The sequence below is a fragment of the Manis pentadactyla genome, chromosome 19 (assembly GCF_030020395.1).
Source record: "Manis pentadactyla isolate mManPen7 chromosome 19, mManPen7.hap1, whole genome shotgun sequence".
NCBI classification, from domain to species: domain Eukaryota; kingdom Metazoa; phylum Chordata; class Mammalia; order Pholidota; family Manidae; genus Manis; species Manis pentadactyla.
The window spans coordinates 5,306,035-5,378,123 of record NC_080037.1 but is presented as its reverse complement, the minus strand read 5'-3'; the positions used below and the strand labels follow the sequence as shown (position 1 = coordinate 5,378,123).

Sequence of the window (72,089 nt, the reverse complement as noted above, 5' to 3'; positions counted from 1 at the left end):
CAAAGCATGTAGGTACTCGGGGTCCTTCCCCCTAACCACTCAGAAATCTTTGAATTCTTGATGTGGTTCTTTTTCTTTTCTAAAGAGGTCACAATTACAGAGCCTGCTATGAACTAAATGTTTGTGTCTCCCCCAGATTCACATGTTGAAGCCCTAATCCCAGTGTGGTAGTATTTGGAGATGGGGTTTGGGGGAAGTGTTAGCTCGTGAAGGGGATAAGTGCTGCAGGGCCCAAGGGCAGGTTGCCAGAAAATGTGCCACGATGGACTACTGATTACTTTGAATTACACTGAGTGCAGAAAACAGCCAGTGCAAGGGGGACACTCCGACCCTCCTCTGTCCATCCCCGAAAGCAGGAAATACATCTCCCCTGTAAAGGTGCCCTCCCTGCGTGTGGAGGGGATAAGGATCCTTATCACCAAGGACAGGGCACTGAGAACCAGGAAGCCTGCCTTAACAAATCTTGCTACTTTCCTACTAATTTAGTATCCCAGCCCAAATGCTGTTTACGATTCCTTACTAATTTAAGCTGCCAAACATAAATTTCCTCTGTCCTATCAATTCCTCACAGATTCACGGGCTCTTTGTCTAAGATGTATAAAAACAGCCTGCCTGGGTCATTTCTTTAGGTCTCGGTTTCATTACTGGGTCTCCAAGCAATGTACATGTAATTAAACTTTGTATTTTTTTTCCTGTTGATGTCTCTTATGTCACTGGGTCTGAGACCAGCCAGAACCCGGGAGGGCAGAGGAACGCTTTCCCCCACAACGGTGCCCTTATGAGATTTAGGGATATAGTAAGAAGGGCGCCATCTGGAAACCAGGAAGAGGGCCTCGCCAGGAACTGAACCAGCCCGTGCCTTGATCTTAGACTTGCCAGGCCTCAGAACTGTGAAATATCAATGTTTGTTGCTTAAGCCACCAGGTCAATGTACGGCGTTTGTTATAGCAGCCTCATCTGGCTAAGACATAGCCCCGTAATGGATTTATTCTGTGGGGGCTTCAGAAAGTGGCTTGACCTACTGAGAAGAGCGATTATCAGGCAAATGAGCAGACTCCTGGCTATCTGTCTTGAAAAAACACTAAGAAAAAAAAAATCCCACAGTTTCCATCATTAGCGAAATTCATGCATCTGTTATTTGGATGTTTCTCTTTGAGGACAACAGAAAAGTCAAAATTCCTCTAGGGAATTAAGCACTTAAATTTCCCATAAACTTTCACTACTGAAAGCAGAGTTAATCAAGTCAGACGATGAGAAAGAAACACAGTCGCTGTGTGACTGAGTCTCTGTCTGAACACACAGAGAGCTTGCTTGACCTGACCAGGCACCTCGGTCTCGGCCATTCCTTGTGGTGTTCAAGCCTTTTTTAAAAAATAGCTTAATTGAGGTGTAATTTAACTACTATAAAATCCACCTGCTGTACGCAGAAAATTCAATGATCTTTAGTAAACATACAGGGCTTTGTAATGTCTTCGCTGACTAGTGTTTGAGCTTCTCATGACTCCCCCCACCGCACCCCTGCCCCCAGCTCTTCACTCCAGGCCATTTGCAGTCAGTCTACCTCTCACCACCATTCCCCTGCCCCACACAGCCTCTGCCCACTCTCTAGGTTTCCTCTCCCAGCCATGTCACATAAACGGAGCCAAAGAATATGTCATCTTTTGCACGTGGCTTTGTTCGGATATAACATTTTAAGGTTAATCCACGTTGTGATGTGGATTGGTATCTTTTTTCTTTCCACGGCTGAGTAGTATTGAACTCCGTGACCATGCCAACTTCATTCTCCAGTTGACTGGGAATATGCTTTCAGTTCTCTTGGTCAGGTTCCCAAGAGTGGAATTGCTAGATCACATGGTAAATATACGTGTCAATGTTTAAAGTGGCCAACGAACTGTTCTCTAAACCGGCGCAGCGTGTTGCATGTCCACCAGCAACGTACAAGGGTTCCATTCACTTCATTTCCTTCCCTGTGCTTCCTGTTGTCTGTTTTTGATGATAGCCACTCTTGTGGCTAAGTGGTGGCATCTTGCAGTGGTTTTAATTTTCATTTCCCTGGCGACTAATGGACCCCTTTTCATTCACATGCCTTCCTTAGTGAAGTGTCTATTCCTGCCTTTTGCCCATTTTTTAACTGAATTATTTGCCTTTTTACTATTGAGTTTTAAAAGTATATATGCTAGAAAAAACTCATTTATTAGATATGTAATTTGCAAATATTTTCTCCCAGCCTGAGGCTTGTCTTTTTGTTTTCTTAATGGTGTCTTTGAAGCACACATTTTTAAATTTTTTTGTCATCAAATTTATCAATTTTTTTCTTGTATGACTTGTGCCTCTATTATCTTATCTAAGAATGTTTTGGCTAACCCAAGGTCACAAGGATGTTCTTTTGTTTTCCTCTAGAATTTTTATCTCCCTAATCATACTTTCCTTTTATTCTTTCCTGTTTTACGGTATTTTATCAACATGCCCTCAGTGTCACTGATCATGTTTTAAAAAGTGACTCGGATACTTTTGATGCTCTTTATTTGACTTGCTTTTTTGTTTTATTTTTATCTTCCATTTTTTCTCCAATCTCTGCCAGCTCAATTTGCATTGTCTTTAATCTCTTTTCATTTTTAGCTCATATTTGCACAGCTATATGCATCTTTTAGAAAAGAAGTTCTTTTGAAGTTTCTATTTGTTCAAGTGGGAAGATTCTTATTCCACTTTTTACTTTTATTCTTTTTTTGGTAGTAATTATAGTATTTCTGGTGCTGTTTATAACTTGTCTTTGAACAGGAAATTCATTAGTGGTGGGAGCGAAGTGTGTGGAGAGAGGTCAATTTGGGGAATATAAAAGGTTAAATTTAGGTATTACGTCAGCACTCTTCCATAAAATTTTCATTATTCCTCTATTCTTGGGGCATATCCCTCAGTTTTCATTGTTTTTTCCCTCTGCGGTAAGTGACAAATGAACACGGTTCATAGTGAAGCTGTATGTTGTGGGTTCCCTGAGGGGAGGTTTACTGATTTGGGTCAACAACTGAAAAGCTGCTTGCTGCTCCTAGTCTCACCTCTGCTCTGCCCTGCCTCCAGGCGGTGTCTCTGAGCAGAGGGCTGCGTCAAAGGAAACATGGGAATGGGGGCCCTTGCCGCTTGTTCTCCTGATTGTCTTTCTCTGGAGCCTGGCCCCCACGGAGACCTCCCCCAAGCTGCACGTACCGCCCTGCGTCCACACTCCTGGATCTCAATGGTTCAGTTAAGGAAGCACAGAGCCAACTTTCAGAACCATGTCATACACACTTTAAGTAGATTTATACCCTGGGAGATACCTAAAATAATGATTGCGCACTCAGCCTCTGGAATGGACCTGTTTGGTCCGTGCCACTGGATTCTATGTCATAGCCAGCGGCTGCAGGCAGAGGTTTCTTACAGGCCGAAGATCCATGGACTGAATTCCTTCCATACATGCCTTCTGGATAGGTGAGACGTCAGGTCTCTTTAATAAAACTGCTCCACTATGTCTTCCAAAGCATGAACCTCGTTAGAGCTCACCCTGCTCTCTCATTAATTTTTGAATGCCTAGTGTCACTGTTCTAAAAGATAAAGCCCAAGTGCCTGCTAGTGCTGCCCTACAGGACCTCGCTCCTACCTGGCAAAGCTCCTGCCACGTTCTGCTCCTACTTTCTGCTCGTTAGTCCCAAATACACAATAACCCTGTGCCTTTGCTCTTGCAGCTGCCCAGCCATGTCCTTCCTACCGTTCTCGCTTGGCTAACTCATGGGTCGTCTTCTCTAGACAGGCTTTTTAGAAACTCAATTCATAGTATATACCTCTATCATGGTACTTATGATACTAAAATTTTTAAATCTAGAGAATTTTAAAATTTACTATATGGCTGTCAAACTGGATAGTGGATAACCAGACCAAAGGTAGGGTTTTTCTTATTTTTTAAATCTTTTAAAAATTCTTTGTTCCTGGGCTTCTGGATGCCTGATACATAGTAAGTGCTTAATATGATGATGTTGCATTAAACTTCATTGTGATATTCACTCTGACCTTAGAAAAGTTCATCTATCTGAACCATATTTTTCATACTTTAAAATGATAGGGTTGGGTTCACTGACTTTTTAGGTCCCTTCCTGATCTAAAACTCTGATTATATAATTCCATTACTTTCTGGCTTAGTACAACTATACCCCATTTCATATTTAATTTCATAAACAACATCTGACCATTATCTCCTTCTGCATAACTCTTGCCAGAACTATTGCATAAAATTTCTTCATTGTTTACTAAGCCATCCCAATGTATTTATAGAGAGATCTCTTCAGAATAATTGAATCACGTTCCTGTTGCCAGCAGGTTTATTTATTCCCTCATAACGAACACCATGTTAATATTATATTCTTCTTTCCCATGACAACAAATCCACACGCAAGTATCTTGTCCAGAAGAAATACAGAGAAAAGAAAACCCAAAGATCTCAGATTTTAGGGCTTCCATAGTTGGGAGAAAAAAAGAAAGGCTTTCAAATATCAGAAAAGGTGCTTCCCTTGATTCCTCTTTCATATCTTCACTAAATAAAGGGTACATTTCTTAATACCTTAGTCTAATCATGAGAAAGCATCAGATAAACCCAAACTGAGGGACATTCTACAAAATAACTGATCAATACTTAAAGAGTGTGAAGGTCATGAAGGACAGGACTGAGGAGTTACTAGAGACGGCAGGAGAGTAAGAGGAAAACTAAAGGCAACATGGGATGATCCCAGACAGAATCTTGGAAAAGAACAAAAGGACACTGGTAGGAAAATTGGTAAAAATTCTAATAAAGCCTGCAACTGAGTGACTATTATTACTGTGGCCATGTTAATCTCTCTTTGATAATTATTCTACAGTTATGTAAGATGTTAACATTACAGGTAGCAGGGTGATATGATCTCAAAATAATTATGCTGAATGAAAGAAGCTAGCCCCTCTCTGAAAAAGAGTACATTTATATTTACCCATAGTCTTACATTAAACTCTTGTAACATGTAAACTAATCTATGGTAACAAAATGTAGGTGATTGCTTGCAAATGACAGGAACAAGGTGGCACAGGAGGGAAGGGGCACGAGGAAACCTTGGGGGATAATAGACTCATGATCTTAACTGTGGTGATGCTTTCACGAGTGAATAGATATGTCAGAACTTATCAAATTGTATACTTTATGTGTTTATTGTATGTGAATTATGACTCAATAAAGATGTTTGAAAAACCAATAAATAAATAAATAAATAAATAAATGGTATATTCGATGTTCTGTGAGATCAGCCCAATTTGAAATCATCTACTGACAGTTCTAAATACAGTCCTAAAAATGCCTATTATTGTATTACTTGAATAAAATTATTTGGTTAATAGAGAGAAAAAGGCCAAAATCATGCTTGTAAGGGGCAGCCACAGGAATTTAATAATTTAAAATAAAAAGAATTCAGTCAAATTGTTTGACTCCTGCCGCACAGATTTTACCAACTTAACCAACTGACTCAAAGGATTTCTTTTGATACATGAATCCCCAGGGCTGCAGATAGCTTTGGGGTGTCCATTTTGAGAAAGAGAAAACAAGCCATTTTTAAAAATAGGGTCCTCTGTTACCTCACACCAAATTCCCAGTGTAGTTTCATTGTTTTGTTTAATGTGTTGTGAACTCTGGGGATAAAAGCCATAGATGGGCCAATACAATGACTTTTCAAACCCAAGTGATGATTTTGATGTTACACAACATTAGGACTGGATTTATTTCTACTTCCTCCTCATTCTAAAAGATCTGAAATTGTTGATAAGCCACATTGCTTATTTGTGGGACTGATACATTCTTTGTGATGTGAACCGAATGGTATTAATTAAAGAGAAAATACCATGTGTTCAGATTCCATCAGCCTGGTTCTTCTGATAGAGCAACTTGTGAGACATATTGGTATCATCTATCTTTACCCTTTCATCATAGGTTGGCAGTGAAATCACTGGCACTGGTATCTGAAGAAAATGTTCCAAGTTTGTTTCATTTCTCCATTTATAATTTAATGTGGATAACTTTCCATTGTCTCAAATAATTTCCATCATCCAAATATTTTGGATGGAACACAAACTTCTTAAATAACATCTTAATTATTTGTCCTGTAATCTAACCATACTAAGGTAATTTAAGAAATATGCAAGAAGATAAAGAAGCACACAAAAGTTGCCCATATCCTTACCTTTGGAGGCAACTACAGTGAGTAACTGGGGTTAGCCTATGCATATAGAGTTATACCCTGCTTTTTACAAAATATAACAGCATATTGTGAGCATTTGCTTAATGGTACTTTGAATTAAAAAGTAAACACAAGTTTTTATGTAAAAAATACGACTGGAAATTAAAAATAGGAAAATGACCTGTTTCATGAATGTGCTTAGTTCAGGAAACAAACACACTGTGTAGGTTTGGGGAAAATGGGTAGCTTGGGCTATTTCCTCGAAAAGAATTGTAAATCAGCAGAGATAGTGATAGGCTCCGATCAGTGGGAAAACCAAAGGTGTTACCGCGCCATGTGGGGAATTTGGAAACCACATGAAATGGATCGTCACTTAGTTAGGACTATGGCAACCCAAACTTCTGTTAGCTGATCTGATATACATACACAATCCACAAGAGGGTTCAAAACACTTGCATGCTTTTCCCATCAAAACACCAACGAATCCAATAAAGACCGACTCAGGTACTAATGGCTAACATTTATAAAATGATTACTTGTCAGCCACTTTCGAAGCAGCTTACATGGACTAACTCATTTAATTCTTAAAATCACTCTTTTGAAGTCAGGACTATTACCACTCCGCGTTTCATCAGGTGACAGATTCAGTTTCAGTCATCTGATTCCAGGGAATCCGGCATCAACCGCCATACTACACTGCTTCCCAGATTGGGATGTGCGAGTTGCTCTCTCTCTCCTGCTCACCTTCCTCCTCTCTTACCTCTTCCTTTTCTGCCCATCCCCTCACCAATCCCAGGTACCTGCATCTGTTTTGGTGGAGCACATTTAAGATGTCAAGGTTTTATACAAACATCCTAGCTCCATCCCTGATGGATGGCATTCGATTGATATTATGAATCTGGAGAGAGGCCTTTTGGTTCTTAAATTCTTCAGAGCATGGTATTTACAAGACAAAAAAAATTTATTTCTCTTGATTATATTGACTGCCACTTGTTATTAAGCTAGCCCAGTCTCAATCCTTTTATATATTTATTTTTAAAAATCAGATCTCCTTTTTCACAGAAATGGACAATGCAGAGAAAAAGGAATAAGGGAGAGAGAGAATTCCATCCTGCTCCAAGTGCATCAAGAACAAGGAGGAAAATGAAATATATTCCCAATGGTTTCATAAAAACACAATTCAACCATAATTGAATTTATGATGAACATGTTATTCTGAAGACATCTAGAGCAGCGTTTTGTTTTATTTCTTGAGCTGGGAATTTATGATTGCCAAGTCATTAAGGAACATCTTGATGGTTGGTTTTGCTTGTGAACTGCTGGTTTGTTTTTCCAAAAGAAAAATGCTGCCACTGCTGTTTACTATTGATAGGTTTGTAGATGGGACTTGTTATTTCTTTCATTTCATTTCTTATTGATTTGACAAATATTTATTGAACACTAACAGTATGCAAGGCCCACTGCAAAGAATGAAGGGAAACAGGACATAGAAATAGGAAATAGATATTATACATGTATATCACTCCATTCAGAGGGATAGGCCATGTACATGCATATATGTATATAACAATTGGTTAAATTCTAAATTGCTCTTATGGCTGTTATTATGCAGGTTAAATTGATCATTATTCATCTTATAGCTGCTGGTAAGAAAAAAAATCTGTACTTTCCTCTACAAGAACACTCAAATTTCCATGATAGACTCGTATAACTGTGAGTGGCCAGTTGTGTTTCCCTTGTCCCTTGTTTGTATTCTGAAAGTCAAACACTGTATTTCACAAGAATTATTAAGTCAAAAGTATCTTCTCTGTTTTCTTGGTGTAGGCACAGAGGAATTAAAGAAGGAGTTGCATACTACAGACCCTTGAAACCATATGACCTAAGTGGACAATGCAGTTGCACAACCTTGGAAGAATAAATTACTAAAGATGTGAATCCTCTTTGAGCAATGCTTTTGAGAATCACCAATCTGCGATTCTTATCTCAGAGGCGTGGTTCTTTCCTAACTTGAAGAGAAGAAAACAGTTTCCTTCCATCACTGGTGTCTCCAGTAGTTTACATTACAGTTACTCTGTCATTATTTTGGGATTATTTTGGAGAGGTAACAGTAATTAACCTAAAATGACTCAAATGCATTTTCTTTTAAAAAGGAGCACATATTACTTCAGAATATCTGGTCCCATTTTCAGCTTTACAGCATCCAATGCTGGCTTCATCCACTATTTATACTTACCATATTGAACTCTGTTTCCCAAGGGAAGCAGTAAAGTTGTCCCTTTTCTAGGGAGGTAGAAAGAGAAGTAGAAAGGAGGGGATCACTCTAATGTCTCATTTCCAAAGCATGACTAACGTTGGCGAGTCCTACAGGGATTAAGGCTGGAGAAGAGATGGGAAGGAGGCCAATGGTCCTGGAATCCTTACCTCTGTCCACCTGGATGATAGAGTGCTGGCTTGTATGCAGAGGCCACCCAGACAAATGAGAGCTAAGATCTAAAGCAGCCTAAGATCTGTGTCCCAGACAGTGAGCCCAAGATGCTTCCATGCTGAACACAATTGATTCTCATTTTATTCTGTGTGAGTTAGCTTCCTTCAATTTCTCCATCTTACTTTAAATTCAAAGTGTCTCTCAGTGCTCAAGCACAAGCCAGGTGGTCAATTCCTAACCCAAAGAATTTGATGAAACTGTGGTGTGATTGCCCGACCATTCTGTCCTTCCTCCCTGTGGCAGTCTCATTTTCACATCAGCTATTTTAAGGCTAAAGGTGTCCTAACAGTTAACTAATGACAGGTGTGATAGGCCTCAACAGGATTCATGAGTCTCAGGGGAGATTCGGTTTGGAGAAGGGGAAGGTCACCTTTACCTAATTGGAAATAAATTTGAGTCTCAGTAACACGAACCCAGAACATTATTACCGAGAGAGAGAAGCATTCTCAAAAATGTTACCCAAGCAAATCACTCCAGGGCTAGTCTTCCGGGCTGATAAAACCACGTACATTTGCTTAAAGCCTGTAGGAATCCTCCTGTGTCACAGCGGTGCACTTGTTGAGTTTGAGGTCCCTGAACACGAACCATGAGAATAAACCTAAGATACAGCTCATGGCGGGCTGTGCATAAGAATAAGCTTAGAAGACGAGGGAATGCATTGCTTTTCATCAGCTGCCAATCTATTGTAGATACTCTGCAGTGGGCATGGGCAAGAGGTCGAAGGGAGAGGCATAAAGGGGAGCTACTGGGAATAATTCAGTTTTGAAAGGAAACGTCAAGGTGGGGAGGCACTGTCTGCAAACATACACTTTCAGTGACGGTGGCTCTTGGACTGTGGTAGGTGCCATTCTCAGAGAACAAGTTTATGATCAATCTTTGTGGCATATTTTACATAAATGATGGAGACAAATTCTAGTGGGAAAAAAACCCACAGAAACAGGAAGAATGATCTAGAATGAGTCTTTACAAGGAACAAACTCCCCAATTACTGCTCAGGCCCCCTTCCCTACAGCTTTCACAGCCCACGAGGGCACGTGCTCTGTGACTCCAGCAAACACAGGGCACCTTGAGCTCCCAGGTCCACAAGTCAAGCTCTGACCTCCCCATCCTGTGGTCAGGCCACGGAAAGTTAAGTAGAAACAGCTGCTTTCACTTAATAATCACTCAAAGACACTGAAGCCACTGGCAGGACACCTGATCAAACCATATGATATTTCAGTTAAGAAGGAAATCTAGTTTTCCTTGGTATTAAGGGAACCAATTTAAAGCAAATATGTGACACAAATATTCCAAATATTGGCTTCTTGGTTCTTCCTGCTTTATCAGTTCAGATGGATATGCTATTCTTCATTCAAAAAGATTTTTTTTCCTTATAATGAGAAAAAAATGAACACTTTGAGAGGAAGTTTGTATTTACTGATAGCATCTTTGCTTGTTACAATAAATAAGATCCTCTAGAAGCTGGAGGGGAACAGGAAGCAACTAACAGCTCGCTTAGCCGTCAGTATCCAGTGAGTGCCTGCGGGGTTCCTGGGGTGCGTCGGTGCTTACTCAGAACCTCCAAGCACAGGAGCGTGGCTAGTCTCGTTTATGGAAAAGGAAGCCACCCTTCAGAGACAGGCAATAACTTAAAATCACGCAAAATGCAGACTAACTTGGAATGCCGATTTGAACTCAAACACCGAAGCTCATGATTTTCCCACTTTAACCACGTTTCATCTTCGATTAATATACTTGTTAATATCTCCGCTTTCTTTTGTGAACAAATACTGATGGGCCATGTTTTCTTGGAGGTGATAGGTTTGGGATGCTCCTTCACACTCACTCGCGTCCTGGGTGTCAGTGTGACCTCAGTGTACGGTGTCACCCTTGCACTCACACCCTCACCTCTAGAGGAGCGCCCCCTCCCTGCCTGTCCTGCAAAATCACGCGCCTCCACCCGGCCCTCCGCCCCGGCTCAGGGGCTTCCCATGCTCCTCACGGCTGGAAGTAATTCCTCCCTCTCGGGAACTCTTACAGATTTCTCTCTGCATATTTCTCCTATGCTTTTCATGTTTTTTTTTCCAAACTTTTCAAACTTCTTGTCACTTCTCATGTTGTCACATGTTTCTTTATATGTTGAGTCTTATTTGACCCTTTCGGCCCAAGGGCAGGATCTATACCTGATACACCGTTTTATTTTCCACAGAGCCTACTTTAGTAATGAGGATGCTGGATTTAGAAAACATATATATTTGAGGACAACTTCTAGTGAAATCTGAGTTTTAAACAAAGAATACTTTGTAAATACAATATTAGAATATTTTGGATGTTCAAATAATGCCCAGAATATATCCTTACCCGAAATTCAAATTTAACTAGGTGTCCTGCATTTTGCCTGATACTCACCAAACAGGTTTTAAAAAATGATTTTCATCAAAGTGCTTACATCTGTCTATGGGGTCATTAACACTTACTAAACTAACTTCAACTAATCATAAATTATAGAAAACTTTGAAAAGGATCTGGGTGGTATTTTAGTCCACCTTCTAATTTTAGGATAATTTTTAAAATGGGCTCTCTCCATGGCTTACTGCAAGTCACACAATTAGCTGATGTTCTATTACACACCTCCCTGAAATTAAAACTTACAGAAATTTAAAATAGGTCATCAAAGCTTTGGAAGGAAGGAAGGATGAAAAGAACTAGAACGGCCCTCCCGTGGGAGCTCACTTGCTCATTTGGGGAGCTGGCATCTGCAGCTGTTTCAGCCCTTGTTTTATTGCTCTGTATGTCTCCACACATTGGCACTAAATGTTTCAAACTGTAAACAGTCAGGGGCTGTCCTGTACATCTGGTCCCTGATCAGTCTTGCATGCTAAATGAATACAATTATAGAAACCCCTGAAACTTACCTGTAGCCCAGGAGAGACCCAAATAAGGGGATGGAGGCTGCATTCTGGTTCCCGCGCTTGCGGCAGCCCTGCTCTTCCCTAATCCCAGCCTCCACGCGGTGGCTTCCCTCCCTGCTGGGGCATTTTCTCTCTGGGACTTCTCCTTCCTCCCATCAGAACTCACCTGCCCTGCTCTCATCTAAGTGCCAGGTGGAAAAGCAACCTGATAAATTAATCTGAACAAAGTGTTAAAGGCTGACATGGATTTAATAGGCTTAATGTGCACCTCCTCTGAGAACCAGCTCAAATGTGGTTAGTTTCTCTGAAGACTATCGATTTCCCCAGGAGGCTAACTGCCTCCTTCTGGGAGCCAGTACCACACTTCTAGCAACCCTCTAGTAGAGTACTTCTCTGGTTGAGGTCTAATCAGCTGCTTATAAATACCCCCTCCTCCCACATACAATGACCTCTTGAAGGACAGGGACAATACCTTCTTTATGACTAATACTGCCAACACCTAATATGGTGTCTGCTTAATAATAGGCAATCAATCTATTTTTTAGATAAATGTTTTTGATTTTAAGTAAATGTTTTTGTTTTAAACAGGATTCCTAGATATATCATAGCCAATATAATGACTCTTTAATGATTACAGGGTCAAACACTGAGAATAACCAAAAAGGCAGACTTTTTTTTTGTCTTACAGACTAACAAGAATGTCTAGACTGGTCTACAGTTCTGTCTAGCATGTCAGCCTGCAGAGTCCTTCTAAGAATATGATGACTGCTGGTTCAGTAGTGTTTATGATACAGAGCATTATAAACCATAAACTTCAGTTTCTTCTAATTACTGCCTCCAAGTCTGCCATCTTGGATCTCTCTGTTTCTTTAATTGTATCTTGGGCAGATTTTATGACCTTCTGGTTACGTTTAATTATTAAGAGACTTGGCGATTTAAAACAGGAGGGAGGGAGTGGGTGAAGTGTGGTACGCTCTCCGTCCCCTCTTTCTAGGCCTATCTTCTTTGTGATTGGGGACAGGGAGGAGGGTCACAAGAACCAGAGATCATGTTACAAAGCCATCCCTACACCAGACCAAGGTGAAAGGCATTTCTGGAGTCACCTGGCTTGGAATGGTTCTGTCCTTGGCTGGTAGCTTCTGTTCACGTTCTGGTCTCTGTAAGCAGAGTGCTCAGTGCCTTAGGGCGGAGTTCAAAGTCTCCCTTCAGCACTGCTGCAGTATTTCTTGGGTGGGGGCTCCTACCCTTGGCCCTGCGGCTGCCTGAGCTGTGCTCGAGGTCCTGTCCCCAGCCACTGTACCCTTTCCCATGCAGCCTTGGAAATCACAGGTTCTCTTCCCAAGTATTCATTACTCTGGTGCCGACTACATTAGTACACTCTCTGTTTTCAGAACCTGAGTAAGAGGCACTTTCCTCTGCGTTCACAAACATGGATTTTCTCTGAATTCCTTGTCAAGCCTTCCTAAGAATTGTCTCCACACTCCACCGGGTGCCAACAGGAGCTGTGCCAATACAAGCTGGGCTTGTCGATTCTACAGATCAGCAAGGTCACGAAGACAGACTTGCCCTTTTGTTCGCATCTCTCTCTCTCCCCATGACCACCTGCAGTGTATCTCCCTACTTGACCTTTCAGCCCGCTGTTCTTAAGTGGGGCCATTAGCCCTCAGCTGGCCAGCCCTGTGGGATACCATGACACTGGCACTGGGGTGCCCTTCCTGTTGCTGGCATGGAACTGCCTTTGGAGCTGATGGGGACTCCGTAACATGGGCCCCTGAAAGCTAACTACACACCTTAAAACAAGCTTTTTAACTGTTGGAAAACTAGGATGTTATCAGCAATTTGGGGCTTAGGCACATTTTTAAAGTTGTTTCTACACTGATACTCTAATGCTCCCTCACTTTTGCCTCTGGGTATTCGCTAAGTGCACAGCTTTAGAATTCACCGTCAGTTCTGGGCAAATAAGGATAATCCTCTGGGCTCTACTGAGTCAAACCATATTTTTTTCTATGAAAGAGACCCGAAGTGTCAGCGATCCAATTAACTTTCTGTTTTATCCCTCTGAAGATATCCAGGCAGTGCTTTTTAAGAGTTGTTTCTAAGAAAAATAAAAGGAATCACATGTACTCAGCATGGTGCACCCAAAGAGCATTAGTAATGTGAAAATAATAAGTAATCAGTACTCAATTTAAAAACAAGTTAAAAATCCGGGGATGGTCTTTCAGCTCTGAGGGGAGCGGGCACACTGGTTGTGGCTTGAGCCCTCACATTATTTATAGAGCCTGCTAAGGAAGGCTTTCGGTTCATGAGGCTGTAAACCACGTTTTATGGGTTGGGTTGTGTCTTCCAAAAAGATATGCTGAAGTCCTAACACCCCAAACTTCAGGGTGCAATTTTATTTGGAAACAAGGTCTTCATAGAGGTAATCAAGCTAAAATGGGGTCATTAGGGTAGCTCTTAATCCAATATTACTGGTATCTTTAAAATAACAGGAAATTTGGACACAGACACACACACAGGGAGAATGTCATATGAAGGCAAAGTCAGAACTTGGGGTGGTGCATCTACAAGACAAGGAAAATCAAAGATGGCCAGCAAACCACCAGAAGCCAGGGGAGAGGCCCAGAACAGATCTCCCTCACGGCCCCAGGAAGGAACCAACCCTGTTGATGTCTTGATCTTGACCTCCAGGCTCCCGAACTGAGACAATGAACTTCTCATTGTTCTTGTTGAAGCCACCCAGTTTGTGGTACTTGTTAGAGCAGCATTAATGCAAAATGCCTTTTTTGGTCATGTCTTAATATATAAACTCATACGCAACGAGCACTCATCTCACATTTGGGAACAACTCCTTTTAGGGCTGAGGCCAGAGCAGAGGGAAGAGCAGCCGGCGTTCAGACATGACCAGGTTCCCAAGGGCGGTTTTCCTAGCCTTACTCCTCAAGCCCCGGGGCGCCCTGTTTTTACCTCATTCCCCTTCCTGAGCCAACGATATGTCATCAGCCGGCAAAAATTAACCCTCGTATATTATTTTTATTGACTTACTCTTCTCCCTAAGTTGAAATAGTTTTCTCCAATATAAGGCTATGATTCTACAGTGGCTAAGTGGTAAACAGTTGGAGAGTTTAGTAAAGTTTCCTTAATATCACTTATGAAGAAAAATGAGAACCTATGTCCTTTCATTTTTGTTTGTTGTTTTTGTTGTTTTGGGCAGGAAGCATCTATTGAATCATCTATAAAAAGTACTGTTTTACTAAGAAGGAAACTGAAATAATAGAAAAATATATTGGTCTCGACCCTTGGATTCCCAGCACAGAGCTCCTAAAACCCTTATAGTTTCCTAAGTGATAAAAGCCCTTGGAGCATCTTTTGTTCTTATATTTGTTTCTCTCCTTAGGAATTTCCTGGGTGACATAGTACCTCTCATGCTAATGAACTGACTGTGGGTGGGCTCTTGGGTGGTGGCTCATCACTAGAAAGACCACACTATGATCACAGACGTGGGACTTTCAGCCCTGGCCCTATTCTCAGGGAAGGGAAGGGGAGAGCGGCTGGAAACTGAGTAATGACCCACATGCCTACGTGATGGTCTCCAGAAAACTCCCAATAGTATGGAGTTCAGAAAGCTGCTGGGTTGGAGAACACACCCACATGTCAGGAGGGTACAGCACCCCAATTCCAAGGTGACAGATGTTCCTGCACTCAGGCCCCTTCTGGACCTTGCCATATGTATCTCTTCATCTGGCTGTTCATCTGTATCTTTTACCATATCCTTTTTTATATTATAAAATTGTGAATGTTTCCCTGAGTTCTGTGCGTTATTCTAGCAAATTATGAACCTGAGGGGGTGGGTTTGTCAGAACTCTGAGTTATAGACAAATGTTCAGAAGCACACCTGTGACTTGCTATTGATGTCTGAAGAGGTATTGATTTTATACACTGAGCCCTTAACCTGTGGGATCTCAAGCCAACTCCAGGCAGACAGTGTAAGAACTGAATTGAGTTGTAGGACACCCAGCTAGTGTTCGAGAATTTGGTGTGGGGGAAAACCCACACATCTTGTGACCAGAAGTGGATTCAGCAAAGTTGCGGGATACAAAATCAATATACAGAAGTTTGTTGCATTCTTATACATATTAACAATGAACTAGCAAGGAAGATAAATCAAGAAGACAATTCCATTTACAATTACATCAAAAAGAATACCTAGGAAAAAATCTAACCAAGGAGGTGAAAGACCTGTACTCTGAAAATGATAAGACACTGATGAAACAAACTGAAGACACAAATAAATGGAAATCTATCCCATGCTCCTGGATAGGAAGAATTAATATTGTCAAAATGGCTGTCCTGCCCAGAGCAATTTGTAGATTCAATGCAATCCCCATCAAAATACCAATGGCATTTGTCAATGAACTAGACCAAAGAATCCTAAAATTTATATGGAACCACAGAAGACCCCAAATAGCCAAAGCAAACTTGAGAAAAAGAACAAAGCTGGGGGTATCATGCTCCCTGACTTCAAGCTATACTACAAAGCTACAGGGATTAGAACAGTATGGTACTGGCACAAGAACAGACCCATAGATCAATGGAACAGAACAGAGAACCCAGAAATAAACCCATGTATATCTGGTCAACTAATATATGACTAGGGAGCCATGAATATACAATGGGGAAAAGACAGTCTCTTCAATAAATAGTACTGGGAAAACTGGACAGCTACATGAAAGAGAATGAATCTGGATCACTGTCTCACACCATACACAAAATTAAGCTCAAAATGGATTAAAGACCTAAATGTAAGACAGGAAACCATAAAATTCTTAGAAGAAAACATATGCAAGAATCTCATGAACATCAGCAAAGGTTTCTTTGTGGATATAGCTCCCTGGGCAAGGGAGACAAAAGCAAAAATAAACAAGCAGACTGAAAAGTTTCTGCACAGCTAAGGAAACCTTCAACTAAACAAAAAGGAAACTTACTGTACGGGAGAATATATTTGCAAATGATATATCTGACAAGGGGCTAATATCCAAGATATATAAAGAACTCATATAACTCAATACCAAGATAACTAATAATCCAATTAAAAAATGGGCAGAGGACCTGACCAGATATTTTTCCAAAGAAGACATACCCAGGGCCAAAAGATATATGAAAAGATGCTCAACATCACTAATCATCAGGGAAATGCAAATCAAAACCACGATGAGGTATGACCTCACACCATCCAAAATATAAGAAATAACAAGTGTTGGTAAGGAGGTGGAGAAATGGGAACCCTCCTACACTGCTCGTGGGAATGTAAATTGGTCCAGCCACTGTGGAAAACAATATGGAGATTCGTCCAAAAACTAAAAACAAAAATACCATAAAACCCAGCAATTCCACTTGTGGGAATTTACCCAGAGAAAACAAACTCACTAATTTGAAAAGATATTTGCAGACCTACGTTCACTGCAGCATTATTTACAACAGCAAAGACATGGAAGCAACCCAAGTGCCCATCGCTAGATGAATGGATAAAGAAGATGTGGTACATATACATACTGGAATATTACCTTGCCATAAAAAGGAGGGAAATACTGCTATTTGCAACAACATGGATGGACCTAGAAGGTATCATGCCAAGTAAAATAAGCCCAGCAGAGAAAGGCAAATACCATAGGATTTCACTTATATGTGGAATCTAAAAGACAAACAAAACAAAAAGAAATAGACTCACAAATATAGACAACTGTTGGTTACCATAGGAAAGGGTTGGGAGGATGAATGAAATATGTGGAGGGGATAAAGAGGTACGAATTGCAAATTGTAAAGTAGGTTAGACATAGGAATGGAAGTACAACACAGAGAATTTAATCAATAATACTGTAATATCTTGGTATGATCAGGAAGTAATGATACCTCTTACGGCAAGTGTCTAGTAACGTATACAATTATCAAGTCACTATGTCGTACATCTGACACCAACATAATCTAATATCAATTTTATAAAAAACAAAGTGAAATAGAGTATTGAGTGGAGAAACTTTTTTTTTTGTTTCACACAGAGAAGAATACAAAGTTAAAAATTATTTTGTGCTGATATGTAATGTCCTAATTTTTGGTTCTGAAAATATGGAGTCTGACACAAGTATCCAATGAATTCCTGTGGACAGCATAATGGCCACTATATTTATAATCTATACGAAATCTCTGCAATCTTGTCAAGTCTGATTAGAACCTGTCTGAATTTCTATTCTCCATTAGCTACCCACCTGAGCGGTGTGCCGCTTTGATTTCTGCCTCTGAGCCTAAACTGAAGCGTAACCAGAATGAAATAAAATGTCCTCACCCACTGACACAACTATACTCCTGCTGGGGGTAGGGGAGAAATAAAGTGATTTTGAGATAAATAATTCATTGCCATTCAAGGTAGAAATGATCTCTTAGCATAATATAGCCCAGTTTCTTGCCTAATAAATTAGGTCAAAATTATGTTAATACATCGATTATGAATTTCTCATGTAGAGCAAATAATGGTTTTCTTAAGGAAATTAATCCTCAGGGTAGGATAAGTGTGTTAAATGTGTTTTTAGTTATTAACTCCGGGAAAACACCCTTCAAGGAGCCTGTGCCAACAAGCAGAACCAGAAGCAACTGGCAGCACACGGCTAAAGCTGTGAGATTTCCTTTTAAGACAAAAGAAGAAACTCAAAGGGCCTGGAGTTCTACTCATTCTCTTTGGAGTGATGGTAGGTCCAGCGAAGCAGGGACTGGGAGAGCCCCTGGAAGCTGCCTATTGGGGGAGAGGAAGCTTAGCAACGAGAGAATGCCTACTTAGGACATCTCTCAAGGCCTAATGTCCTTGTGAGCTGCCAGCCCACCACCCAAAAGCCTAGGGAGGCACATAATCCCTACAACGGCAGCAGGGAGCACAGTAGTTAGAGGAAAGAAGCCAACCAATGAAATCTCCCCAAAAGAAGTGCTTAGCAGTCACTCCACAGGCATCTTTCATAGATATTGTGTGTGTTGTGTATTGTAGGGAGCTGGCAGAGGGTAGAAGGCATCGAGGGATACAATCCTTGCTAAAAGGACCCAGGGATACAAGGTCTGGAACAGAAAGAGAAGGGGTCTGCTGAACAGGTTATGAAAATTAATGCTGACCCTACCAGTATGCTGTAGGGGTTCAAGATTAGGTAGCATGGGACAGTAGCTAAGGACAAAGCTTTTACTTTTAGAGTTCTTGAGTTAAAATTTTGGCTCCCTGATTTTCAAGATTTATGAGTGTGGGGAAATAAAGTTTTCACCTGAGTGATTTACAGGTTTCGTTTTTCATCAGAATTGGAATGGAAGCCCCATCACGCAGTTGAGAATGAATGAGGTAATACATGGAGAGGACCAAGCATCTAGTACATCTCCTGTGAACGTGAGTTGTTATTATTGCCATTCAAGTACCCTCTGCAAAAGGTGTATGAATGGAAAATATCTTAATGGGTTAGCCTGGGAACAATATTCAGGTATCAATGTTGAATTTAAATGGCTAAACTCTGTTTACCGGGTTAAATTCTGGTAGAATTTAACTGATAAATTCTATTATCTGCTAACCAGATAAATTCTGTATTAATCATACTGTCTGCTTAATAAGTCATAGGTGAAAATTGTTAGGTAACTTTTTTCAAATACTCAGGATGAAGTTGGATACTTGGTACTTACATAGTAATGTTTTGAGAAAATACTGTCTCTTTTTTGTGAGAAAACAGGATTGGGTCTACAGAAAGATGTTGAGAACTTAGAGAAGTCATTTCCTTCCAAGGACTCATTAAATAGGTTCTATGCTTAGACTTACTCTAGATCACAGAAACCACTAGCCTAAAAAGAAACCACAGGAATGATAATGGGACACTAGAACTGTGACAAGAAAGCTAGTTATCCTGTTTTCTGATTTGTGATACTGTCATTGCTGCCTTCATTTTTTGGCTGCTTCTTCCAAAATTTGCTATGAATGATGAACATCAGTGTTCACTCATATTTTTTTCCGTGACTTCCATTAACTCCCTTGAAATAACTGCAAACACGACAGGATATTACGCCAATAATGGAAATACCAGAGTATAAAAATTGTATTTAAAATAAAGAAGTCACATTGGACAAATATTGTGATCAATATCCCATTCGCTTGGGCTATTAATTCCTAAGGTGCTTTATGCTATGTTAAACAACATAGGTTGATGTGAAAGTTGGGGAGAGAAAGCTATAGAGAGAATAGAGTGTAACACGTGGAAGTTGTGCTTCTTTGAATTTGGGCTCGAGCTTGTCACAAATTAGCAAAGGACATGTATTTTATGGTTTCAAACTAACAATTACATGAATCCATAACAAAGATATTGTTTGAATTGCAAGTATTGCAATTATATAGCTCAGTTCCCAAATCTACTAATAAAGATGAGCACAGCTGAGTAATGAAAGAGATTAATAGGTCTGGAATTATTAAAAGGTAATGAAAGCAGACAGCTACTTTGAATTCAGTGCTGTTTTACTTCTTTAGCCTGAACTCTAAACATGTATTTTAAAGCCAATAAATTTAGAATCTAATTTTTTCCACCTAGAACATTGTGTTTGATGTTTATTACTCTAATTCTGTACACTTATGTAAAAGAAAATGAAATAAAACTTTTGAAGTAAGGTTAACATTAATACAACTATGCCACCCAGTGAATAATGCTGGCATATAAAAATGTTACTAGAATTTACCATTTTCTTTAAATATCAGCACATTTCCAGTGTATCTCTGGCCCCAATTTTGTATAGAAAATTATACACTAAAATACTAATTCAAAAATATAAATGCATTATATATTTTTACCTATTCATTCATAACTAACTACAGCCAAGGTGTGCAAAGGATGTTCCAACCCTTGTGAATAGTTTTGCTTATCAGATGTTCACTGTAATGTTGGCAAGCAATAGATGTTATATGAGGGTCAAAGAGATACTGTTTCCTGTCACAGGAAATGTCAGGCAGGTATAAAATTATGACACTCCTTTGCTTTAGGTTTTATCTGTACCTCACAATACACAGCTTCAAAGATTTTCTGTCTGATGCTCTTAATTTAAAATGTGTGCTCCCAATTTTACTTCAGACTGCTTGCTATTCATGGTTAGTCATCATTTTAAAGACATGGATAAATACTATTAATGAATCATATAAGTGAATTAATAATGACATCAATGATACAACCATTGAATGTGTAAATCAGTCAAGTGGGATGTGGTCAAAAGGCTATGATTGCAGTTCTCATTAATATCATGTTCTGTACCATTCAGACCATAGGTGGAGTAAGTAGTGTTTTCTGTTTAAAGCTCATACAAACTGAATAGAACACTTTTTGGTCATCTTTTTATTTTTCATGGGAAACAAAAGCACATGGAGGACAAAAGCATAAAGAAGTAAAGTGTATGCAAAAAAAAGAAATCTCCTTTTCACTCTGACCCTGTTTCCCTCCTCAGAGGCAACCACTTACACTAACTTCTCCTGTGAGATGCTCCAGGTCTGAAGCAGAGCGGTTCAGTCCAGCAACACACACGGCCTGGGGGCTCAGTCTGGGCCAGGCACAGCGGCAGATGCTCGGGAACTGAGTCACTGAGAAACACTCCCATGGATTAATGGAGACAGACACAGAACAGATCATTTCCATTCAATGTTAACTTTAATTTTTTTAAGCATACAAAGAATGCACCTCAGATCTCTTCCAACTGGCATGTATCTGGACATATTCATGTTTGTCTCCCACAGGCACCTGGAGCCTGACATGTCTAAAATGCAATCACCACTCACCTCCCAGAATGAGTCTGCCTCTAGTTATCTGAATCAGAGAATGGCACCCCATTTATCTAGGTGCCCAAGCCAGGAAACTCATTCATTCAACTATTTATCAAGCATCCACAATGTCTAAGGGCTTGTGCTAGGCTGTGGATACATGACAGCGAATAGGGCAGCCCCTGTCTTCATCAGAACTTGTCTGAGGAACTCTATCCCTGATTTCCTCCCTACTGCCCTCCCCATTCAGGCATCAAGGTCTGCCTCTTCTACTTCCTGAATTCCTCGGGGATCCATTCCCATTCACCTGGGCAATATCCTGATACAAGCTGCCATCCTCTTTTCCCTGGTTTAGTATGATGATGGCCTAACTGGTTTCTTTCCCTCTTGACCTGGTTTCCTTGTCACTCTTGAATTCCATTTTCTCACAGTAGCCAGAATCATCATCTAAAATATAAACCTAATCATGTTGAAACTGCTCAAACTTACTATTACTTTTAAGAATTCCAAACCCCTTAACACAACTAGTAACATTCTTTGGGGTCTGGTCCCTGGCTAGCTCCCCAGCTCTGTGTCTGGAATCTCAGTGCCTGGACTGTGCTCCCCTCTCGTGGCTGGGCTCCCCAGTTGTTACCTCTACTTGGAACATGTACCCTTCCCCCTTCCACCTGGCCAATCCTTAGCTCTTCTCAGGCCTGGAGCCAATCAAACTGAAATGCATTATTTTTTTTTTACTCTTCTCCCTTCCTTATGGGAATATAAGCTCTGTCAGGTCAACTGGTAATTACCACATTTGCTTGTTCACTATTACATTTTCAGTATCTAGTTCAGTGTCTAACACAAAATTAAGGGCTCAATACATATTTTCTTTGAGTGAATAAACGAATGTTCAGAAAGCCAGGAGGAAAGTCAAGCAGTTCAGACTGTGGACTAGGGAAGGTCTTCTTGGAAGACATCTGAAAAATAAGTGAAGATAAGAGTCAGGCAGAGAAAACTAGGACAGTCCAGACAGAGGCAACCAGGAAAAGAAAAAAGACTCCAAAGTATAAAACAGCCACATAAATGGAATGTGGGTGTGATGGGAGATGAGCTTGGAAACATAAACAGTGGCAAGATCATGGAGGTCCTAGAATGTTGGGTTATGGAGCTGGACTTTATTTTGGAGGTGACGGTGGGGAGGGGTCATAGAAATTTAAGCAGATAGGTGAAATTGTCAGACTTCCATTTGAGACTGATCTTTCTGGCTATTAGTTACAAGATTAATTTGGGGTGTAGGCAGGGGTGGTAAGGCTGGAGGCAGCAGTGACAGACTGGTAGTTGAAATGAAAGGCAGGATAAATTAGAGTTTGAATGGCTCATGGGCCCTCCAAGTGGATCTATCTAGAGGGAAAGGAAATCATTACAAGAGGTCATCGAGAGGACAGGACTGCCAGTTGATGCACGAGCCAGACCCAGGCGATCAGAGGCTCCTGACCCCTCCCCCAGTCTTGGAATGTGCATCCTGCCTGCCTTCCCGACTCCCAGGGGCTGGCCCAAGGACACAGCCTTAAGATAGCAATGTGGTGTGGAGACAGTCTGGACCATCTGGATGGTGTTCGTGACTGAACCCACTTAAGGCCTCTATATAAACTTTTAGGATGTGGTGGGCGGATACAGAGATCTACTCGTCTTGTGACCACCCAAGACAAGCCTCATACCTAAGTTCCCTTGCTTATAAAAGCTGCCACTTACCAATCTGGAGTGGCCTGCCTCTTTTTTAGTTTCTTCCTGCCCCCCCCCCCCCCCCCCCCCCCGTGTATGGCACCAGTTTTAGAAAGCTTAGGAAGCTCCCAAGGAGGGAATCTCCAAGGAGGGTGTCCCCTAGGGAATCTCTATTCAAATGAATGAACGCCTGAAGGCAAGAAGGGAGTAAGTAGGGCCCAGTTGGAAACTTTTATCTATTTCTACCACCCTAGACAAAGTGAATCAATTGTTCATCATTACTGATCTGCTAAAAACAAAGCAGATACAACAATTTGGAACGACTGTCACTTAAAAAAGATTTGTTTATGTTAGCCAAAAGTACTAGCTACTACAGAAATAGCACCTGCATTAAAGATAAAGTCCCAGCTGCAGCCTGCCATGGTCTCATTGAGCATCCCTATCTTGTCACTCAAAAAGTATGCTCAGTCCTTAGAGGTCTGTCAGCCAGCCTCTTTAGCGCAATCTAGAATGGGAACATGGAATTAGAATTAGAAAAGGAACAGTTATAAAAATTGCAGATACATGTGAATGTGTGTTAAGTGCTTGAAAAATACCTATTAGACCACTCTGGTCACCTTGTAAGAGAAGAGTGGAGGTTGGGAAGGGGGTTGAAGAAAATGGTAGTGTGTTGAGAAATCACTGAAAGTTACAAGACAGGGAACTGCCAAAAATAATGAAAGGGCTGTCAAGAACCGCAGGGTGAGCTGAGGCTGGAGACCAAGAACCTGTCATATGTTTTTGGTATTATTTTCTCCGGGTCCCCAGCTGGGGATTTATGGAATAGATTCAGGGTTAAAGTTCTGACAGGTACCTGGGTCAAAGGCATTGGACACAGGAAGTTTGTATACTTGACAAATGATTCGATCTAGATTGGGAAGGGAGGTAATGACAGGAGGGCTGACAGGGAAAATGAAATAGAAGCACGCATACAGAGCTCCTGAGGGTATACAGGTGCAGAACAATAAGATGCTACAGTGATGAAGAATACTGGAGTTTAATTTTCTGCTGTAGTTAAGTGTCTTTATGGATGATGACAAAACTTTAGAAAGTCTAGCTTGAGATTTCTGCTCTTCTGTCTTCCATCTCACACTGCCCAGCAACAGGCAACTGAATTTTGAAAACATCAGAATTTATCCTTACAACTGGGATAAGATGAATACCCATTAGCTTTGTTCATAAATACTTTTAATTTTAAAATAACTACCAAGTCGCCATATCTGTAGTAAAACTACCCCCCACATAAACAATTATTATTTGTAGATACAGGTGTCCTGCTCTTCTGTCACCTCATTTGTTTCTCCCCATATGGCTCTTCCTACTTTTGGCTTACACATAGGTCACTTTTCTTGTTTCGACTTAAAATAATATATATATATATATATATATATGTACATATATATATATTTTAATTTTGGTATCATTGATATACAATCACATGAGCAACATTGTGGTTACTAGATTCCCCCCATTATCAAGTCCCCACCACATACCGCACTGCAGTGTTTCAACTCTTTTAACAACAGTTCAGACGTTTTGTTGAGCACTGACCATTTGCAAGATATTTCACTTTGACCGGATGAACCTTTAGGTTCCTTCCACCTCTCGAAGTCGTGCTCACCAACGCAGAATCGGGGGATTTGCATTCAAATACTGGTCCTGCTACTTGTGAACTACTGCGGGCCCGAGGACCTTGATTTGCAGCCCTGATTCCATGACCGTGTGCCATCGCCCTAAATGAGGTAACGCCTCCACGCATCTAACACAGGAAACCGCGGCTCATACCAACGCTCAGAAACCGTCGCTACTGTTTGTATGATTCTGGGGCTCTCTGACTTACCCTGCCGCAACGAGAGCCCCGGGTCCTCTCCCTCGGCCCCCTGGGCTTAGCCAAGTCTCCGGTGACCGTCCACAAGCCCTCGCTCTTCACCTCCCGTCGAACGCCCAGGCTCCGGGCTCCCCCTTCCGGCGGAACCCAGGTCCGGCGAGTCGCCAACTCCGCGAACCATGGTTCCGCGGGGGGCCCGGCGACTTCCTTCGCAACTTAAGCCCCACCCGCTCGAGTCTATTGAGCCCAGCCGGCACCCGGCGCTGCGGAGCGCCGGAAGTGGGCTGGCGGAGGGGGGCGGGACTTCCAGTCGGGGCGGCAGGTTTGAAAACAGGTAACGGTCGCTGCTGTGGGGTTGGTCCTTCTGTAGCGGCTCCCGGAGCGCCAGTGAGCGGTGAGCGGACGTGAACGGACACGGGGCGCGGAGGAGGGACGCCGAGGGCGCCCTGTCCCTCGGGGGCCGCGGGCGGCGGTTTGGGGGCGTGCAGCGCGGAGGGGAGACGGGAGAAGCCGCCCCCGGGAGGGGCGGACGCGCTCACCCGTCCTTCCTGTTTGATTTTAGCCCCAGAAACAACCGGGTTCAGTTCCTACGAAACCAGTGAGGGCTGAGGCTGCTTAATTTAGGCTTGTATTTACAATTCTAACCCATGTATTTAGAAGGTAGTGGGGTTTGCCGATGCTCAGCCCTACAAATGTCGGTTGCTCAGACCAAAAGCCAAAACCAACAAGAGTCAAAAGGCAAAAATATCGCACTGCATCCAAAAGTCAAAGAAAGGGCGGTCCTCTGCTCGCCTGACGCGGTGCATTTTTCTTGAATGAGTTAAAGAAACTTCTTAATTTATTAAGGTTGGAGTCATTTCTGTTTGTTTTTGTTTGGTCTCTACTCCCTGGAATTTGATTTCTACGAACTAGTTTATTTTTTTACCAAAACGAAGTGTGTAATGCTTAACAGGTATTCTTTTAGCGCCTACCCTGCTCAGCGTTATGGCATCGCAAATAAATGAGAAACCGGAGGGGTAATTCGTTAATTTCTGCTAGGTAATAGGCGGTCTGAGGGTCACTTTACATATATTAGGTGATTTATATACTTTATTCCACCAAAAAGCTCAAACTGTGTAGTTGGAAGGCCTTCCCTCCCCATCCGCCCTCCCCCTTCAATGCATTGGCATTGAAATTGTAGTATCAGGGACAGATTTTGGATATGGGAGGTGATTCCAAAAGGAAGTATTGGAAGTTTGGGAATGTCTTGGAGGAGACTATAATTTGAAACAGAAAATTCTTTGGATTGCTAGATGTGGAAGGCTTTAGACTTAGAAATCAACCAGAATAATTTGAATTTGATGTGGTGCGTAGCGTGAGTATTTGAAGTGTTTTTGTAAAGGAGTTACATGATGCATTTGGTGCATGATGAGGATTAATCTGATAGAGTGTGTGAGACATTAGAAGAGAGGGATGTTCGCTAGTAATTATGAAGATTCTTTACATCCCTTTGTCTGTTTTGATAGTCTCTGATTCAGGTGTAGCTGTTTCAGAATAGTGACTTTTTTGGCAGTCTTTCTTTGGCCAAGTCTTTTTATCAGTGATTTTTAAGTCTGTTACTTAGATGAAAATATAGAATGCATATTTATGCTGAAAAGGACATCTGATATGTGAGGTGTCAGAATCTGGAGTCAAAAAGCTGCTTACAGAATGAAAGCTTGAAATTATGAAATTCAATAATGGGAAATGCAAATCCTTGCATACGGTTCAAATAATCAGTTATGTAAGAAGAACATGGAGAAGTCTAGGCTTGATATAAAGTGGGTTGCACTGAAGAAGTTCTGGGAGTTTTTGTTGGTTGTGTGTGTGCATGTGTGTAAGCGCTATGGTTGTAGACTAGATGAGGAGTGGCCTTTGTCTTCTCTATGAATACTCTGCCCTGGAAAACCATATCTGGGGTATTGTGTCCAGTTTGAGCATTACATTTTAAAAAGACATGACAAAATAGTGTATTTTCGAGGAAGGTGAGTATAATGGTTAAGTTTCTAAAACAAAGACATATAAGGAGTGGCTATACTTAAATTGTACTTAGAGAAGAAAAGACTAAGCAGAGGTATGATAGCTTGCTTCACATTTTTTTAAAGTGGTCTCATGTAAACAGAAATTTATATACTTAGTCGTTGCATTCACTAGAATAGAACCAGTAGGTCAAAGTTACAATGAAAGGATTTCTACACAGTATCAGGAAAAGTTATCTAATTATTAGAACCACACTAAAGTGGGAAAAAAATTGCCTAAAGAGTTAGTGAATTTTGTGATGTTTGCAAGTGTTTAAGCAGAAGTGGGAGTTGTAGGTCACCTTTTAGAATGGCTCCCTACCTTTGTCAGAGGTTAGGCAAATTGCCAAAGCTTCTCTTTTATCTCTAAGATTCTAAGAAACATTAGAAGCCTCAAGAAATGGATTTCCACGTTTGTGGGCCGTTGCAGTTTGTTTGCAAAACTGAATATATTCACATTGGAACTCTGGGACCACACTGCTGCCCTAGAGAATAGGGGATCCAGAGGTAATAAGACACGTACTGCTAACTGAGTGGTGGAGGCACTGGCTGCTATTGCTGCCACACTTACTGTTACTATTGCTATTCTGCTTGGCCGCAGCTGGAAATACGAAGAAAATGAAGAGCTCCCTTCCTGGGAGCTCACAATGTAGTGTCAGCTCTGTAACATAATTACAGTACACGGTGGCAAGTATTACAAGAGTAAATACAAGGCTCTAGGGCAGGGTTTCCTAACCTGAGCACTGGTGACATTGGGTGATTGTGTGCTGGGGGGCGCCCAAGCATTGTAGTTCATTGAGCGGCATGCTGGACCTCTACCCACTAGATCACGGTAGCACCCCCATTCTAGTCCTGACAACCAAGGATGCCTCCAGACATTGCCACATGTCCCCTGGGTGAGGTGGGAGGGCAAATCTGTGAAAACTGCTTGAGGGAGACACAGATGGGAATATCTCACTATCTGAGGACATTAGGAGAAGGTTTTTTTTTTTAAGTTCTCACTCTGGTGATTAGAATTCCTGCCAATTACACCATTCTGTTTTTATCTATGGCTTTTTTCTTTTCCTACTTGTATCTAAATCTTATCAGTCATCTCACTGTGTGTACACTGACTAGGATGTCAGATCAAGAGCATAGTTTTATTGTCTACCCTGTGTTGCCATTGTTTACATGTAGCTTCTGCTAATGCCTTTGTATCTTGCTTTGAGATTAATTTCAGGATCAATCTTGTTAAATCCATTACCTCCCAAGTTAAAAAAGGAAAAACATGGTTTTTCATTTGTTAATTCAACCAAAATCCTCTTTCCTGTATAAAAGAAAACAGCATTAGGAAAATTAGAAAATGATTGAGTCACTTCAGGATGACAGTTATTTTAGGATATGTGTATGTACACACATATGTATGTGAATTTGTATCATCTTACTAGATGCTTAGTGATAGTTAACACTTCTATGTATAGCTCAACCTTGGCTTGTTAATGTTATCCTTGTATTTATCAGCTTCCAGATACTGAGAACTGCTGGTTGTGTCATGTTTCTGATCTTTGTTTTTTTTCTTGTTTCAGACTAGAAGATTCCCAAGATGGAAACTTTGTCTTTCCCAAGATACAATGTAGCTGAGATTGTGATTCATGTTCGCAACAAAATCTTAACAGGATCTGATGGTAAAAATCTCTCCAAGAATGATCTTCATCCAAATCCAAAGGTAAAATGTGACTGTGTTTTCATGTGAAAGATGACATTTGAAAACAAATTAAACAGCAGTTTTGTAGTGTGTGGAGAAAGGCATATACCCTATTATTTGCTGTAAGCTGGTCATTTTAATCCAGAGGAAATCTCTCAACCAATGTAATTTTAAGATAATATTAAGTTTATATGTGAGGGGACTTGTACATTCCCATTAGGAATTCAGTTTTCTAATATGATCATTTTCTTTAAAAAAAGTTTCTAACCACAGACATATTAAAATATATTAAATTTTTTATTATTATTGGAGTGGTGGTTTGAGGGTATCCTTTATTGGTAGGGCTTAAAGGGACCTATTCCAAGTGGTTTCCAACCACAAAAAGTGCTTAGAAACAATTCTCTTTGGAAGCTTACAGATTAATTTTCTTGCATTATGCCCCAAGGGGAAATTGACTTGTTTTGACAGATGTTGTTCTTTATTTCTTTAGTTATTAAATGCAAAAATGAACTATTTATGTGTCACAGAAAATCCCAAAGTCTCCTTCCAGTTTCCTGTGTTGGTCTTGACATGATAACATAATAAAACCTGGTTTAATTATGTAGAACTCAAACTTTGTGTCTCAGTGCCCCTTTAACTCTTCAAAATGGAAAGAATCATCTCAGAATAAATAAACTAATATGTGGATCAAAATGGGTTCTACAGGCCAGCATTTGGAAACTGCTGATTTAAAAGATAAAACTGAGAAATCACATACTGCCCTATTAAATTCATATTCCCCTGATCGTAGTGTTTTCTTAAACTTTAACATCTGAGGCATCAAATAAGATTTCCCATGGTCTTTAAAAAAAAAAATACACCCTCGGTGTGCCATTATTTTTGTCATATGCCTGACAGTCTGTGTTGAAAGACTAACCCTTTCTCCATTCCGTACTGTGGATTGGATGTGGATGGCCTTGCTCTCATTCTGTGTGTAATAAGCTTGAGCAACCGATCTTTTTGACCACTTAATAAAAACAAGCAAACTGATAAGTATATAGATGTTTTGAAATTTGGAAAAACTAAGAAATATTTCAAGGGATGTAGAGAAATGTCGCTTTTTTCTTTTTTGCATCCATTGACTACAGTTTTGCATGGTAATGATGGTAGTGATACAGCTTTAGCATCATGAATCAGTATTAAAAGGTGTTTTTCTGTTGTAGCCTGAAGTCTTGCACATGATCTACATGAGAGCCTTACAAATAGTATATGGAATTCGACTGGAGCATTTTTGCATGGTGGGTTAAAGATGAGGCTAAATTATGTTCTTATGCTGCATTTCTCCTGCTGATACTGCATACTGGTTTGTAGGAGGAGAACTTCTTGGCTTTATTTTTAACAAAATCAATAGCTTATATAAAATTAATGTCACTTATAAAGAATCTTAGGTGAAATAATGCTTTATATTGATAGCTTTAATAAAACAAAAACTATAGTAAAAGACTTAAATAACACAAATTATCGTTGCTGTGCAGTTACTTACAGATAAATAACAAATTATTGTTGCTGTGCAGTTACAGATTTATAGACTCATCTTCAAAGACTATAATAAAGAACAGCAGAGTCTTCACAGATACTGTTCTCAGGAAGAACTACCGAATTAGAGAAGATTGAAACACTAAGACTGAAAACAATTGAAATAGAGCAACTGAAGTTTTAGCAAATTAGGTATTTCTAGTAGGAAAGACCTTTTTTCTTAATCTTTTTGTTCTTAAATCATCAGGGCATTATCTGAATAAGTACTAAAACTGTAGTGTCTTTAGAATCTCACCAATAAAATTACATATTGTTTAAAAATGGAAGGTTTTACCACTTCCTTGCTATGAAACCTTGCTAACACTGAGTTTCTTTGTTTATAAAATAGGGATAGCACACTGTCTTCGAGTTTTTATAAAAATTAAAAATGAATATATGTAATGCTTAGCATCATACTTCTTATTTAGAAATGCTAGCCACTACCCCATTTTTTCATTCATTTGAAAATAATTTATTGAACACACACTGTGAACCTAGCATTATTAATATGATTCCACTTTTGTCCTAGGATGTGTATTATTTGCTGAACTTTTAAAAAATTTAATGATAATAAGTTTATTTTGATCTTTATCAGGTGTCAGGGTTGAAGATATTTTCTCATTTTGTCTAATCAATGTGTAACTTAGATTTTATGATTTGTTGCATTTAGATGCCAGTGAACTCTGAAGTCACGTATCCGCATATAATGGAGGGCTTCTTACCAGTCAGCAATTTATTTATTCATCTGTGAGTAAACAGTGTTTTATTTTCTTAGAATACATTCATATTTACATTACATTAAGTGATCTAATGGCATGATTTTCTTCGGATTCTGCCATGTCCCTCTCTACTTCATCGTCACGTTCAGAACTGTAGTGGACTTCCGCCAGAGACGACTGCCTCCACCTGTGGCACTTCCAGTTTTGAGATGTTGTGAATCTGAAATTGGAGGGTGTCGAGTTCTTAAAGGGTGCTGCTGCCTCCAAGAGTGTGTGTTGTGTATTAGAATTTGTCATGCTACCTTGGTATTACATGAATTACCTGTGCAGTGGACAGAATTCTGCTATAGGACTATGCACTGTTGTAGATTTCTGACCTGGTCCTTTGGCATTGAGAAATTTATTCAGAAATCTCTTTTTGAAAATAAAATGTTTATATCTTTGGGCTTAGTATATAATTTACAATATACTTTTCAACATTTTATCTCTACTTCTCTTCCAGGGACTCTTTCATGCCCATCTGTCGAGTGAATGACTTTGAGATTGCTGATATTCTATATCCAAGTAAGTGAGAATTTAAAACAATTTCTAATGTCTGGCTTCAATCTAACCATTTACCTTTCCTTCAATAAATATAAAAAAAAAAAAAACCAAACATAAGAAGATTGGGTTTAGAGTGTATATCCTTTTCTTAAGGATGATTTTTTTTTTATCCCATTATTGGAATTTTTCTCCATTGTAGAGTCACACAAAGCTGTTTTCTGATTAGTTTTCTTAATTCCTTACATTTAAAAAATGTATATTTTAAACTATGACTAACATGCAAGCTGTGATGTTGCACAGTGGCTTCATCACACCAGTTTTATCAAATATCATAATAACTTTTTACCATGAAGAAAATATCTTTTAGCATTGATAAGAATAGTCATTATATTAGAATGTAAATTTCCCTTAACTTTATTTAGACGTCCCTTAATTCATTTGATATTTCTACAGTTATTTTATGTTGCAAGAGATTCTGCATGCTATTTAAACATTTTTGTATCCTTTCTGATCTCCTGTCATTTTGTTTTGTTTATTGATGTGTAAGTTACACAAAATAAAAGTTACCAGTTTTAAGTGTATGATTGGATGAGTCTTTAACAAATAGTTACAGTTGTATAACCAATGTTGCAATCATGTATAGGACATTTTCATGACCCCCCAAAGTACCCTCAGGTCCCTTGGCAGTCAGGTTTCCTTTGACCACTCCCTGTTCCCTGGCAGCCACTGATCTGCTTTCTGTCACTATGGCTTTTTTACTTTTCTAATATTTGATGTAAATAAAATCTAGTGTTCTGTGTCTGGCTTCTTTAACTTAGCATAATGCTTTTGAGATTCATCTGTGTTATTGTTTATTAATACTTTGTTTCTTTTTATTCTGGTCGAGTATTCTAGTGTAAGTGTATGCCACACTTTGTTTACCCATTAACCTGTTGATAAATATTGAATTGTTTCCAGCTTTTGACCATTAGGAACAAAGCTGCTATGAACATTAGCATACATACACGTGCACATACATGTCTGTATATGGAAATATGTTTTCATGTCTCTGGGTAAATACCTAGGAATACAAATACTTGTTCATGTGGTTAAGTATATACTTAGCATTTTCAGAAACTGCCAACCTGTTTCAAAGTGGATGTATTATACCATCAGCAACATATGATGATAATTTCAATTACAATTACTCTATCCTTCTTAGACTCGGTGTTCTAAGTTTTTAATTTTAGCCATTCTAGAGCCTTCATGACTGTATCTCATTCTAGTATTTTGCATTTCTCTGATGACTACTAACATGAGCATATTTTCTTAACATTTATTTGCTATCCATATATCTTCTTTGGTGAAATATCTGTTGAATCATTTGCCTTTTTTAAAAAAATTCACCTTATAGTCGAATCGTAAGGCTTCTTCAGATATTTTGGAAACAAGTAATTGAGCAGATATGTGCTATGCAAGTATTTACCCCCAGTCTATTACTTGCTTTTTCAATTTCTTAACTGTGTCTCTTGAAGAGCAAAATGTGTTTCTATTTTGAAGATTCTAATTGATCAGTTTTTCTTTTATGATTCATAAAACCATTTTTTGTGTCCTATTAAGCAATCTTGGCCTTTAAATTGCCCATACTTACTCCTTTGTTTTAAGCATATTATAGTTTTAGCTTTCATTATTTACTGCTTGAATTCTTATGTATAATGTGACATAAATATCAAGTTCATTTTTTTCCTTTTTGTAAATAGTTATCAAAGTATTCCAGCACTTACTGAAAAGATTGTCTTTTCTCCATTCAATTACCTTGGCATTTTTGGTCAATAATCAGTTGACTAACCACTACACACCTGTTAGAATGGCACAAATCCGAAAGACTGATGACACCGAGAGCTGGTGAGGAAGGGCCGCTGCAGGAGTTCTCATCCTCTGTCGGTGGGAACGCAGAGTCGTGCAGCCACTGCAGGCGACAGTCTGTCAGTTCTTACAAAGCTAAACACACTCTTACTGTACAGGTCAACAGCCGTGCTCCTTGGTGTTTACCCAAATGAGTTGAAAGCTTAATACCTACACAAAAACCTGCACATAGATGTTTATTGAAGCTTTATTCATAATTTCTTAAAAGCATCCAAGATGTCCTTCAGTAGGTGAATGGATAAACAAACTGTAGTACATCCAGAGAGTGGAATGTTTTTCACTGCTAAAAGGCAAAGAGCTATTAAGCTATGAAAAGACATGCAGAAATTTTAAATGCATATTGCTAAGTGTAAGGAGCCAGTCTGAACAGACTGTGAAGTATGAGTCCAACTATATGACATTCTGGTAACAGCAAAACTGTGGAAATAACAGAGATCATATGCCAGTGTTTGGTGGGGAGGGAAGGATGAGTAGCCAGAGCACAGAAGATAATTAGGGCAGTGAGACTGTCTTGTGTGGTATGGTAACAGGGAATACATGTCAGCACACATTTGTCAAAACCCGGAGAATGCACACCACCAACTGTGAACCCTCACATGAACTCTGGGCTGTGGGTGATGATGGTGTGTCAGTGTAGGTTCACCTTTGTAACAAGTATACCACTCAGCTGAAGTTGTTGATAGTGAGGAGGCTGGGTGTGCGTTGGCACACGAGACACACTCAACTTTCCGCTCAGTTTCTCTGTGAGCCTAAAACTGCCCTGACATGAAATAAATTAATAATTTGTTTCTTCACTTAAAAAAAAAAAAAATTCCAGTTGCCATGGCCTCTCCAAACTCTCAAAATTCTAGTTGCTTTGGTCTCTCCCAATTCTAACCTCTGTCTTCATGATCCAGCAAAACCCATGAATTCCGCTTGTGTTCTCCCTTCCTGGGGTGCAGCCTGAAAACTCTGTTATGTCTACAATTTGTTGCTTCATGTGTTCTGTCTGGTTTTCTAGTTTATCGTGGGAGAGTAAATCTGGCCCTGTTATTCTCTAATGGCCAGTAGTGGTTTGCTTACAGTTTTATTCTGTGTCCTGTGAGCACATTATATGGTAGGAGAGATGAATTTTCATTTTTATATTATTTCAAAGATTTATTTACAGAGTGTTGCTTTCTATTTTAGAAGCAAAACGGACAAGTCGGTTTTTAAGTGGCATAATCAACTTTATTCACTTCAGAGAAGCCTGCCGTGAGACATATATGGAATTTCTTTGGCAATATGTAAGATTTAAAAATATTTTGGGGGCACATAACCAGATCAGAAGCATCACTTATGAACTAGTAATCTAGTAGTTATATGGCCGCTAGAGTCAAATTTAGTTTTATATTTATTTGCAGTTGCAGATCTTAGTTTCTGAAAAGCATATCTCAGAATGAGATTTTCTTTGATATTTGGTAACATTAGTGAGAGGCTGGGTTTTTGTTTTTAATTAGAGCTGAGGCTCCATGTTCGATATTGAGAAATGTAAAGGAAGAGAAATAGTGATAAATCTACATTTTTTTCTTGGAGGTTTAATAGATAATGTAGTGTTCTTTAAATAATTGAGATATTTGAGGTTTATATTTGCTTTCTGCATGATGGCTTACTTGGATGTTTTGTTTATCATCCCAGCATTGCTTCATAAAATTCAATCCAAGCAGATCCTGTTAGAAAATAGAAACTCATTTCATCAACACTTTGGAGAATTTAGAAAGATTATGCGTCACCTGTTCCCATCTGTCCTCGCTGTGGGTACCATACTGTTAGGAAAGCACCAGAGTAACGCCCGATGGTAGAACGTTAGCTCCAGCTGCACTGAGCTATAGATAAATACTTCCTTACACAAATCATAGTAAGCTTATACCTCCTAAACACGCAGTCTCCACAGCTGACACATATATATGCCAACACACACGCACAGACACACACACACACACAAGCACACACACATTTTGCTTGGCCAATTTCTCCTCATTTTTAAATACACAGCTCAAACATCTTTCATCTTTAGGAAGTCCTCTATGCATCCCCTCCCCGCTACCGAGTTGGGTTGGAAATCATGATACTCAGTACTGTAACAAGTTTTTCTGTAGATTTATATTCATGTATCTGACACTTCAAGGAGATTGAGCTTCTGAAGTCCAGAATCTGTAAATTGGTCTTTTTTGGGTATTATTCCTGGCACCTGGTACAATGCCTAATCTAACTATGGTAAGAATTCAACATCCATGAGTTGAATAAGTAAAGAAATTCGTAATTCACTTACGCTTACTACTATCTTAAATTTCTTATTTCTGATGGTGAAAGTTGTAGAATGAGTAAGCATTTTACAGTCTGTGCTATGATTTTTTGTAAACATGTCACTGATTATGTTGAAAAACAATAATATTAAATTATTAAAATTGCTTTAATAGAAATCATCTGTGGACAAAATGCAGCAGTTAAATACAGCACACCAGGAGGCACTAATGAAATTGGAGAGACTTGAGTAAGTAGGAGATTTACAAATAAAGTAAATGCAATTTCAAAATGCAAAGTGAATTGTAGGTAGTATCTTACAATCCTATGGTCTACTTGAAGTCTCTTTTATTCTCATTTAAATTTACTTTTTCTGAAAGAGAAAAATGAGTTTTTCTTGTAACACTGTGTAATAAATTCTTTTACTTCTTTCTTGTTAGTGCATTAGCCTGCTATGTGTAAAGCCCTTAACTTACTCTCCTAAATTATATCTGGAAGTATTTATCTTATGTAGGTAAGCTGTAAGTAACTGGACTCTCTTCCTTCAGATCAGTTAATTCTGTTAAAACTTTTACTCCTTCAACAGAGTTTGTTTTGTTTTAACTTATAGGTCAGGTAGGAAAAACAAATCATTCAAGAGTTATAATTTCTTGGCCTTATATACATTGATTTTAAACAAAAGGATTTTTTTATCCCTTCTAATTTGTTGACATCTCTGAGTTCATGAATTCCAGGTGAGAACTCTTCTAACCTGACCCGGTGTAACTGGCCTTTGCCGACAGCAGTAGGTGGCAAAGCCTGGGAGGAGGAGGCAGATACTAAAATTCAACATGGATACTAAATCTGTATTAGTGGATATTAAGATATAAAATTTAGCATAAACCAAGTCAAAAGATAAATGACAAACTGGAAAAGAATATTTGCAGCATATGCAGGAAAGCATTACCACCTACTGAAAAAGCCTGTGTAATATTCCTAATATATATGAAAGTCCTACAGACCAAGAGCGCAGACGGTCCTAGAAAAATGGGCAAAGGCTATAAACAGGATTTACAGAGGAATAAATGCAAGTATTTATAAATATGTAAAGATTGTTAGGCTCACTAGCAGTCAGGGAATGAAAATTAAAATAACAATTCTCTACCATGTTTTAAAAACTAAAATTGAGAGTGTTCACACGGCAGGTTTGAATGTGTGAGTGCTGTTGAGAAGAACTAGTAGAGCAAAAGAAAGGGGCGGTGCAGAGGAGGGAGATGCGAGGAGGTAAAGGAGTCAGAGCAGAGCGAGAAATCGCTGAATGGGAGAAGGGGCATCACGTTCGTTTCAGAAAAAGGGCTGTGTGTGCAGACGAGCCCGTCCGTGGCTCCAGCGGGGGGAGCCGGAGGAGCTCATCGGGTTGTCTTTTTTCCGTGTAGTAGAGGCCAGTCATGTTTTCAAATTGCTCTCACAGGGAAGGATGATAATTCAGAAATACAAAAGCACATTTTTATTTTCCATTTACGTTATTTGAAGGTAGAGACTTTGTTTTGGCCTTACAAAGTTAAGAGCTTGAAAGGTGTTACTTTCATCCGTTTCACCATGCTTAGTTCTGTTCCCGTTGAAGAGCAAGCAGAGTTCAAGCACCTTTCGGATGATATTCAGGAGCTGCAGCAATCGCTGAATCAAGAGTTTCGTCAAAAAACGGTACCTGTTGTGTTGACCTTAAAACAGTTATTTTACCAGCAAAAATGAGTTTATTTGGGAGTGGCAGAGAATTGCAGTTTGGGACAAGCAAGCTATGGCAAAAACCATAGGCTAGGCCAACAAAGGAGCAGAATGTTATTTTATGGAGCAGGAAGGTGGGAGGGGCTGTTCTGAGCAAAAGTCCTTTGGAGAAAAGCAGGAGTTCCAAGTGATGATGGCTTCTCTTTGGCTGAGTTGCAGGGGTGGCAGTTCTTTGTAGGAGATGCAATGTCCATCTTCTCCTGTTGGGGCCTGTAATTGAAGAGTCTTACCTGTTGATTGTGCGTTGGGGTCCTTAATTGGACATTGAGTGGGGTGGCGTGAGAGCTCCCCCTTCTGGCTTCCTGACTCCATTTTAGTGAGGTTCCCCTTTATTAAATTTCAGCGCTAGACACCTTAAAATTAAAACAACATTTTTTCGTGTAGATATGGAGGGGTAAGAGCACATGATGTTCAATTACTAAAGAAAGGATATGTTGCTGTGCCCATTTGTGCCATTTTTAATGGATATATACTCATGTCACCCATGTCAAACCATGACTGTTTATTTGTGTTATCAAAGTTATATGCTGTCTTGCTGACTGGAACATAGAGGGTTTTCCTGTGTCCAGTCCTGCTGCTCCAAAACCACACTGAGACATCCCGGACACTGCAGCAGACCTTTCCAGGAGATGCAGGGTGTCTTGTATTTTCAAGGGAAACAGCAGTATTCAGCGTCTGTCATACATGCTTGAAGTACTAGCTCAAGGTAGTTTACAGTAGTTTCAAATAACTCACATTTGCCCTCCTTTCATATCTTTGTGAAATGTGGGGTCTTGAAAAAGCAAGTATTTCGTCAAAATCATGATGGAACAGAAGATGAGAATGTTTGTGTCTGCTGTGGCATCAGGGTGTGTAACTTGTGCAGTGCCCAGCAGGAACACACATCCAATTTGGAAGTAGTTGTAGTTATTTAAGAATAAAACAAAAGTATTATTTTTTCTTTAAATTTGTAGGTATTGCTTTTTTCAGAGGGCTGCTGAGATGTTAGGACATAAATATTTGTGCAGGTATTTGGTTTAGATATTTGATAAAGGAACTGTTAGATATTTCCTTTGGCTTAGGGGCACCACAAACAAATTTGAGCGTACCTAGTCTAATCCATTTATTTTATGGGAAAGCATTAAGGGACTAAATTTAAATCTGTTTTGAATAATTATAAAACAGTTTGCTGTTTTTTTTTTAAGATAGTGCTGCAAGAGGGAAATTCTCAAAAGAAGTCTGATATTTCAGAGAAAACCAAACGTTTGGTAAGCATCTTATTTAACTAGCATTTAAGGTTTGACTGTTTTGTGGGTAGGAGTGTTATAACTGTTTGTGTTACTATAGTCAAATGTTTCTCCCTTTTCTTAAACTGAACTAATTTAACTTTCTTTTGTTTTAATATAATAGTTGACTGTTGTTTTAAAAAACATGGAAGCACAGAAATGCATGACAGAAATGAAAATCTTCTGAAAGCTCACCACACAATCTGATGTGTATCATAGATTATATTTCTTTATGTAAATAAACATTTATACATGATTCTGTGTAAGTGATATTGCACTCTACATGTCTCAAATCTGCTTTTCACTCAACAGTGTAGTGTAAATAGTTACCACATCAATATAGATCCTCATTATTTAATGGTGCATGTAGTCACTCACTGTGTGAACTGTAATGGGGATTCCTTTGCTGTCCTGTTGGTAGGTATTCACATTGTTTTGCTGTGAAAAGTAGCTTTTGTATGCTACACGCCTATACACATTCATAAATTTTTTCTGCCCCAGGCTGCTTTTTATCTTAGAATAAATTTCTAGATGTAGGACTTCTGGGTTAAAGGGCAGACGTTTAAAATTGACCCACCTTGCCAAACTGACTTCTAAAAAGATAATCAGTTTACATTCCTACTAATAGAATATAAGAGTATTTATACTTTTGCCAAAATTGGATGTTCTTAGATTGTTTTCTTTGTCACTCTTACAAGCAGAAAAAGCCCTCATTTGAATTTTGATTTTTTTGATTCTTAGTGATATTGACCATTTTATTCAATGATTTGTTGCAATTTCAAATTTTGTAAACATCTGTGTTTCTTGCTTATTTCATTTTTTTTTTTTAAGGAAACTCCATAAATTAAGGATATTAACTCTCTCTTTGTCTTTTTAAATTCATAATTTTTTCCTATTAGAAAGCTCAGGTTCTTATGTGATAAAATTGATAGAAATGATCTTTATGTATTTTGGCTTTAATTCTGTACATAAAAAAGCCTGTCCCATTTCTCATTTTTTAATCCCACATTTTCTCACTGTGCTTTTATGGTTTACCTATTATTTTAACATTTCTATTTTAGATGCATCAGAAATGTGCTTCGGTCAAATATGCCCTTTGTTTTTCTATCACTCTTTATTGGCAAATGCTTTCATCTGATTATTCATTTTATTATTCATTTCTTTCTATTCCATTTTAATTTAAATCTAAAAACAATCATTTTGTAATTATATGCTTTTTATAAAGGGAAAAAAGTGATGAAAATCAGTGTTATTTGTAAGGAAAATGATCTATTTTTGTAGAGCAATAAGGAATAGTGTGATGACTTGCTGAACTTTTAAGAATAAAATAACTGTAAAAAATATATTTTAAACATCGAGTTTTGGTCTCTGTTAGTGGGTCAAAATGCTTTTTTTTTAGTTAAAATTTAGCCCATTTATACTAAACATACACTAATACATTCCTGTTATAAAATGCCCAAATGACACATTATATGTCATACATATTATCAAATATATATGTATATGTGTGTATGTATATTATATGAGACATATGTGTGTGTGTATAAAAATAGAGACAGAGACAAACATGAAAAGCTTTTGGCACATTTTACCTAGAGGTTGCACCCTTCTAGCCCTTTTTCTGTAACATTGCATGCACATATGTAGAAGTACATTGTTATTTATTGGTATTTTGTTACTCTGTTTTCATAGAAATGGTTTGTTATATGTTGAGCTGTGAATTGATTCCTTCACTTAGTATTTCTTGGAAATCTTTCCATGTTAGTACATAGAGTCATAGAGTGTCCCCAAACAATGTAAACATAATTTAACTAATATTTGGGAAGGAAGTTCATATTAATATTTTCATTTTATATAATTTTAGACTTACAGAAAAGTTTTAAGAGAATTGTCAGATAGTCTTCACCTCAATTCCCCACATGGTTTGAAATACAGGAGAAATAAATTTGCTTTAATTCAGCAAGCACGTATTGAGCACCTTCTCAGTACTATTACTTTGTTTGGATTCTGGGAGAACAAAGATAGATTTTCACAACCCCAAGTTGCTCAGTCAATTCACAAACATATTAAATACATAGTTATAGTGTTGCATGTCCATTATGCTGTTTATAGAAGGAATCTAGAGGAAGTAGGAGCAGATTTCAAGGATTAGTAGAAACAGGCAGTGCAGAGGTGGGGAGATGATATTCAGGGGACCATATTAATCAAAGAGACATCACATATAATTGTTGAAACATAAGACCAGTATTACCAGAATGTAGGGAATAGCAGGCAACTGGCAGAATATGACACAGAAGGGGAGAGTCAGAGCGTGCACTGCAAGGCCTGGATGCCGTCCCTGGGGGCCTGACTTAGGTCTGTGGACAATGAGCGATAAAGCAGGGGAGTGATGTCATGTTTAATTTTACCCCCCACTACAACAAACTTGGACCCCATTTCTTTGTTCTTTTCCATTATTGTAGTGGTAAATGACCAATTTTTTAAATTATATCTATATATAAAATTTTTTTCTCAACAGAATGAACTAAAATTGTCAGTAGTTTCTTTGAAAGAAGTACAAGAGAATTTGAAAGCAAAAATTGTGGATTCTCCAGAGAAGTTTAAGAATTACAAAGAAAAAATGAAAAAAACAGTCCAGAAACTTAAGAATTCCAGGGTGAATTTTCTTTTTATTTTAATGCTTCTTTTTCTTTTTTGCAACTCTTGTTTAATCATGTGTTAATTTTCTCTTTGCCAGTTGATTTTTATTTCATTTCCGCTGAAGCTTTTTGCCTTTGTCTCTAGTTTGTAATCTCTAAAGTCAGTGTAAGGAAAAGGTGTATAATTCAAGACATTTGTTATTTATGCAACAGAGTTTTGAGATTACCCTTGGTGATCAAAACAGAAATACCTGTCCTTTTGAGACTTACTTACTTTATTACAAGGCAGAAAAGTTACTAGATAATTTTGTAATCAATTGTATAATTACAAATTATAGCATGTATAATGAAAAAGTAAGCCTTTGCATGTGTGGTGGGTAGGAAGTATATCAGAAATCTCTGTACCTTCTACTCAGTGTTGCTTTGAACTTAAACCTGCTCACAAAAAGAAAGTTTATTTTAAAAAGCATCAAATAAAGAAACAGGTATAGGTGCTTTGTAATCATGTAATGAGGGTAGCCCATTTAGTATTGTGGAAATCTGCGTTGGAGGTGGGGAGGGAGTAGAAATTTATGCTGGTATTTGAAGGATGAGTAAAGGTTAGCCTAGTAAGTTTGTATGTTGAAGAGTGTTTGACAAAGAGGGAACGGGATGTGTAAATTCTTAGAGGTAGTTGGGAGCAAGGTATGTTCAAAGAGCAAAGCTGATGCCTAAGAAGGAGAATGGCATGAGATGACGATAGAAAAATAAGCAACAGGCAGATTATTCAGGGTGCTGGATTTTACCTTAAGAGAAAGACACACCACTGATTAGTGTAAAAGGGGGATGGTGGAATATGTTATGATTTATGTTTGAAAAGATGGTAGGTTAGGGGAGATGGATGGAGGTGAGTTGGGACAACATTGGAAGTGAGTAGACAATTTGGCACGCTTTATGATGCCAGGTTTTTAAACTATCCATTAAAAAAGCATTTTTGGTTTATCTGAATTTGTTATTCAAGTCATTCCTGATAATTAAAAATTATCACACAGGAATAGACAGAGATTACCAGAGCAGAAGTGAGAGCCAGAAATAGATCTGGGTATTGATGAGGAAAGAATGGCTTATTTAATACACAGGTCTGGTTCAGTTGGCTATTCACTCACCTACAAGAAAAAGGTGTTGGGTCTACACTTGGCACTACTTACAAAATTAAATTTTGTATGGGTTAAAATGGATAATTTAAAATTTAAAAATTCCAGGGTGAATTTTTAAATTTCAGGGGAACATTTGTATAATCTTGAACTGGGATATATTTTAAAAATTACGATTGGAAGCCCAAAAGCTATAGAAAAGAAGAGCTATGGGGCATATTTATAGTGTATATGACCAGTAAAGGGATTATGTCTATGATATACAGAGATGCAAAGGGTATTTACCAGCTAATAAGAAAAAGACAAAAGAAAAATGAGCAATTATATGATTAAGCATTTCTCTGAAGACAAAATCCAACTGGTTAATAATATGGGAGGACAGACTGGCTGATGGAAAAGGAAAGAAGTCTATTGTTACAGCGGTTGTGGTAAATGTGTTCATTTTCTGATTTTAGAAGAGGAATTAATCCTTGTAAAAGAATTAGGTGTAGTATAATAGTTATTATACAAATGAATATGAAGATTATAGTTGGTAATACTATTGTCCAGGAGTAATTTGAATATTAGAAATGAACTCTGAAAATTATCATAAATAATGTTTGGAAGGTATTTCAATAACTGATTTAGTAAAATTGTGGCAGTTTTCCTTTGTTCAAGGGTATTTGGCAATTAAGAACCATAATTATATGCTTAAACACATCAGTAATAGTACTTTGTTACTGACCTAGAAATGTAATTGTTCTCTGCTCCTAAGCTTTTAGTACTAAGCATGAGAATTATTTAAGAGCAAACAAATAAAATTACTGCAGTTTCATAAAGGAATATCAGACTTGTTTTTTCTTTCAAAGCAAGAAGTGATGGAAAAGTATGAAGTCTATCGTGACTCAGTTGACTGCCTGCCTTCATGTCAGCTGGAGGTGCAGCTGTACCAAAAGAAAGTACAGGACCTTGCAGACAACAGGGAAAAATTAACCAGTATCTTAAAGGAGGTTTGTGTGATGTGGAATGTTTAAGTCTTTATTATGTAATAGTATACTATAGTTCCTTGGATTTGTTTTTACTTTTTGTTACTACTTAACCTAAAGAAAAGCGGGAACATTCTAGACTATGATAGATGTGGCAATGTATGCTGAGGAACAAAACACTTTTCTTTCTAAACATAGCAGTAGAAAGACCCATTTTAATCTTCAGATGAAATGAATAATAAATTAACAAACAGCATATTGCCATGTGTGTTTTGGAAAAAAGTAATGGAATTTTAAACTTTTTTTTAACAGAAATGATCTTCTAATCAGTAAGCATAAAGTCCTAACTTGCCTGACCCTTTACCTGTGATCTATGCAGAGGATTACAGTCTCCGACATTGTCCCTGCCCTGAAGGTGGAGAGAGCCAGTGCAATGTTACTGAAGTTTCCTGGGCTAGCGGCTTGAAAGTCCTTCTTTACTTCTTAACTCCACCACCCTAATCCACACTGTCCCCAGGATCACTAGCACTGGATTTGATAAAATACTTCTTTTTTGAGGGAAGTGGGGGTTAGAAGATAAGATTGCCTGAGATATTCTTTCCCAACCATATACTCTGGTCTGCTGTCAAGAGTCAGCAAGAAAGATTAGATCCACTGCTTTTAATTGTTCCTAGGTCCACCCTTTTCTCCTTATTCCTCCGACCTTAGTTCAGACCCTAGCTCCTGCAGTTTAGCCTCTTGGCTAATCTTACAGTATATACCTCTGTTCCAATTTTGATGATAAAATGACATGAAAGCACCCCTCTAGGTGTCATGTTCTTTCTAAGTCCCTACTGCCTTCCAGCTGTCTGCTTTATTCAGTCTGCATTCTTTTTGTGCATTTTTAGAACTTTTATATTGAAATGTAGTTGATATAAAGATTATGTTGGTTTCAGGTGTACAACATAGTGATTTGACAATTACATACATTATGAAATGTTCACCATGATAAATGTAGTTACCGTCTGTCAGCATGCGATGCTGTTACAGTATCATTGGCTATATTCCTTTGCTGTGTTCTTCTATTGGGCTTTTGGGTTAAGGAGTTTTGCACTTTAAAATTGTATTTTATTTTACTTTATCCTAGGAAGTAGTTCATTCCTAATTGGTTGTATTGTGTTTAAATACTTCTCGTAAAATAGAGCCTGAACTTGGAGGACCAAATTGAGAGTGACGAGTCAGAATTGAAGAAACTGAAGACTGAAGAAAGTTCGTTCAAAAGACTGATGGTTGTGAAGAAGGAAAAACTTGCCGCAACACAATTCAAAATAAATAAGAAGCATGAGGATGTCAAGCAGTACAAACGCACAGTGATCGAGTAGGAAGCTGTGTTCGGTTTAATGTATCCCACACAAACTCAGAGAAGCTAGTCCATTTTTTCCCTAAGATTCCAAACTGTAATTTCAAAAAGGCATTCCACCTTTAGGTGTCTAAAACAGACAAGTTATTTATGAATCTTGCAATGCTGTGTCTAGATTTAGAGATAGATGTTTCAGGTACTAGTTTTTTCTTCTCTAGATACTGCAGTTCCACTTCCTTTGCATGATTCTGGAAGAGGGTTCTGGTGCTGCCTCTGAGTTGCCTGCACTCTGAGACAGTGGTCTGGGTTGCACTGGGGCGAATCACCTGGCCCATCTCATGGTCCAAGTGCTCTGTAACATTGTGGCATCCATGTTTTGAGAAAAAAATCTTTCTTTTTATTCAGGTGAGAGTGTTTGCTAGGTGTTCTGTTGGGCATTTCATTGATGTGGCACTTCTTCTCATCAGGTCTGAGAATGTGGTTTTAGAATAAGTACTTCAGGTAGTGTATGATGTCTTGAATTCAGTCTCTAACAGAGTATTAGGGATCCTCTGAGGATTTCCTTTGCTCTTCATAATGCAGATGAAGAAAAAGGGCAGAACCTGCGGATATTAGATTTGCTGCCAAACTGCCTTGCAGAGCAGTTGTACTGATTCACGTTCCCACCGGGTAGTCCATGAGTGAGCACAACTGGAGAAATGTAACTTAGAATCTTCATTTTAAATAGCAGGTTTGGGATGGGAGAGCCCGCCATATGCCGTGGCACGAGCACAGCACCACGCTGGGCTTTCCTCTGTTTGCTTTTATATCTTGAGAGGAGTTTTAGGTTTGTTACACAAATACCCGGGATCACTTTGGAATCAAAGTTAGAGTTAAATGTTTGCCTTTTTATGTGTTTGGGAGGAATTATGATTTAGCCATCTCTATGTTCCTTTAGAGACTGCAATAAAGTTCAAGAAAAAAGAGGTGCTGTCTATGAACGAGTAACCACAATTAATCAAGAAATCCAAAAAATTAAGTTTGGAATTCAGCAACTAAAAGATGCCACTGAAAGGGAGAAACTGAAGTCCCAGGTGAGTCTGTTCATTAGAAATTCATTGCAGATATGCCTGCCTGGGTGAGGTGTCAGATGGGTTGCCCTCATTTTGAAGATTTTGTCCGTTCTCTGGAGTGGAGACTGACCTCAGTTCCTTGGCTTTTATTTCCACTTTTGCACCGTTTCCGTTACCCTTGTAATTGTGCAGGTTTGTCTTCTTTGTACCTTTTTTCTTACCTGCCTTTTTCCCCTGACCACATGTAACAAAATATCATGCTTTGCAGTGAGAGTGAGTGCTCGATAAAGATGCTGATTTTTTTGATAAAAGGAACCTGGGAAAGTGATTTTAAGTAATCTCCTCTAAAAAGTTCCTGCATTTCTTTTTCTAATAAAAGGTTCTTGAAAAAGTATTTCTTAATCATCAGTATTAAATGTGTTTGAGTTGTTACCTGAAACAAATAGCTCAGTTGGTCCCTGTGTGTTAGGAGACTTTTAATATCTTTATTCTAATTACCTGAAATTATTTATTCTTGTTTGAGTGTATTTATTTTATCGTTTCATAAATAGTTCTAAGTTTAATGAGGTCAGACATCTTGTCATCTGCGTTTTTATTTTCCATACTGTCAGTATAGTGCCAAGCATAAATTGTTTACCTATTTCTGACCTTTTCTTTATTGTTTGTGTCTCAAAGTAGTAGTCTATTCCTGGTACATTTGTTACATCTCATTCTCTCCTTAATTTTTGGAGTTTGACCTATGTCCTCAGGAGTGTTCCAAACTACTCTACTAGAAGTCACTAAAAATAGCCCTCTGGTATGTAAAATTCCTTGGCCTCTTCTTTTTTCCCCTCATTCTTCTTCACCCTGTCTGTCCTGACACCTTCCATCAAGGTTACCTAAACCCCTGATACCTGAAAAATACTTAAGAACTTGCTGTCACTGTCTTCTGCCATCCACATCCCATCTGCAAGGATTCCTGATGCTAAAGGAGCCATGGCAGACAATCCCCTCGCCTGTTCCTGGGGCCCTCATCTCCCCGGAAGCCTGGATTGTTAGCACAGCTTGTCAGTGTATATGTACATCCTGAGGATTGCCTCAAGGCTGCTTTAAAAGGAAAGAAAGAAAAAGTGGCTTATGCTTTCCCTTCCATGGTCTACCAAGTACACTGTCCTGATGTTTTTCTTTTCTTGCTGTTCTTTTTCCTGCCTCTTAACGGGTAGTCACAAAGGCCCAGTCCTTGCTCCTCTGTTTATCTGTAGAATGGGGTGAGAAAGACCTTAGGAAGGTCTGTGATCCTATTTTTTAACCAAATCAAGTGAACAGATACTTATTTGTTATCAGATGGCCCAGTACAGTTGATGAACCAGTTACTAATGTAAGCACTCCTTGTCCATCAGTCATAGAAGGTGCACTGTATTACTGCTAATTTTTGTGCATGTATATCTCATGAGTAACATTTTAAGTTCTCAATAATAACAATCATGTATTTTTTTACCTCAATATGTCATATCAACCATGCCCAGAATAGTGCCATATATGTGGTATGCTTTTCATAAATATTTGTACAATTGTAGGGTTATCTAACATGGTGTTTCTTAAAATTGACTGTATAGCAGAATTCAACAAAGAATTGAAAAGTGAACAAACCCCCACCCAAATATATTGAGTTCAGATCGCCAGCAGTGGGGCTCATGAACCTGGGTTTTTTAACACAGCTTTTGAGAGCTGCTGGTATATTCTGTTTCATTGTTTTCAACATTATAGAGCGATAACTACCCCAGCTGTTCTACTAGGACAGCTTTAGTTGCTAAGATGTCATTTCTTATTTTGAGTTCAAAATACTCATTTCTCTACTCTAGTGAACTAAGATATCTTCTCTCTGGAGCAAATCTATACCCTCCGGTACTTAATGACACTTTAGACATCTGAGGGTAATCATCATGGATTCTTTCAGCCTTCTCATCCGGGTTAATTAGCCCCAGTTTTCCAGCCATATGTATATATAGCTCAATTTTCAGTCTTTACTATCCTGTACTGTCTCTTTCTTGTCATTATTCTGTTCAAAGTGTAGAGCCCAGTACTAAACGCAGTCTTTCAGATAATGGTGTGACCGGCCCCAGAGGACAATGCTTCTGTTAATGAAGCATACTATTAGGTTGGACTTTTAGCAGCGATACTGTGCTTGACTCATGTTAAGCTTGTGATCAATTATAAGACCCGTATCTTTTTCACATGCAATTTTGCCAAGCTAAAAAATTTTTTCATCAATTATACTTCAAAAACTTTTTTTCCATCATGCTTTAATGCAACCATTATTTGAACCTTTAAATCAGGATTTTACTATTATTTCTTTTAGGTCTCATCTTATTTCAACGTAGATTTCAAAATAGCAAGGTCAAGTGTAAAATATGTATCGTTCACATTGACTATTTCTCATGGCGCAGTGTCACTTGCAAACTTGATCGGCAGGCCCTTTTCCCCGAGATAAAAATGTTGAGTAGAGTTGGGCCCTTTGCTCCATCTCTTCCTTCGGAGAGGCACAGAACTTTTGATCAAAACTTTGGATACAGTTGTTCAACTTGCGCAGTTCTGACCTCTACGCAGTCTACACTGTGGTGTCCACGTGTCCCACAACAGCATGGAAGAGTCGCTGGGTCCTGCTGCGAATCAAGGTGCATTTGGCCAAAGGACTCTCTCCTCAGCGTACCTCATGGTCGTCCTCCGTGAAAAGGGGAGTAGCACGTGTCAGCGCTGACACACGTGCTCTGTGCGATTGTTTGGGTCCTGTGATCATCGTATCCCTTTTTCATTAGATATTCTGTCCCACAGATACTTCATTTCCTCTAGTTTCAGTTAACACCTTTATTCAGATGACTTGCAAAAATCTGTATTTCCTGTTCTGTCCACTCGCCTCAAGTCCACTCTTTTTGAACTGCGTGCCGGCTGTTTTCAGTGGGCCGGCTTAGCACAACAAGAGTAGCGTTGATACATGACAGCCAGCATCTCCCCGCGTTTCCTCTTCTTCCCCTTCTCTCTCCTTCCCCCTCTGTCTCTCTTTCTCTTTTTCTCTTTCTTTATGTTCTTTAAAGGCATCATCATTTCCTGTCACAAAGAATTGAAATTTTAGACTTTAGACCATTCTGATATCCAGGCAATCACCATATTAATGTTACAGTTTTTTAAAACTCACTGATACTGTTCATAACAAACCCTTTCCATTCATGTTTCTATCACATAATTTTATAATACTCATGGATTTCAGCAAAATTTGTTAAATTTCTTCCTTAAGATTCTCTGTATAAAATCTGCCCTGAATATTAAGTACTGCCAAATTCATTGTGCTAAAAATATCACTGCTGTTCTGCTTTAAGGTCCCTGTTTTCTTGTAGTTTATTCATTCAGTCAGTCATTCAACAAATGGCTCATGCACCTGCAAGGTACCAGGCATTACACTTGACTGGGGAATAAGTTGTGAACCAGGAGGGTGTGATCCCTGACTTCTAGGACTTGTAAGGTTTGGTATCTAAGTTAATCATTTGCATTTAAGGTTTACTAGAATATTTTCCATATAATTTTCACTGACTTCTTTCATATATCTTTCATTTCTCTCCTCTCAATTACTATAGCTCTTTAAGTCTATTACATATAATTTCGATCTGTGCTCTCTAGTGTGGAAGCCACTAACAACATGTAGCTATTTACATTTAAATTTAAATTAATTACAGTGAAATGAAATAAAAAATTTAGTTCCTCATATGTACTTGCCATATTTCAAGTACTCAGTGTCCCGTCTGGTCTGGATTATATGTTTCTTGAGGATAAAGAGCATAGTTGCATCTCCCAATGGACTAATGTGCTATCTATAGTAGTTCTTGGGGAGGTGCTCAGTAATGTATTTTGTTAATGAACTAATACCCAATTGTTGGGTAAATGGCTATGAAACTCCATGGATGTTATATAATCTTAGATTTCTCTGATTTAAAAGGATAATTACCTAGCCCAGTGCTATCCAGTAGAACTTTTTGAATTAATGGGAATGCTCATCTGTACCTTTCAGTACAGTAGCCATTAGGTACCTAAGGCTGTTGGGTACTTGAAGGGTGGCTAATGCACCTGAGAAACATGTAGTTATTTAGATGCCAATTTAAACAGCCACATGTATCTAGTGGTTACTCTGTGTTTGACACCATAGAGCTAGATTTTGAGTTTAAGAATACTTAGCTTCCGTGAGAACATCACAGTAAGGCATACTTATTATGTGGATCGTATGCGCATTAATCGTGTAAAGTTCCTCTTGCATACAGAATTTAATTGGAAACTAAAATAGGGAGCATCTGTGAGGGCTGTGATCTGTTGTGATTAATGTCCTGTAATGGTTGGCTCAGAACTTCAAGTGTTTGCTTCTGTTGATGTGTGCTGGAATTGGGCTTTAATGTTCCACTCATTTATTGTGACTCCAGCTGCAGGGCTGGTTCCTCCTAGAGAGGGTATTTGTTCTCAAGAGAAACCGGATTCTTTGAGAGTATTGAAATGGTCCGTTCAGATGTACAGATTGTATATCTTTATTTAGCTGTACTGAGTTTTAATGGCTTCTTATGAGTAATATCTTACTACCAAATTTATTCAGCTTTTTTTTTTATTATGAACAAATAGATAGTCCTATGGAACTAGGAAGTTAATTGTGATTATATGTGATTTTTTAAAAATGGTGTTGCACAGGTAGCAATTAATTCACCTTGTTTTTCCTATAAAGATTAAGAAATAAAGCTTTCAAAATTTTTTGATTTGTTTTCTTAATGATTTGTATTCCATCATAGTTGTAGTGATCTGATGCCTGATTAGGTCTTAGAAATCTAAATACACTCTTTAATTTTTGCATTAAGATTTAATAACTATCTATGTTTGGATTTTTGGAAAGTGTTTAGCCTTTAGCAACTATTTAAATGCATTTAATCTAGAGCAATAATTCTCAACTTGCATAGGTAACAGAATTTTGGAAATGGTGTTCTTTTTTGGAATACCATGAATTGTACCATATTAAATTATAATTACATAATTTGTTCAAAGTCAGTATGTACACAAAATTTAAACTGAGATAAACAGTAGCCAGACTATAAGTGTAAGAAAAATCGAATAGCTGGGACACTTAAAATTGAGAACATTATACCCTTGTCCTGCTTTTTTCCTCCCATTGGAAGAAGACTGCTGTTTTATTTCAGTGGGAAAACATTTAACAGCATTTCAAAAAACCACTTTTTTATATCAGTGCTTGGGAATTGTTCTGTTCAAGAAAAAGAATAACAAAGAGAATCCAAATTACATTTGATAAGTATGAGATACAAGAAAATGTATGCAGGCTAACTGGTTTCTTTTATCATTTTATTTAATATGTAAAAATTATTCTTCATTTTTTTCTTAATTTTTAGCACATTCATATAGGCTTATATGGATACTCACTATTGCTTATAGTAGAACTGCCAGATCAGTTTATTAAAACTAGTGTATTTTCCGTCCTATGGGTAACTTCTTAAATGTGTTTAGATGTCTTGTAAATGATGATCAGGGTCAGATGTAGGGGTTATAGCGGTTTATAGTAATCTAGGTATTTGCCTGGTAAATATGAGAAGATCCAAAATAAACATTTTTCCTTGATAATTAGAAATACATCCTTAATGTCTTGAATCCAGGCTGTTGCTACATGCCTCTGCTTTGTTTTAAGTAGCAGACTTCTTGTGTCTACAGTTTGCAGAATGAATTTTTAATAAGAGTGAGCACATATGTGTGTGGGCATGCACATAAGATAGTTTATGCTTTAAAATATTATTAATATGGACGAGACTGTTGGAATTCTTGTTAACTCATTTTTAGTTTTGGTTGTTGCATAGAATACTTAACTCTGTTTCATTTTCCACTTAGGAAATATTTCTAAATTTGAAAGCTGCTTTGGAGAAATACCATGAAGGCATTGAAAAGGCAGCGGAAGACTGTTCTGCTAAAATAGAAGAGAAAACAGCTGAACTGAAGAAGATGTTGTTCAGAATGTCAACCTGATAGCAAAATTACGTCTTTTTGTAAATAGCTTGCCATCTTTTAATTTTGTGCTTGGAAGGCGAGTAATTAAACTGAGGTTAATGGACATATCAGAAGTACCAAATAATGTTGGTCCATTTTATATACTTCCCATAGGTTATTTCTTGTAACATAATGCATTTCATACAGAATTTTATTAGCTTATAATTAAAATAGCTTGTGCGCTCTTCATGTTTCAGCTCTGTCCCTCGTAAGTAGTGGATGGACTAAAACAAAGAGTAGCATTTGAAATACATGATTTTTCCTGTTTCCATGGCCACTGTTGCTTTGTTTGTCGGTGTGCAGGACAGTACAGCGCAGCTCTACAGAGCCCTGAGCGCACTGAGCACTGGCTTGGGATCTCATTGGATCCTCGCTCAGGCAACTCTAGGTTCAATATGTTTATTACCATTTTATAGGTGAAGGAATGATGAAGGTCCTGAAGGATCAAATAGCTGAGCCAAGATTGGAGCCATGTTCTGCGTGATGCTGGTGTGAAACGTTCCTGTCGTGCCACACTTTCCACTGTATTATTTCAAAGAGAAAGTTTGAGTGTGGCAGTCTAGTTCTTCAGTGATGCCATGGCATTTGTATGAGGAAAATGAGGTAAAATGCACAAAGTGCTTAGAAAAGTGCCATGGTAGACACTCAATACATACATGGAAGTTCCAGATATGTTTTATTTGTCAGAGATAGTAAAGTATTACTGGAAGAAGAGACCAGGATTTCAGAGAGGAAAGAACATCTGGAGAGGACGTGATCGCCGACGACCTGTGAGCTGGGCCTCAGCCCCGGGAGGCTCCTCACCCCTCCCCTGACCTTGGAGTGTGGGTACTGTCTGCCTTCCCCACTCCTAGGGGCTGCCCTAAGGACACAGCCTGGAGACAGTATGGCGGTGTCAAGGCCATCTGGACTGTGTGCGTGACCGAACTCAGTTAAGGCCTCCATATAAGCTTAAAATTTGGCAGGTGCTTGTGGAGATCTATTCATCTTGCGGCCACCCAAGGCAAGCCTTGTATGTAAGTTCCCTTGCTTATTAAAAGTGCCCTTAGCAACCTGGGCTGGCCTGCCTCTTTCCTCAGTCTTTCCTGGCCCTAAGGGGCAGGTTTCAGATCATACCTAGGAAGCTTCCAAAGAGCTTGTGAGCCAACATCCTGGAAGGGCAGGAGTGGAAAAATCCTTGTGTCCAGCAAGAAATCGGGTATGAGATGGAGCTGTTTCCTTTCTGGTCAGAATTTTGGTCAGAATTTTAATGCCTAGAAAGATCTGTTGAATCCCTGGAAAGGTCTGGGTAACTGGTGTAAACATGACCACACTTACATTAAAAAATATTTAACCTCTCGATGTATGTCTACCTTTAGCTTCTGTTCTTTTTTCATAGCCAAATTTCTAGAAAACCTAATCTATACTTGTGAATCTACTTAATTTCCTGCCCATTCTACCCATACTGATTCTGTGCCCTTTCTAAATCAGCAGGGCATTGCTAATAGTGAAACTTCCCAGACACTTTTTAAGTTTTCCTACTTACTTTTTTCTTTGTCTCAGTAACACCAGTCTCTTGGTCCTCATAATTCCCTGTCTGTTCTTTTTAAATGTTTTCCCATAAGGACCTTATTCTCTGTTCACCTCTGAAGTGTGTGTTCTCGGGGCCTCTGCCTCTGGCCGTCCTCAACCTCTGTGTGCCTCGAAAAACCTTTATCTACCTATGGTTTCAGTTGTGAATTAAACATCCACGCAACTTTGACTACTGTGTTATGTACCTCTTTTTACATTTGTCATATTTCTCCTGAATTTCAGACTTGCACATCCAATAGCCAGTAGATGTTTTTAACCTTTTGGCATTCTGGTGAAAGTTACCAGACCCTTTCAGAATGAAATAAAAAACAGGATTGTAAGGGAAACCAATTCAAATAGATTCAAACACAATCATCAAAATGCTTAAAAACATAGGCTAAATAGTATCACTAACTAACTATACTCTGCCCGGGTTAGTTCATGCTACATTCCTTTCAATGATACATCTTTGTGAAGCTGGGATTTTGGCATTTGCTGTGGTAATAGGCAAGTATCCCATGAAAATCACGAATTAAGGTATGAGGTTGGTAATGTCCAGTCTGATTCCAAGGATTGGGAATTTCTGCAGTGCCCAGTTGATACACAATCCAATTAATTGGTTATTTAAGAGTAGAATAAAAATATTTAAGTTGTTTGAACTTAACTGCTTAGTAATAGAACTAAGGGATTTGTTTTTTGTGTTGTGTTTCTTGTTTTTAGCCAGGCACCACAGTCAAAGAGTTTCTGATACGCTAAGGGCTTTGTGTCCTGAGAAAGCCTTGGGGCCTGTCACAGGATAAGGTAAATTTGCCCGAGATTCAAGACCCTTCTTAATCTGGACTCCCTGGCCTTTTCTCCTGTCACTTCTCAGTCAAACTTTATCCTCAAGCAACACTGAACTGTTTTGGTTTCCGTAGCAGCTCCCACCTCCAGGTGTTACCACACGTTTCTCCTCTTAGTGTATGTATTCCCTTTGCAGGTTCCCCTGAAACATACTTACTTTTCAGGTCTCAGTCTAAACTACAGTTGCAACACCTTTTTAAACTGTCAAGTTTTCCTTTGTTTTCTGTTATTATTTTCATTGTAGTTTTACTATAATTTGTGGTGTCTTGTAATGTTTTGCACACCTTCCACTCTGCTAGACTGAATGGTTCTTGAGGCCAGTGACAGTTTCCCCCCTAGTTATTTCTAGGATAGCGTGGTACCAGGCATCTTAACGATGTTTACTTAAGGAAAAACCAGCTTTCTCTCCTGTGACCAAATAATACTTTCGTTGAGGCCGGGTTTATCTTTTTTTTTTTTTTTTTTACACATCAAGAAAAGTGAGATTATATAGCAGCACATACATCAGAGTTCTTACAATTCTTCATGCCCTTAACTAACTCCTAGGAATTTATTTATTTATTTATTTTTATTTTTTTTTAAATTTATTTTGGTATCATTAATCTACAGTTACATGAAGGACATTATGTTTACTAGGCTCCCCCCTTCACCAAGTCCCCCCCACATCCCCATTCACAGTCACTGTCCATCAACATAGTAAGATGCTGTAGAATCACTACTTGTCTTCTCTGTGTTGCACAGCCCTCCCCGTGCCCCCCAACACTATACATGCTAATCATAATGCCCCCTTTCTTTTCTTCCTGCCCTTATTCATCCCTTCCCACCCGTCCTCCCCAGTTCCTTTCCCTTTGGTAACTATTAGTCCATTCTTGGGTTCTGTGCTTCTGCTGCTGTTTTGTTCCTTCAGTTTTCTTTTGTTCTTATACTCCACAGATGAGTGAGATCATTTGGTACTTGTCTTTCTCCACCTGGTGAGGCCGGGTTTATCTTAACCCAGCAAGAAACACTTACCCTTTATGCAGTCTTTTCATAACAAATATCACCGCATGTTCCAGTAGTTTGATATCTTCACTCTCAGCTTTGTTTGCCCCCAAACAGATAAAAAGCCTTATTCAAGAAGCCATAAGTATAATCCACATTAAAACCTATATTTGACTGTTCTGTTTGAAAAATAAATTATAAAACTTAAGATTTTCTTCTGAAGTCTTCTTGAAAATAATTGAGTTGTGTAACCTTGTGACATTTATTGATATAGGGAAATGAATGCTCTGAAAGAAGGAAATGCCCTCGTGTATATGTGACATGCTGAGGCTTGCCCTTGAAGGACATTCTGTGCACATGCAGACTTCATCTTAATGAGTCTAGCTATTTAGCTATATGTAGAGCAAATATTTAATTTCAAATTCAACTGACATATTTCAAGGAGCTAATCCATTTTATGACAAAGCAAGGGAAATTGAAATAGGCACCCAGCAGGCTGAAGTTAATATGTCTGATTTTAGTTTAACGGGATGTTTCCTATTTTTAGTAAGACCAGAAAAGTTTTATATGAAATTCCATTTCAAATTCAGGGCCTGCCACCTATTTCAATTAAGCTGGCAGCTCCCTTTTGATTGAAATACGCTTCTCATCTTCTTAGCCATGTTGCCACCAGGGGGCATAACACAACTTGCATAACCTTTGCTAGAATGACTCGATTTTAAGATTTGAAACATCAAAGCTGAAAAATTTAAAGTGATAGTAACAAATTAATAGAAGACACAATTTAGAGTTGAAATAAGTTCTAAATAGTATCTTAGAGTTTTACTTAAAAGATGTCTCATCACAAAGCTCCAATTCTGACCCTATTGTCTTAGATTATTTTATCTAAGTTATCGTTTTAGTACTTGGTTCGGGATTCTTAGTTGAAGTTCTGTGCAACTCTTAAACCTGAATTTTCCTGAGACGAGAATTTCAGATGCTCTTACAACAGTGAGCAAGGCACTTCGGTAGTGAACCTGGATCACCACCGGCACTGAAACCTCAGTGTGGTGTTCCTTTTTCCTGATGATGATGATGTCAGGCTCCACCACCAACATCCTGTCATCCGTTCAGACGGTCCGCACAGAGATCGCCCTAAAGTGCCAACGTGACTGTCCCTGTCCCACTGCTTTAAGGATCTTGGATGTTCGCCCCTCTCAGGATAAGATCCATGCGACTTTGAAGGCCAGTGTTTGGATGGAGGCAGGGTAGTGCCGTACAGCAGTGTTTGGGTACTTGTTAAACATGCCTGGATGTGGAGGGTCTCTGCGAATCCACATCGGAAACCAGCACACTACCTCTCCCAATGGTGACCTGGAGGTCACTAAGACGTGCTGCTGTGTGAGAGCATCATCTTGGAAATCAGTCCTCACCGTACTTTCCTTCTTAGAAAGTGGGAATGATAAATAGATCTCCGACTCACAAGGACTGGGTGAGGTTTGTGAAACAGCAGAGCGCAGGCCACACAGCAAACACACAATGGCCGGTGCTGTTATAAATACCACTGTTAGGAGAGTGCCCTGGGGACCAACCTGATGTGCTTTCTCTCTTCGGCACATCTCACTGCAATCCTTTACACCAATAGGGATGAGCGAACGCATGTTTGCTGAGTGAAGGAATCCGGTCTGCTTGGCCAAAATAGGCACAAGACCCCAAAGCTATCATAGTTTAATGGGAAAGAAATCAGCTTTGTATCTTTAGTGCAAAGAACAGAGATCACGGCCAGGGAAAAGGCAGGTCCACACAGAGGAAAGGTGCAGACCTCCCTTGGCTCCACAGGGTGTCGCTGCTGACTCTTCTTTCCGGGTTGGGCACAGGTGTAAGGCTGGCCAGGGCTTTAGAAGGAAGGTTCTCCAACCGCAGGGATCATCAGAGCCACCTGCGGGGCTAATGCAGATCACTGCCCCAAGTTTCTGATTCAGGAGGTCTAGGGTGGGGCTCTCGAAGTGCACTTCAACCTGGCTCCTGGGGGAGGGTGACGCAGCTGTTGGGAAATCTGACCCAGAGCCACTGCCTTAGACAGACCTACCCACAGCGTCCTACAGCCGTGCTTCTCAAACACCGGTGCACTTGCAGGTCACCTAGAGACTTGTTTAATGTATAAAATAAGGTTCTCGTGCATTTGTTCCGGGTGGATCTGATAACCCTGCATTCTAGGAAGCTCGGAGGGGCTCCCGATACTGGACCGCAGACCACACTTTGGGTGCCCAAGTCAGTAGCCCTCCCTGCCTTTCACCATGGACTCTGCCTTCCTATCACCTAGTTCTTTCCCCTTCAAGGCTGAGATAACATATGTAATATGCTGGGCCCAGCACCCAGCACGGTGGGGCACTTTGTTGTGCAATTACTGTGGTAGGTTTTAGGGCAGTGATTAAGAATGTGGGTTTTGGAGAAACCCTTGAATGCCATCTTGGCAGTTTACCAGCTATGTGACCTGAGCACGTTACAGAACGGCACTGGGCCTTTGGTCCCTCATTGTAAATTAGGGATCATAGTGGACTTTACTTTCCAAAGTTGTAAAGATTACATCAGATGATAAATATGAATTACTTAGCGGTGTTTGTAAATTGCTATTATTCCTAGAAAAACACAAGAAATAGAGGTAACAAAAAATGGCTGCAGCAGGTGCTAGGTGAGCTTTTACAGTCTGAAAGGAATAGAATCTAATCAGAAAAAAAAAACCGACTCTGCTCCTGATTATGTTAGTTTACTGCTGTCAGGTGTATCATCAGGCAAAGGAGAAAGGACTTGGAAAATACTGAGATGCTTCAAGCCATCTTTAGACTAGATTTGAAGAAAACAATGTTATAAAAGCTTTAATATCTTCTAAAAAGTTGTCAGAAGTCATGCATTTTATCTGGGAGAGCAATATTTATGTCCTTATGAAATCAAGACAACTTTAAGTCATCAGCGCTCTTTCAAGCCAGAGGCCATCATTTATTTTGTAACCCACAGAATTTAGCACGTAATAGAACCAAAATAATATTTGGTAAACAGAGGAGTGAAGAAGCCTACTGTAGTCACAAGAGCTATCCCCCAGAAGGTTCTGTCATTAATTTATCATTTACTTCTCTCATGGTCCCAGACTTAGCACTTAATGCCCCACAGTCCAGGACACCCCTCAGTGCTGGGCAAACCAGAATGGTTAGTTGCCCTAGACTTCTATGGAGGTCCTACAGGCTTTGATATTCTTATTCCCATGGTTGGTATTTACTTTCCCAGAACTTAGGCCCCCTCTTCCTCACTCAGTAGCTCAGTAGACATTTATTGAGTCCACTTTCCATTTCCAGGTGCAATGTGCATGCATTGGAAGAAGTTAAGTGGGAAAAATAATTGCTGCTTTAAGAAGTATCCGTGGACTTGGTCACTTCCTAAAGACCTTCCATCCAAATGTTGTTAACCTTCCTCTTTGCCCTGATCGTTGTATTAGTTATCTGTCAGTGTGCAGCAGATAGGTCACCAGGCCCCAGACTCCCGGAGAGCGTCCCATCCTCTGCCGACACAGAGAAGGCTGACTATTCACTTGCTTAACTTTTATGTCCAGGGTGAAGAAACTGCCAGACTTCCTGTAAGCGAAGATTTGTTTCCAACTGCCCAGAAAGGTAGGTGGGAAACTGAGGGCAGAGCTCCACATACCTCCCCTGCCCCAGTGTACAGAGCCTCTGCCCACAGGTACCCCTCTAACTCACACCCCTTCCAGCTATGGAGCCCAGACACGCCGGGGAAAGGCCCCTCTTTTCCACACAGCCACAAAGAGTCACCTGTAGCCCTGGTACCACACCTCAGCCCCCCACTTTTCTAAATAAATGAAAAAGAAAAAAAATGCAAAACCTTGGAGATTTGGCCAGAGCTCCTCCCACCAGCTGTGACTCTTAACTGTGTAATAATGTGACTACAAAGGTGCTGGTGTTCTCAGACTCCTTGTTACTAATATCTCTGTATTTACAATTAGAAATGTTAAAGATTCGTTCAGCTCTTTCAAAAAATTTTGCTTCCAAATAGGATCTGACCTTCTTTTGACTTTGAATAAAAGCAATCAGATTGGCCATGTTTCCAGAATTTAAGTACCCATAGCCTGAGCTGTAATAAATATGGGCCTCTACCACTCGTATTTCCATTGTGCCAGGCTGGGGTTACCGCCCTCCCCTTGCCCCACATACGTCTTTGCTTACTGCAGTTTTTCTTGGAGGACTGAAGAACAGCCTACCCTACACTGGTCGCAGTGATTCACAGCTAAGTAGCATGCCCCAAACAGCTGACTCTCCTCCCAAAGGTGGTTTCAGAGCCAAGTAGGCCACAAGGTATCCTGCTTCTATGAACCTCAGGAGAAACAGCCCTTCAAGACCTTTTAAACAGATGATGGGCCTGCGTGGCTGGGCAGCCCTGCCCTGAGTGGGAGAGTCTAGGAGTCAGGGTCAGCCTTGAAAGTACCCCAAAAAGTTTTCCCTACCTCTCCAAGGTAAGATTAGTCTTTGTTTTTCTCTAAGGCCACCACTTTTTAAAATTTTTTCTGGTTTAAAGTGAATTTCTACTAAGGAACTGTAAACATCTGACATGGAGTACTAGTCCAGAAACCCTGAAATAACAGGCTCCATTTTAACAGATACTCTACCACGTCGCAGAAACCAGCGCTGTTTTTAATGCAAGGTAAACCCTAACGTGCCTGTCTGGTCATGAGCTAGTTGGATCTATCATGGATATTCAGAATGTCAAGCAGATCTTTAGTTTGTTTTAAAAATCTATTTGGTGGTAACACTTAAGAACCAAAATCTTTGCATAATGATTGAACCTGAGGATGTTTTTGTTTTCCTAAAAGAAAGGCATTCTATTTCAGACATATGCGAGGCTACCACGTTGTGGATGGTAAGGAACCTCGTGCACACCATCATCACCTAACTTACAGAAGGAGACATTAGTGATACAATCGAAGCCCTGTCCATAGTCCTTCACCACAACAAGCCCCCTTGTTAGCCTGGAGTTTATTCTTTCCACGAATTTCCTTATCCTTTTACTGCCTCTAGGAAGCATCCCTAACTATGTGGGCATTTTGTTGAATGGCGTACTTTCTATTTCTTCTGCACCCTGCTTTTTTCACTTAATGGGAACAGCCTAAGAGTGATGACTTTCTTTTGCTGACTGCTCTAACCAGTAGTACCTAGAACCTAGCCTGACACATAGAGGCACCCAAATAGTCCCTGAATGAGTAAGCGTTATATTTCAGAACTATGTCCATATTTATATGAGTAGCTCTTTCTGTTTCGTTTTTACTTCTGTATTGTATTTCATTGCATGGTTGTATCACATGTCTCTGTTGAAGGACATTTAGATTGCTTCCGATTTTTGAATCTGTTTACATATTTCTTTATGAGCATAGTGAAATTTCTCTGGGATATATACCAAAAGAGTAGAATTATGGGGTCTCCAAAGTACCTTGCCATTTCACATTAACACAAACGGCATTTGTGTGTTCCAGAGATTTCATAACTTCATCATCACTCAATATAATCAGACTTTTTAATGTTTGCCAATGTGATGAATTGTCAAATGACATTTCACTGTGTTTTTCATTGTAATTTTTCATTGTAATTTTCCTGTTTACTAGTGAGGAAAAACATCTCTTCATATGTTTATTAACCATTCATGCTTTGGCTTTGGTGAATTACCTGTTCATATTTTTTGGCTATTTTTCTATTTGGTTACTTATATTTTTTGGCTTATTCCCTTGAAGAGTATGTATTTTTGAAATTCTGCATATCATCCTTTGTCAGTTACATGCTTTGCAAATGTCTTACTCCCTTTGTGGTTTGTCTTTTCATTTTCTTCTCCCCACAGTATTTTTTTAAAACTTTGTAATTTCCTGTTCCACTGATTTGTAATTCTTTTAATTCATTATATTCATTGAATCCATTAAAAAGTTTAATCCAGTAGATTGTCCTCACAATCTTAAAGGCAAGCTATTCATCATTTGATTGAGTGCCTAGCACCATGCCTGGTACTTATTGAGACCCAGTAAATGCCTTTGATTTTATTTTTTATTTTTGGCGTGGATAGGGCTTTCTGCCCTCAGACAAAGTGAAATCCAGCTAGTGGGGACTAGTTGCAGGGTTGGTGCACCAGAGCCCAGGGGACAAACCAGTCTGCTTCCTGCTTTTGTAAATAAAGGTTTATCAGAACACAGCCATGCTCACTTGCTTACACATTGTCTATGACTGCATGTCACAGAGAGTTCAGTAGTTGTGACAGAGGCCATATGTCCTTCAGGTCCAAACACATTGACTATCTGCCCCTTCATAGAGAAAGGTTGCAACCCCAGCTCTCATAGATAAAGGTGAATACTTGTGCCTTGAAAAGAAAAAGTGCACCTAATCTCTCTTCTGTCATTTTCTTAACATTGCCAACCTATGTATTTTGTACTCCTCACCTCATCCCATCTCAAGAGTGTAACAAAATTATAGAATATTTCAAAATACTTTGAATTAATGTAGGCCCCAAATAATGCCATCCATCCTCAGACAATGTCACTATTTATCATTAATCCCTAGGTCAGAGATGGATTCTTATTTCATAAGAATTTCTAACAAAAGTTGCCTCCTGGATTACCAACTACTTAAGGACAGAGGGGAATGTCCTTGAATTGCTTTATAAACCATCCTCCTTTCTTTCTCCCCCAGCACCTTATTCAGTGTTCTGCTCCCTGGGGTTACTCTGTCAATGTTGACTTATGGCTGGTGGAATAATAATGCGTTATTTACTTGGTGAAACTTGTAGGAGATAATTGGGGCAGTTAGAGAGGGCTAAGATGGTGGCGGATGGGGAGAGGCAAAGGAACAGGGGAGCCGTGGAGAAAGATGGTCCTAAAAGCATTTGCTGGTTTACAACTTCTGGGGCTGCTGAAACTGCTTTCATATTTTGCAGACTTTGACATTCTAGCAATTTTTCTGTGTCTTTGCTGCTGTTTCAGTACCACAGATAAGAAACCCTCAAACCTGGCTCTGTTCTGTAATAATGAGATTGGAAAGAAAAGATCTTTTTCATCTTTTTAACATTACAAAAAGAAAAAAAGCTAGTCAAAGCCCAGCAGTTCAACAAATATTACTCATGTCGTTGACAAGAAGAAAAGGGAACTTTTGAATAAAGAAAAAAAAAAGCAAAAGATGAACACAGAGGCATTGTTTGCATATCAGAAAAATTAATCTACATAGGAAAGTGTAAGAGCCTGCAATTCAGAAAGCAAAGAATTAGGACAGCCCAGCTGAGAATAATTTTCTAGCCAGTTAATTTAATTGCATAAATCATTCCTTTGTTAGCAATAAAGAGATATAATTAAAATGAGATTGCCTCTAGTTTCTATTCTCTAGAAACTAAAGGAATTGATTTTGGGCAAAGCAGTCTTCCAAATACCGGATCGGCAAATTACATTTACCTTTTTAGAAAAGCTAAATTATTTTGCTCTAATATCATGGTGGGTTTAATTAATTATAGATCTGCCATATGATCTTAAAGAAATAATTTATTTAATGTCCTTAGAACAGAAGTTTGCAATCATGTGTGTATCCCTTTGGTAGATGGTGTGCAGATTTTTACAAACAGGTCAGAAGTTTAACAGGCAGCTGTCAGGAGGAATTGAGGCACTGTAATGATTGTTTGGGGTTTTGGTTTGCTGTCCTCGTTTAAAATAAAAAATGCCACTACTTGGTACTGCATAATTCAACTGAACTCATTTAGATTGGCTTTATTCTAAAATTGCTACTGGTAATTATTTACTGTCTCTGAACCTTTGGGGTTTAAAGAGCCTATAATTGTCTATTAAATAGGGGGAAATCAGATCAAAGACGAATGCCAGAAGTCTCCTACTATAAAGCACAGGTCTGCTGATCGGTCAATTGAATGTCAGAGAGAATTGCAAGCTGTGACAGAGAAGAGGCTCATTTTTATGGTAATAAATTTGAATTCTTAAAAATGTACTAAACTATACTTGCTTGCTCCAGATTTTTGAAGTTTGTTGGCATTACTTGGCAACGGGGATTTGCACACTGTAGGGAGAGAATCCCATCAGCCTTCAGAGGGCCTGAGCTCTGAGAGCCAGGCCCCTGCACCATGGCTGCATTCAGAGTTCTCATACTATGTCCGAGCTGCGCAGGGGCTGGTGGGTGGCCCTCTTTATATTTAAACTTCAATTTTAGGAAAATGGTTATCAGAGAAGAGTCAAGGGGCTTGCTGGTGGGGGGGCAGGGGTAGTTTTCGGAAGGGCTTCTATTGTATTGTTTGTTTTCCTTTTTACGTTAGGCAATGGTACAGGGCTATGCCTTACTGTTCACAATGTAATAGCCTTGTGTATTTCCAAAATAGACACAGCTTTCATAAAAGCAAACAGATGTAAAATGCTCAGGTGCATTTTTATGCTAGGTAAAACGTTTGGCTGTTGGAGGTTTCGTTATTGACCTGTTAGAACAAGATGTTCACGCCACAGTTTATCCAGATTCCCGTGACTTCTGAGAAGGCAGCTGGAAGAGAAAATTAGCCCAGAACTTGGGAGAAGTGATTTCCTTCCTGCGATTTCTGCTGCCCAGTGATCTTCTCCCAAAGGAGCTGGACAGCGAGGAGGACTCTTCAAATACTTCCCAAGTCCTCACTCCGTGGATGGGGCAGAGCAAGCGGAGCTGAGTGCCCTCTGCCTACAAAGTGGTGGATTTCCTTCTGCTGGGCAGTCGCCGCTGTGGGCATCATCTCGGTAGGTCGTCCTGCAGCAGGGCCCAGCCCTGAGATCCAGAATGCTTTGCAGACTTTCCACCTAATGCCATAAATTACAGTCACATTCCTTCTCTTAGCTCACTGCCGATGCCATGACTGACCTGCTGGTCCCTTGTCACCCTTCCAATGTGCCCAGAGCTGGCATTATCTCCTTCCCTATGCTTATTCCTTTGTGCCTAAAACCATTGACTTGAGCAGGCTATTTATGCAACAGAAATAACTAAAAATTAATTATAAGGTTAATCACCAACTATCTTAATTTATTTGGAAAGTCAACAGAAACACTAGCATGGAGGGCATGTTTAGTGTTAAAGAGATGGCTTCAGCCAGAACTGCTATGGACTCTGAATGCTACTGCATTGTTAGGATCAGAAACAGCTCTTTACCCTCAAGTAGTTTCAACCTTATCACCTGTTTCTGGATAGTTTCTGCTAATGAATCCCGATTTTAGGCAATCTGGATCCTCTTTGATCTGTTGTTTTCCTTAGTCCACAGCAATTGGATGGAGACTCTGACTTGTTCCACTAATAATGTGGTTTTGGTCATACTTTCTACTCAGCAAATTTCCTCGTGGGTGGTACAGATAATGCTGCTCATTGACTGGCTATGTCACAGGATATCCTGGGATGCAACACCCAGTCCTACATGCTTCACATGTAATTCCTATCCTGAAGATGATCTAGAAGGATTTATTAGTGTTACCATGTGTAGGAAGAATATTTAGGATAGCCTGGGCCAAGTCCTGAGTCCTTCATCTGCTTTTGGGACTCCTGACATTCATCCTCATAACATGGAGAGTGTCATATGCCATTAACCTGGATTATAATGCCACATGCTTAGTTCAGGTGCAAGCTGCTGATTATCGGGAGTTCCTGATGGCAGTTTTTGGCCTGCTAGCAGGAGTTCCTCTCCTAAAGCTTAGACCCAGTTCACTTACCTCTTCTGGACCAAGTGATAGTGAGCGCTGATGTTTAGTCAAATTATTTTGCATCGGTGCCATATAAAGCTTTGTTATTGTAGCACTTGAAAATTGGTTTAAAACACCTAGCAGCCCACAAGTATTTTATGAAAGAAAAAGAGTTTTAGGGGCTTTATTTTATTTATCACTATGTTTATTATTTATTTAAGGGCTTTACTTATTTATCTTTGTGAGTACTGAAAAGGGTTGGCACAGTTGCTTGATCTGCCCCGTCTCTGGCCTAGGGTTGGGCATATGGTCTTCAACCTTGGGTCAAGGTTATCATCCCCTTTCCATGGTGTCCCAGACCATTCCTACCACCTCTCTTCTGCACCACGATATCCTTTACCTCTGTCTTTAGGTATCATATTTCTCTTTGTGTATAACTTACCTCCATCTGGAGCCTCTTGGGCTCATCCACTGTGATTGCTGACATCCAACGCAGTGCCTGGCATAGAGTCACTCACTGCTGTTTATCATCATTATTAACCGATATGGGTGGGGAGATGCCACAGCATCCTGTTCACGTCCTTGGCCTCCTATACACAGTTCTTATCAAGAGGCATGTTTAATGTGTTATATACCCCCACCTAACATAGAAATTTTTTCATGCTAAGTATTCAATACATTTTTGCAAAATGAAAGTCATCTTGAACTGTGACAGGCCTTTCAACAACTGCCAGGAGATGTGTTTAGAGGGTGTCTAGCGTGCATAATATTGGTCCTGGAAAATGATCGTGCTCCGGAGCAGCAGCCTGTGCCTGAGGCTGTCTGTCCATGCTCCGCACTTCCCCCAGGCTTTGTTATCTGCTATCTGGTAACTACCAGTTCTACATGTCACACTCAGACCTTTCTTCTGAGCCCAGACCCAGGTTTGCAACTTCCTTGTGGGCACCCCTGCTTGTACATCCTATATGTAGGGACCTCTATCCGACACATCGAAAATAGATAACCCATTTCCATGTCCCCTTCTTAGCCAGTGATATCATCAGCCACCCTGTTGCACAAGAGGAAAAACGAAAGCCTGCCCTTGTTTCTCTCTCTCCTTCATCCCCCCCAGCCCCCCACAATATTCCAATCAACAAGCCAACTGACTCCATTTCTAAAGGTTTCCAGACACTTCCTCCCATCCTCAGGGCCCTCCTGCCACATTCTGTTGTGCTCCTCTCCAATCTAGACTCTGCAGAAGCTGAAAGAATCAGTATTTAAAAAAACTATTATTCATCCATGTAAAAAGCTCAGCTGTTGCCCATTGCCCAAGGGATGGAGCCTGAACCCCTCACCTGGCTTTCAGAGCCCCGGTGACCTTCCTTGTCTCATGACTTGCTTGCCTTCCCCAAACCTTAATATGGCTGCTTCCTGTCAACCTGCAGACCTCAGTGCAGCCGTCACCTCCTCCAAGACAAGCCCCCTCGCCACCTGCCTAAAGCAGCCTCACCTCTAACTCACACCAACCCTGTCTCGTACTGAGTTGTTTTTTCAATGAATTTATCAATACCAGTAGTTATTTTGTGTCTCCCCGTTTGTTGTCTGCCTTCCTGTACTAGGATTTAAGCTCCTCCTCAATGTCTGTCATGCTCAAAGCTCTACCTCCAGGTACTAGAACAGTGCCTAGCACAGTAGACGCTATAAATATCTGTGGCTCTACTGAAGCCTCCTTCATATTTCGGATGTTTCCACGATACATCATACCCTGTCTCTCCCTCAAGGGCCTTTGCATATGCTGTTTCACACCTCTGTCATGGACACACACACATACACACATGCACACATTTTTCTTTTAAGCTTGCTATTATTCACTTTGAACACAGTTTCCTCCAGGAAGTGTTTCCTACCCTAGGTAAAGCCCCACTACAGCATCTTCATACACTTTTCCTATCCAAAACTTTCAATATTATTGAAATTATTGAATAAATAAGTGCCTTTCAACACTAGACTATAGGGGGCATATTTCTTTTTCCACAGTTATGTTCCGAGGGCCTAACAGAGCCATAAGAGGAGCTCGGGAATAAGAGGAAGCGAGTGCATGAATGAAATCAGTGTTTCTTCTCTGTGGGGAATTTATTTTCAGATCAGAGCCCAAATAAAAAACAGCACTTCCTTCCGTGACGGGGATGAGTGTCTCCTGTTGTAGCACATAGAGAGTCCAGTGGGGCAGAGTGCTGGCCGCATGGACAACTCCGATCAGAAAGCTGAGCTGCAGCCCCAAGCACACAGAGAAGCTGTTTCTAGGATGGCAAGTAATTAGCATGCATTTGGCAGAGTGTACTGGAAGGAGTAAACATCCTCAGATGTTTGGAAAACACTCAGGACTTAAAGCTGAGAACAAACAATGACCAACTGCAGACAGATGCTAAGAAAATCTTCACAGGGTAGCAAAGACCTTGCTACTTGGAAGCATTATTCCAGAGACCAGTGTGGGACCAGAACAGAGTAAAATGTATGGTGGAATTTCCGAAGTTAGAACTCGATGGAAGAAAGCAAGCTGGCTGTCTCTAGAGAAGATACGGATATATATATATATAGTTTCTCTTGGCCACACTAGGCTGCCAAAAATTTTTTTCTAATACCTTAATGAGGAGGGAAGTGTCCAAATCCTGTTTTATGGTCACTCCAGTTGATGTGCAGAGAGTTCTTCCCAAGTTGGGCAGATTTCTTAAAGTGAGTATTTTCATTTGCAGTTCAGACTCTTGTGTTTCCTTGAACTCCTGTTTTTTAAGCTCCAGTATCATTGTGCATTTGGATTGGGTGGCTGCTCCTGTGACTTGAGTAGCAAAATGTTGGCTCTCAACTTAGCAGATTATGTAATTTGTAGTTTTACTTAAACAAACTTATTTCTCTTTGGTAAGCTATAAAGATTCAACAAAATAATTTGGAAGATAATGAAATGCATCAAATGCCTTGCCCACCTAAAGCATACCAGGGTGTTCTGATGAAAGAGAATCCAGCCAGCGCTCAGGAGCAGGCATTCTGGCTCAACTGCCTGATTCAGACAATCCCCTTCCCTCTGGGTTCTCCCATACCTGTTAATAGTCCCGTGTTTTCTTTAAAGAGGGGCCTTTGCCATCCTAGCAAAACCTTACAATCAGGGTTAGCAGATAAAATACAGGATGCCCAGTGAAATTTCAATTTTAGATACACAATAAATATACATATGGCACATACTTATACTACAAAATTACTCATTGTATATCTGAAATTCAAATTTCACTGGGCATCCTGTAGTTTTTATTTGCAAAATCTTGCGGACCTAATTAAAATTCATTCATCATTAAATGAAAAATACCATTTCTCTCAGTCTCTCCACCCATAATCTCATACAGGCACGGAGAGTCAGAGAAGGAAGCAAACGGACATTCCTTGAGCTCTTAGTAAGTGCCATTTGCTGTGACATGCAATGTAAATGTCACATTATGTGGACTTCCTAAGAAGGGAAGAGTTAAGAATCTCCTGAGATGGAATTTGTGAAGCTGGGGGTTGGATTTCACACATGATCTGTGTTCATACCTCTGTGAGCACAGAAGGTTGGCGTGCTCCTCTGTATTCATCTCCTTTGATAGAAGTCAGGTGCTCATAAGGCTATGAATGTAATTTTCCGAGATGCAGGTTAAGTCTTACTTGAGAGATCCTAGCCTACATTACGCTGGGACCAAGAGGGGCCCTTCGATAAGTCATAAACAACTAGCTGATTGATTGGTTCTAGGAATTTAAATATCTAGGCATTCATTTTAATTAAGCACTTCATTGGAAAACACATAACATAGACTACTGTCACTAGAACTGTGACAGCTATATTGCAATTTTATAGCCCAAAATTTAATCAGCAGGTGCTGATTAATCCTGCTTTAAAAATCTTCCTCACAAGGTAGTTGCTGATTCTCTCTGCCTCCAAAGGCGAAGGAGGGGTGGTCAGAACTGCAGAGAAATAGATTGTCACTCTTTTACTTCTGCTCCATCATTTTCAGGGAGTTTTGATCTCAGCTAAAAGCAAACTGCCCTCTCTAGCACCATGACTGTAATGTGATGTTATTAAAACCTCAAAAGAGAGCCTTTTTTTCAAAATTTTCCAGTGCTGAGTTTGGAAGGACTGGGTTTAAATTTTCATAGCTCATTCTTAGTCAATAAAACACCAGCCCCCTCCTGGCATCACCTTCCCAGTCTGACTGCCCTCATTTCAGTGCTTTCCCCCCCAGAATGCACAGGGCTCTCCCTTGACCTGCTCTCCTGCCTAGAATGCCCTCGTCTGCCTTCACGTGGCCTAACCCCCTTTGTGTTTCCTTCCTCCTCCAGCTCAGATGCCAACCCCTCTAGAAGCTTGCTCTGTCTCACCCCGACCATGCCAATTGCTCTTCCTCTGCGACCCCGCAGCTGCTGTGATATGTCTGTATCACCAGATGCGTGTACACTAGATACACATTTCTAAATACTTATTTTGATCTATTTCTAAAAGCAAAGTTTGCTTGTAGAAAGTGGAAAATGGAAAAGCACAAGAAATGAAAATCACCAGCAGTTCTATCATTCAGAAATACAATGTTAACATTTTGATGTATTACCTATCAACCTTTTTGCCATGCACATGATGATAGGTTAATTGCAAAAAATTCCCCAGTACTCCACCTCTGCCTGTGTTCTTGTCATTTGCAATTTGTCTTTGAGGCTCCTTCCATCGAGAAGTGGGGTCTTATTTTCCCTCCGTTTTGTCTGGGCTGACCTTGTGACCTCAGTTGGCAAATGGAATAGGGCCGAGTGTTGGCGTGCTAAGTCTGAACCTTGTACTCTTCCAATTTCTCTCTTGGAACCCTGGTACCACATGAGAACCGCCCCAGGCCAGTCTGATGAAGATGAAAGAACATTTGGCAAATAGGTGTGTCATTGCGGATGAGGTTGTCCTGCCCCAGCCTTTTCCCAAAGGTGTCCAGACAAGCCCAGCTGAGATACGCCTAGATGGGAAGAAACAGCCTCAGCTGACTGAGCAGGATTATGGGCTAACTAAATGGTTATTTTAAGCCACTAAATTTGAGGCATAGTTTGTCATGCTTCAGTAGCTTACTGGTACATACATATTTTTGCGTAGTAGCAATTACACTAATTACAACAAATTTGTATCTTGCTTTTCCCTTAGCATTTTTTCCTACCCTCCTTCCCATCTCTTTAGCATTTTAATCATAAGCATATTATTTTAAAAAATCTCACCAAGTGTCATGTGTATCACTGTATGATAGTCTACTCTATGAATGCAGCATAAAACCTTAACATTCTTCTGTCTTTCTATATCTAGAATGTTTAAAAAAAGTTAAATAGAAAGTGGTAGGATGGACATCTTTAACATAGAAGTAGAATTACTGTACTGGAAACCATCTGAACATTTTGAAGGCTTTTGATATATATTGACTCCTTGCTTTCCAGAAGATTGCAACTATCTACACAGTCCCTGGTGCTACCCAGGATGGCACATCTTACCACAATCTCACCACAGTTAAATATTGTTTTTAAGAACATTGCAAATTTGGTGGTCAAGGAATACATCTCATTCTGTTTTTTTATATTTTGTTAAGTGAAGTTGGATTGATGTTCTTTCATCAGCTCGCTATTTGAATTGATTGTTTTGTGAGTGTTCTCTTCATGCACGTTGTTCAGTTTTCTATTTCTTTTTTTTTTCATAGTTGTGCATTGATTTGTATGTTTTGCATATTACTGGCCTCTATTACAAGTAGGTACTCTTTGTTTAAAGACCACTAAGAAGCTATCACCTCACACAAAGTATCTCATCTAAATCCTCACAAAAATTTTTTCAAGGCAAATGGTAGTATTTTCCTTTGTACAGATGGGAAAACTGAGGCCTGGAGAAATTCAGTATATCGCCCACGGTAACACACCGAAATCCCAGCTTCCAGAGTCTGTCTTTCACCTGTAAGTACTGCTGCTTTGCTTTGCTCATCACAATTTTGCAAGACTTTTTTGTCCCAACTTGTACGTTACCACATTACGGAGATTATCTCTTTACAAATTCATGTGTCTTTCCTACTAGACTGTAAACTTCTTATGGTTGGAATCGTATCCTATACCTCCTGCATCCAGCATGGTCGCTGGACATAACATACATTCCATAAATATTTGCCCACATTGGCACCAACACCTAAAGGGCCAAAGTCTTTGTCTGATGGACTGTTACATATATTAGGATTTCTCCTTTCCTCAACCAGATATTATAAAATAAGCAGGCTAATTACATTATATCATTCTAGTTTGTCAATGTATTTTCCCCAGAATCAGGAAGCAATTAATAACAAACTGATTGGTCCATGATCATGATTGAAAACAAATGTCACTGGGCTCCACTATCCCCCAAAAAGCTTGATCCGGAATCACCCGAGGTAGAAAATTATTCACAATACTCTTCAGTGTTCTTCCACATGACTGGAATTTGGCCAAAAGTATCCCTGGGGGTCCCTTTCCCTTGCCCCTCAAAAACTGTTAGTGGTCAATCTATTCCTTGAAAAATAGTTCTGAAAAAACAAAACAAAACTGAATTGAGTTACTGAAGACAAGACCTGTTCTTTTTTTTTTTTAGTATTACACTTTTTTATTGAACTATCATTTATATACAATCTTATATTGGTCTCAAATGTATAACACAGTGCTTCAATAGTTACCCATAATATTAAATCCTCATCCCCTCTAGTGTGGTTACCATCTGTCAATACAGGAAGATGTTATGGAATCGTTGGTTATATTCTCCACACTGTACTACCATCCCTGTGACCAGCTCATATTGTGATTGAGAATTTTTGTGCCCCTTTATCCCCCTCTCCCTCCCCACCCACCCATCCCAACTTCTCCCACACTGTGACCCCTAGTCCCTTCTCAGAGTCGATGAGTCTACTGCTGTTTTGTTCATTCTGTTTTGCCTTGTTTTTATATTCCACAAATAAGTGATAGCATATGGTATTTGTCTTTCTCTGCCTGGCTTATTTCATTTAGCATAATACCCTCTGATCCATCCATGTTGTAAAATGGCAGGATTTCTACTTTTTTAAATGGCTGAATGATACTCCATTGTGTATATGTACCACATCTTCTTTATC

General features: G+C 39.5%; 1 protein-coding gene and 2 long non-coding RNA genes across 6 annotated transcripts in view; 1 reads left to right on the top strand and 2 right to left on the bottom strand.

Moving 5' to 3' along the window:
* LOC130681700 (uncharacterized) overlaps positions 1-7,267 on the bottom strand; it is a 21,533-nt gene extending 14,266 nt beyond the window's left edge. The window contains exon 1 of the long non-coding RNA XR_008994954.1: positions 7,022-7,267. This is a non-coding gene — a long non-coding RNA (uncharacterized LOC130681700). The remainder of the gene's footprint in view (positions 1-7,021) is intronic.
* An 11,238-nt stretch (positions 7,268-18,505) lies between these two features.
* Positions 18,506-53,219, top strand: NUF2 (NUF2 component of NDC80 kinetochore complex). Of its 4 annotated transcripts, XM_036922862.2 has the most exons (15): positions 18,506-18,690; positions 18,922-19,008; positions 28,569-28,708; positions 29,890-29,964; positions 30,912-30,988; positions 31,463-31,524; positions 34,576-34,673; positions 35,847-35,920; positions 37,257-37,353; positions 38,619-38,681; positions 41,218-41,355; positions 43,320-43,460; positions 44,618-44,793; positions 45,713-45,848; positions 51,726-53,219. In XM_036922862.2, the coding sequence occupies exons 3-15, from the start codon at positions 28,586-28,588 to the stop codon at positions 51,858-51,860; spliced, it is 1,395 nt and encodes a 464-aa protein (XP_036778757.2). In that variant the 5' UTR covers positions 18,506-18,690; positions 18,922-19,008; positions 28,569-28,585; the 3' UTR covers positions 51,861-53,219. The 4 variants fall into 4 exon arrangements, with proteins under 4 accessions (XP_036778757.2, XP_036778756.2, XP_057350988.1 ...); XM_036922861.2 differs by lacking the exons at positions 18,506-18,690; positions 18,922-19,008 and adding an exon at positions 25,260-25,361; XM_057495005.1 differs by lacking the exons at positions 18,506-18,690; positions 18,922-19,008 and adding an exon at positions 25,280-25,301.
* On the bottom strand, positions 20,978-25,154 carry LOC130681677 (uncharacterized). The gene is made up of 3 exons (XR_008994920.1): positions 24,980-25,154; positions 23,486-23,605; positions 20,978-22,355 (listed from the first exon to the last, which is right to left on the bottom strand). It is a non-coding gene; the product is annotated as an uncharacterized LOC130681677 (long non-coding RNA).
* Positions 53,220-72,089: the final 18,870 nt, after the last annotated feature.

Bases quoted from the DNA above. Each gene is read 5' to 3' on its own strand.
- NUF2 (XM_036922862.2), top strand. From the start codon at position 28,586: ATGGAAACTTTGTCTTTCCCAAGATACAATGTAGCTGAGATTGTGATT. The intron at 38,682-41,217 runs GTAAGCATCTTA...TTTTCTCAACAG, and splicing joins CAGAGAAAACCAAACGTTTG to AATGAACTAAAATTGTCAGT. The intron at 45,849-51,725 runs GTGAGTCTGTTC...TTTTCCACTTAG, and splicing joins GGGAGAAACTGAAGTCCCAG to GAAATATTTCTAAATTTGAA.